General features: G+C 44.2%; 2 long non-coding RNA genes across 2 annotated transcripts; one reads left to right on the top strand and one right to left on the bottom strand.

Annotated features, from left to right (window-relative positions):
* The first annotated feature begins 16,878 nt into the window (after positions 1-16,878).
* Positions 16,879-20,981, top strand: LOC127301606 (uncharacterized). Its single transcript, XR_007852247.2, has 3 exons — positions 16,879-17,432; positions 17,553-19,511; positions 20,468-20,981. It is a non-coding gene; the product is annotated as an uncharacterized lncRNA (long non-coding RNA).
* Positions 20,982-29,824: 8,843 nt separating this feature from the next.
* Positions 29,825-34,931, bottom strand: LOC139831075 (uncharacterized). Its single transcript, XR_011745387.1, has 5 exons — positions 34,155-34,931; positions 33,947-34,031; positions 33,706-33,814; positions 32,435-32,563; positions 29,825-30,151 (listed from the first exon to the last, which is right to left on the bottom strand). It is a non-coding gene; the product is annotated as an uncharacterized lncRNA (long non-coding RNA).
* Between the last annotated feature and the right edge of the window lie 37,158 nt (positions 34,932-72,089).

Here is a 72,089-nt window from a genome sequence, read left to right as displayed (position 1 = left end):
ATGAAGCGGTGCAGCAAAACTCACATAAAAGACATATTGAAAACATTATAAGACTCTACACCGTCTTCCTTGTTGTTCAAAACTCAATACTAGAAATTATCTAGACTTTAGAGAGACCAAATATGCAAACCAAATTTTAGCATGCTCTATGTATTTCTTCATTAATGGGTGCAAAGCATATGATGCAAGAGCTTAAACATGAGCACAACAATTGCCAAGTATCACATTACCCAAGACATTTATAGCAATTACTACATGTATCATTTTACAATTCCAACCATATAACAATTTAACGAAGAAGAAACTTCGCCATGAATACTATGAGTAGAAACTAAGGACATACTTGTCCATATGCAACAGCGGAGCGTGTCTCTCTCCCACACAAGCATTTATTCAAATAAAACAAAAACAAAAACAAACCGACGCTCCAAGTAAAGTACATAAGATGTGACCGAATAAAAATATAGTTTCAGGGGAGGAACCTGATAATGTTGTCGATGAAGAAGGGGATGCCTTGGGCATCCCCAAGCTTAGACGCTTGAGTCTTCTTGATATATGCAGGGGTGAACCACCGGGGCATCCCCAAGCTTAGACTTTTCACTCTTCTTGATCATAGTATATCATCCTCCTCTCTTGACCCTTGAAAACTTCCTCCACACCAAACTTAGAACAACTCATTAGAGGGTTAGTGCACAATCAAAAACTCACATGTTCAGAGGTGACACAATCATTCTTAACACTTCTGGACATTGCTCAAAGCTACTGGAAGTCAATGGAACAAAGAAATCCATCGCACATAGCAAAAGAAGCAATGCGAAATAAAAGGCAGAATCTGTCAAAACAGAACAGTCCGTAAAGACGAATTTTATTGGGGCACCAGACTTGCTCAAATGAAAATGCTCAAATTGAATGAAAGTTGCGCACATATCTGAGGATCACTCACGTAAATTGGCATAATTTTATGAGTTATCTACAGAGAATTTTGCCCAGATTCGTGACAGCAAAGAAATCTGTTTCTGCGCAGTAATCCAAATCTAGTATGAACTTTTCTATCAAAGACTTTACTTGGCACAACAAAACACAAAACTAAGATAAGGAGAGGTTGCTACAGTAGTAACAACTTCCAAGACACAAATATAAAACAAAGTACTGTAGCAAAATAACACATGGGTTATCTCCCAAGAAGTTCTTTCTTTATAGCCATTAAGATGGGCTCAACAGTTTTAATGATGCACTCGCAAGAAATAGTAGTTGAAGCAAAAGAGAGCATCAAGAGGCAAATTCAAAACACATTTAAGTCTAACATGCTTCCTATGCAAAGGAATCTTGTAAATAAACAAATTCAAGAAGCATAATGCAACAAGCATAGAAAAACTAGACAAGCTCAACTTCAAGATTTTAAGCATATAGAGAGGTGTTTTAGTAACATGAAAATTTCTACAGCCATATTTTCCTCTCTCATAATAACTTTCAGTAGCAACATGAGCAAACTCAACAATATAACTATCACATAAAGCATTCTTATCATGAGTCTCATGCATAAAATTATTACTCTCCACATAAGCATAATCAATTTTATTAGTAATAGCGGGAGCAAATTCAACAAAGTAGCTATCATTATTATTCTCATCATCAAATATAGGAGGCATATTGTAATCATAATCAAATTTATCCTCCAAAACAGGTGGTAACAAAAGACTACTATCATTATAATCATCATAAATAGGAGGCAAAGTATCATCAAAGTAAATTTCCTCCTCATTGCCCGGGGGACTAAAAAGATCATGCTCATCAAAACCAGCTTCCCCAAGCTTAGAATTTTCCATAGCATTAGCAACAATAGTGTTCAAAGCATTCATATTAATAACATTCCCATTAGCATGCATATAAAGTTCCATGGGTTTTTTAATTCTCTCTTCAAACACATCATGTCCTAATTCAAGATAAAGTTCATAAAGATCTCTCATATTTTTGTTGTTTTCCATTATGCCTAACTAGTGTAAATAAGAAACAAAAAGATGCAATTGCAGGATCTAAAGGAAATAGCTTCGAGCACAAACACAATGGCGCCAGAAAAGTACTGTTACCTGGAACCGGAGTATGAGTGCCTTTTACCTTTCCTCCCCGGCAACGGCGCCAGAAAATAGCGTGACTGCCTACAACTGGCGCGTGGTTGACGAGGGAGGAAATCCCTGTATTGTAGCTTTTCGTTCCCCGGCAACGGCGCCAGAAAATAGCTTGATGTCTACGCCCCCTCCTTTTCCTGTAGACAGTGTTGGGCCTCCAAGAGCAGAGGTTTGTAGAACAGCAGCAAGTTTTCCCTTAAGTGGATCACCCAAGGTTTATCGAACTCAGGGAAGAAGAGGTCAAAGATATCCCTCTCATGCAACCCTGCAACCACAAAGCAAGAAGTCTCTTGTGTCCCCAACACACCTAATAGGTGCACTAGTTCGGCGAAGAGATAGTGAAATACAGGTGGTATGAATAAGCAGTAGCAACGGCACCAGAAAAGTGCTTTGCCCAGGATAGTAAACAAGCAATAGTAACGCAGAAGTAGTAACGCAGTAAAACAGTAAACAAGCAGCGATAGCAGTATTTAGGAACAAGGCCTAGGGATCAGACTTTCACTAGTGGACACTCTCAACATTGATCACATAACATAATAGATAAATGCATACTCTACACTCTCTTGTTGGATGATGAACACATTGCGTAGGATTACACGAACCCTCAATGTCGGAGTTAACAAGCTCCACAATTTAATGTTCATATTTAAATAACCTTAGAGTGCATGAAAGATCAATACGACTAAACCAAGTACTAACATAGCATGCACACTGTCACCTTCACACTATGTAGGAGGAATAGATCACATCAATACCATCATAGCAATAGTTAACTTCATAATCTACAAGAGATCATAATCATAGCCTATGCCAAGTACTAACATGGATGCACACACTGTCACCATTACACCATGCAGGAGGAGTAAAACTACTTTAATAACATCACTAGAGTAGCACATAGTTGAATTGTGATACAAAACACATTGCAATCATAAAGAGATATAAATAAGCACTTCACTATGCCACTCATAACAGTGAATAAGTATTCTGTGAAATATAGCCTAAGAGACCCACACGGTGCACACACTGTCACCTTTACACACGTGGGACAAGGAGTCTCCGGAGATCACATAAGTAAAACCCACTTGACTAGCATAATGACATCTAGATTACAAGCATCATCATATGAATCTCAATCATGTAAGGCAGCTCATGAGATTATTGTATTGAAGTACATAGGAGAGAGATAAACCACATAGCTACCGGTACAGCCCCGAGCCTCGATGGAGAACTACTCCCTCCTCATGGGAGACAGCAGCGTTGATGGAGATGGCGGTGGTGTCGATGGAGGAGCCTTCCGGGGGCACTTCCCCGTCCCGGCGGCGTGCCGGAACAGAGAGTCCTGTCCCCCAGATCTTGGCTTCGCGATGGCGGCGGCTCTGGAAGGTTTCTCGTACCGTGGCTTTTCCGTCCTGGGGGTTTCGCGACGAAGGCTATTTGTAGGCGGAAGGGCAGGTCAGGGGGCCACACGAGGGGCCCACACTATAGGACGGCGCGGCCAAGGCCTGGGCCGCGCCGCCCTATGGTTTGGCCACCTCGTGGCCCCACTTCGTCTCCTCTTCGGTCTTCTGGAAGCTTCGTGGCAAAATAGGACCCTGGGCGTTGATTTCGTCCAATTCCGAGAATATTTCTTTACTAGGATTTCTGAAACCAAAAACAGCAGAAAACAGCAACTGGCACTTCGGCATCTTGTTAATAGGTTAGTTCCAGAAAATGCACGAATATGACATAAAGTGTGCATAAAACATGTAGATATCATCAATAATGTGGCATGGGACACAAGAAATTATCGATACGTCAGAGACGTATCAGTCATGTACCTTTCAGGAGGCAAGTCAGGGAAACCAATCCATTCCTCCCGAAAAATGTTGCAAGTTTCCGACGATGGTAGGGAGATTTCTTGGTGCATGTAGATGTTCGCGAGGAACCAGTTCCCACCACTATCCACGCCGGCGATCCAGTCGCCGTTCATGCCAACCCAGAATCTATTGTCCATGAACGGCAGGATGGCTGTGCGCCGAGGATGGTCGAGGGGCACAACGTGGTACACCGTGTGGTGCGCACTACTATCATCGTAGTGCCAATGGGCAGAATCGGGCATCAGCAAGCAGGGTCCATCCCAATGGTGTAGATTCATGTTGTCGGCGACATGGCGGCACATCGTTTTGGAGCATGCGGCCAGCCGGACGTCGACTGTAACGTCCAGACTCTGGGCAATGAGATTGAACAACTCGGCGGGGAGCTTCCCCCAGTCGCCATACAGCTGGTCGTCGTTCGATGCCGCCGTGGAGACGAGAAGGATTTAAGAGGGCGGAAGCAAGTATGTGTGATTGGAGTTTTGTAGGAGAGTCGAGCGGGAAGGAGGAGTGCTGCGGTTCTGTGGAGGGGTGAGGAGAGAAAGCTATGCAAATGGGAGATCTAGAGGATGAAAAATTTTGCTAGAAGCGCTTGGCGAGTGGAGAACGATGATGGAAGTGGAGAGCCAAGGATGGAAACGATGGAGGTGAAGAGTAGGAGTGGATATGACTTTTTTTATTCTTCAGCAGCTGCATCGAGGCGCCGAGTAAAACTTCGGCTAGGATAGCACGCCACTACGTCTGGTGCGATTCTTGTCCGTCAAATCAGTTTGACCACATATATGGTTTCTTTATTAGTACAGTATAACTTAATTTTTTCGAACAATATATACTACTCCATTTAATATACTCACTCCGATTCATATTACTTGTCAAATGATATGGATGAATCTTGAACTAAAATGTGTCTAGATATATCCATATTATAGTCAACTAATATGAATCGGAGTTTGTTTGGTTCAAAGGATTTCTAAAGGTATCTTGTACGGAGTAGGATTTTTACACATAGGGATTTTTCCTATAGAGCTTGCTTGATTCAAAGGATTGAGAACACTCCAAAATACCTATGGATTGCTTTCTCTACAATCCAATCTCTTGGTAATATTGCTATGTGTCTATAACAACTATGAAATGAACTCAATCTCAATAGAAATTTCCTTTGTCTTTCCTAATCAAACAACTAGTTATTTTATGTCTTCGTTTACAAATTAAGATAATTTTTAGGTTATAGGTAATCATCGAGCTTATGTGATCATCTTTTATGATCAAACTTACTTGATCAGCCACGGAGGCGCAAAGGAGCAGTGGTGTGCACTAATACGGCCGCATGGGGAAGGCACAGCTAGCGACGATGAGACGTATCGCCAGCATTGGCCTAGGGAACCATCGCCACCATTAATAAAAGCTATCCCTTTGGGCACCATGTCTCCCACTACACGTGTCACGCGCGCATGTGGGTTACGGATGGATGGGCTGGGGAAGCCGGACAGAAAACATGACAACCATGGGGAAAATGAATAAAAATAATACAAAGTCGAAAATATTATTAGATAGAAAGTTTGACTAAGTTTTTACCAAATGCATTAATATGCAAGATACAAAATCAATATTATTAGATAGAAAATAAATTATATTTTCATATGGTGTCTACAAAATATTATATGTGCTGATAGGTTTGGTCGAACTTTACTTGGTTTGACTTTTCAAGAAAAATATACTAAGCTTTAAGCATTGGAACGGAGGTATTTTTCGAAGCACCTACATGTCTTTAGAAGACAAAAGAAAACATGGAGTAAGGTTGTTTTTTGTGCAAAAGTTTACGTCAAAATCTGGTTATTTGTGTAAAAAGAATCTCAAATTGTGTTATGTGCAAAAACTGCACCAACAAGTGGTGGTATGTGCAATTTCCTCCGTCACACAAAAGGCAATCCATTGATTCATACTTAATTGTGAATAATTACAAAAGTAGTAGGCAACTAATAAGCGCACATGATTAAACTGCTATGCGAGATCTTCAGCCACCAGAAGTCGTTCCCGCGCCTCTCTAGCATTGAAAATCATGCGTTCTGCGACTTCCATCAAAGAGACAAGCTGAGCTTTGATCCGTTCTCCCAGATGAATGGCCTCGTCACAACTCCTACGAGCGCAGGCCGTGATCTCATCCACTTCTAGGAAAGACACCGCCGTCGCATCGAAATATCTTGATCCCTAACTCTCTGTTCTCCTCCCGCATGCTGGCAAGATCCAACTTCATCCTCCGACAGGATAAGCAAGGGGAGTGATCCTGCCAAAGGTAACAACAAACATATCGAGCGTTACCGGCAAACGAAATGCACAAATTAGCTGATTAACGAATGTGGTCACTAACATGTAGGACAGACTTAAGTGGTGTCTACATGTCAGTGACTCGAAGTACCAAAAACCAGCAACCCAAAGTAAGCTAATATTAACCTCCGTCTTCAGCTCCTTCATCCTCTTGAACGGCGGGGAAGCTGGCAACTTATCTTCTTCTACGACCTCTCGCTGGAACCTGACGTCGAAGGATGAGAGATCCTGCGAACGGATGTGCTACGCCTGCGCGTGCGATTCCCCAGGGCGCTTCTGGCGTAACTCGGAGTTCTCGGCGCCGAGGTGCGGAAGTTCCGCTCCCGGGGCCTTGTTGACCCTAAGCCGAGATAGCTCATGTGTAAGCCGACGAAAAATGTTCAAAATGTTATAGATCAGGCATATCATTACCAGTGCAAACAAGGTAAGTGAATCTCCGGGATCTCGCCCAACGACCGCGGTTGGTCCAATGCCACCACATCTTCTCCGAGATTGACTAACTCCTTTACATCATCTTCTCCGAGCTTGACCATCTCCTTTACATCATCTTCTGCTCCGAGCTTGACCATCTCCTTTACATCATCTTCTCCTGCGAGCTTGATCATCTGCCTCACATCATCTTCTCCGGCGATATCGACCCTCTCCTGCGGAAGATAACAAATATAAGTCCGAGTATTACCAGCAAAACGAAGGTAATTAAAAGAGGCGTAGTAACCCTTGTGTCCTGGCTCATCAACGGCGGGGACGCTGAGCCCGCATCGTCTCCTCCGAGATCTCCCTTCGCAGGCAGGATTGTTAGAGACAGTGTACTTCTGGTAGTAGTATTTATGCGTGGGGCGCCAGGGGGTCGAGAAGCTAGGACTGCATCTTCTCCTCCGAGCTCTTCCTTGGTAGACATGGCAAATGAAACGAGGTGTGGGGGGCGTAAAGGTATAAAATGGCGGACGGCCGCCCCGCCTCGGCCCTCCAAGGCTTATTTTTTTTTGCCTTACTAAACTAAAAACCATATTTTGCGTCTCACACGTCTGCCCTAAGAGGGCTGCAGGGTCCCATGCATGTAGGTCCCACACTTTAGTGAGCACAAGTCATGTGCGGTAGGTAGGCAAACTTCCAACAATCTTCTTTGTCAAGTGAAGACACGTCGTCAAGACTCTCTCTCTCTATCTCCCCCCTTTTGTCATTGAAAAAAAAGAATATTAGACGGGGGCCTAGCCTGCACTGCAGGGGGGGTGATTTTGACAAAGTAACCCTTTTGGCGAAGAAAAACACAGAATGAGCCACACAAAAAGGTTAGTCCAGTGAAATAGATTGCTCAGAGGGTCAGTCCGTGCTTTTCTTTGCCAAAAGGGTTATTTCTGTCAAAATCGCCGCACTGCAGTTTGCAGACCTTTGAAAAACCTTGCGTGCCAGTCAACATCACTTCCTGGAAAGGTTGAAGCATTTCGAGGCCGTGACTGCTCTCCCTTCCTCTTCTCCTTCCGTGTGATCCCTCTTCCACCTTTTATCCTTTGCAACATATGCAAAAAATTGTCCGTGACTTGTGCTCACTGAAGTGTGGGACCTCACGCATGGGAACCACACGTAAGTGATAGACCTGTTGGTGTAATAATTCGGGTGATCATTATACTGTATTAGAACTCCGTACAAAGTTTCGTATGGATTCAAGGGTAGGAAAGCCAAGTTAGTAACTCACTTTTTCCGCGCGTGAAGGGAGGGGGTGGGCAGTATGCTACCCTGAATTTGTGTGACCCCCAAAACTAGCAAATACGAGAGAGGCATCGAAAGAAACACACTCATCCCCTGCCCCCCTCCCCACTAAATTTGAAATCAAGCCAAACAAAAAAGGCAATCGAAAAGCATGGATTGTTCATCTTTTTCTATATAGTTAGGGTTAGGGTTTAGGGTTTATAGAGATGCACATATTTTCATTTTACATTTGTGATGTAGCATAATACATAGGTAAGATACCAAGCATGACCTTTGTTAGAATAACCATTAACGTGTTCTCTCACCTTTAGATTCAAATGGGCATAAACATTCAGAAAAAATCAAAAACAATGAAAAACCAAAAGCACACATAGTCTTCTTATGTCATATAGTAGGAATTGAAATTAATAAACAAGGTCTAGACATATTCAAACCAGACAAATCATGTATCTACACCTAACCATAAACTTTGTCTTATGAAGTCAAGCATGAAGAGAAATGGTTTTGGGTTTCAAACATGGAAATTTCAAAAACCTCCCAACAAAAGCTTCATTTTTGAGTGACTAAGAAGGATACACGCTTACCTTTTCATTTTCATGTTTTAAACTTGTTTAAATCTAGGTCAAACCTAGGATTTGACCAAGATTCAAATGGGCATAAACATTCAGAAAAACAAAAAATGAAAAACCAATGCACATATAGTCTTCTTATGTCATATAGCTAGTAAGCATTCAAGTTGATAAACAAGCATGTCTAGACAAATTCAAACCCGACAAATCATGTATATACCCCCTAACCCTAAACTATTTCTTATGAAGTCAACCATGAAGAGAAGTGGTTTTGGGTTTCAAACATTATATTGAGATTCAAGAACCCCCCAAAAGCTTCATTTTATAATGACTAAGAAGGATCCAGGCTTACCTTTTCATTATATGTTTTAAACTTGTTTAAATCTTGGTCAAACCAAGGATTTGACCAAGATTCAAATGGGCATAAACATTAATTCAGAAAAAACAAAAAAACAATGAAAAACCAACGCACATATAGTCTTCTTATGTCATATAGTAAGCATTCAAGTTGATAAACAAGCATGTCTAGACATATTCAAACCCGAAAAATCATGTATCGATCTACCCCCTAACCCTAAACTCTGTCTTATGAAGTCAACCATATGAAGAGAAGTGGTTTCGGGTTTCAAACATTGAGATTTCAAGCACCCCCCAAAAGCTTCATTTTTGAATGACTAAGAAGGATCCATGATTACCTTTTCATTTTCATGTTTTAAACTTGTTTAAATCTAGGTCAATCCTAGGATTTGACCAAGATTCAAATGGGCATAAAAAAAATCAAAGCACATAGCCTTTTATGTCATATGATGAGCATTCAAGTTGATAAACATGGTCTAGACATATTAAAACAAGAAAAATCATGTATCTACCCTGGCCCTAACCCTAAACTCGATCTAGCTTATGAAGTCAAACATGAAGAGAAGTGGTTTTGGGTTTCAAACATGGAAATTTCAAAAACCTCCCAAAAACTTCATCTTAGAGTGACTAAGAAGGTTCCATGCTTACCTTTTCATTTTCATGTTTTAAATTAACTTGTTTAAATCTTGGTCAAACATAGGGTTTAAGGTTTAGGGATCATCGATCGAGTGCACACACACATTATTAGAGGCACATGCGCCTTTGCGCATAAAGTGCATGCGTATATATATAAGTGTGTTTCTTGGCCACCAACGATATATAGATCTAGAGAGAGTGATTGAAATATATTTGGGGTTTAGGGTTTAGGGTCTAGGGTTAGGGTTTAGGGTTTAGTGTTTAGGGTTTAGGGCTTAGGGTGTAGTGTTTAGGGTTTAGGGTCTAGGGTTTAGGTTTTAGTGTTTAGGGTGTACGTTTAGGGTATAATTAGGGATTAGGGTTTTAGGGTTTAAGGTTTAGGGATCATCGATCGAGTGCACAGACACATTATTGGAGGCACCCGCGCCTTTGCGCATAAAGTGCATGCGTATATATATAAGTGTGTTTCTTGGGCACCAACGATATATAGATCGAGAGAGAGAGATTGAAATATATATATATATATATCCCCAAGAATATGTTCAAATATATATTGAATATATGCACGAATGATATGCAAGGTATGCCATGCGCGCATAGCATGAAGAGAAGTTGTATTGGTTTCAAACATTGAAATTTCAAGAACCTCCCAAAAGCTTCATTTTAGAGTGACTAAAAAAGATCCAGGCTTGCCTTTTCATTTTCATGTTTTTAAATTGTTTAAATCTTGGTCAAACCTAGCTAGTATTTGACCAAGATTCAAATGGGCATAAAATTAAAAAAACATAAAAATGAAAAACCAAAGCACATATATAGCCTTCTTATGTCATATAAAATAAGCATTCAACAAGTTGATAAACAAGGTGTAGACATATTCAAAATAGAAAAAGCATGTATCTACCACCCCTAATACTTAACTCTGACTTATGAAGTCAAGCATGAAGAGAAGTGGTTTTGGGTTTCAAACATTATATTGAGATTTCAAGAACCCCCAAAAGCTTCATTTTAGAATGACTAAGAAGGATCCAGGCTTGCCTTTTCATATTCATGTGTTTTAAACTTGCTAAAATCTTGGTCAAACCTAGGACTTGACCAAGATTCAAATGGCATTAAACATTCAAAAAAATCAAAAAATGAAAACCAAAGCACATAGCCTTCTTATGTCATATACCAGCACTATTCTGCAACCGGTTGCAGAATAATATTCTGAGCACCGACTTGTACTTTCCTGGACACAAGGTTGCACTTTCCGGATAACAGGGTTCAACTTTCTGTCGAACTTACCCGAACTTCCCGTTTTCTTTAGAGGTACTGATTATACCACGAGTTTTTGAACCATTTATCGGAACTATGCAAATGATATACCGTTGGATAGATAATGAAAAACCGCAACTTTTTCATGTTTACACTTTTCACAGATTTTGCACGGTTTAAATTTAATTTTGAAAATACGAAAGCGCTTCTATATGGCCAGAAAACGAACTTTTAGTTCGATTTTCAAACCGCTTATCGAAACTGTGTAAATGATATACCATTGGAAAGATAATGAAATTGCGCAACCTTTTCATGTTTTACGTTTTTTCAAAATCCTCACAGTTTTTGAACAATTTTGAAAATACCGAAATTCGGACGTACTCAAAAAACAAGCGGACAGTAATTTGGACGATTTGTTTCAACCGTATGTCGGAATGATGCAAATGATATGGCGTTGGAAAGCTACGGACTAGGCGCAACTTTCATCTTCGAATTGTTTTCTCTAATTCCTTATAGTTTAAGAGAATAACTCGAATTACTGTCCGCCCATTTTATGAGACGGGCACCGAATGATTTTCCCCGCGATTTCTATGCGGTATATTTAAGCAATGCAAATCATATACGGTTGGAAAGGTGTAAATAAGGCGCATCTTTTTCATATATATCATTTTTGCCAAATCTAAATGGTTTAAAATTAATTTTAGAAGTTTTGAAATCATGTTTCCGGTATACTTTGCGAGATAACGACTTGAATTTGATGCATTAGATCTCTTTATTTGTTGTGAAATGTTGTAGGTAATGAAATTAGACTCCTAATCTATCAGATAAACCTTTGGGTGGCAATGGTTGAGGTGGTTGGTGATCAAAACAATGAGATTTGAACAATAGATTTTCGCCTCGCAAAAACAGAGCATTGAACTTCTCTCGACATGTGCTTGTACTTCTCGGGCAACGCGGTTCTACTTCTTGGTGCGGTTTCACGAAACCGTTCAGAAAAATTAATAATTTTTTATCTAAACACTTTCTACTTCCCGTAGTTACCGCTTGTACTTCCTGCAATCACCACTCGTACCTCTCGGAATCCCTGATTGTACTTCCCGCGGATGAGGGGATTTTTTTGTTTTTTGTGTATTTGTATTTTGTCGCCTTTTTGTACTTCCTATATTAAGTTTGTGTACTTCTTGTGTCGAATGGTTGTACTTCTCAACTTGAAGTGTTTGAACTTCTTCGCGAATAACGAGATTATTTTGTTTTTTTTGTATATTTGGATTGTTATCGGTTTTCTTGTACTTCCTATAATAAGTGGTTGTACTGCCCATGTCCAATGGTTGTACTTCTCACCGTCAAGTATTTGAACTTCCTCGCGGATGATGAGATTATTTTATTTTCTTGTACATTCTGGTTTTTTCTGTTTTCTTGTACTTCCTACAATAAGTGGTTGTACTTCTCGTGTCGAATGGTTGTACTTCTCATTGTCAAGTATTTGAACTTCCTCGCGTATGACGGGATTGTTTTTCTTTTTTACATTTGAAATTTGTCGGTTTTCTTGTACTTCTTACAATAAGTGGTTGTACTGCTCATGTTGTATGGTTGTACTTCTCATCATCAAATATTTCAACTTCCTCATGAATGACGGGATTATTTTGTTTTTTGTACTTTCTATATTAAGTGGGTGTATTGTGCCGAATGGTTGTACTTCTTACCGTCAAGCATTTGAACTTCTCCTCAAATGACGGGATTATTTTATTTTTTCTACATTTGTTTTTTGTCTGTTTTCTTGTACTTTCTATATTAAGTGGGTTGTACTACTCATGTGGAATGGGTGTACTTCTCCTCGCCATATTTTTGAGGGTGCACATTCACTCCACATTAAAAGAAACATATGAAAAATTAAGGATGAAGTTTGTACGTTGCTATGAAATTGCGCAACCTTTTCATGTTTTATGTTTTTTCAAAATCCTCACAGTTTTTGAACAATTTTGAAAATACCGAAATTCGAACATACTCAAAAAATGAGCGGACAATAATTTGGATGATTTGTTTCAACCGTATATCAGAATAATGCAAATGATATGGCGTTGGAAAGCTATGGACTAGGCGCAACTTTCTTATTCCAATTGTTTACTCTAATTCCTTACAGTTTAATAGAATAACACGAATTACTATCCGCCTGTTTTATGTGACGGGCACCGAATGATTTTCCCCGCGATTTTCATGCGGTATATTTAAACAATGCAAATGATATACGATTGGAAAGGCCTTAAAATGGCGCATCTTTTTTGTATCTACCATTTTTGCCAACTCCAAACGATTTGAAAGTAATTTTAAAAGTTTTGAAATCATGTTTCCGGTATATTTTGTGGGATAACAATTTGAATTTAATAGATTAGATCCATTTATTTGTTGTAAAATGTTGTAGGTAATGAAATTAGACATATACTCTACCATATAAAGCTTTTGGTGACAATGATTGAAGTGGTTGGTGATCCAATCGATGAGATTTGAACAATAGATTTCCGCCCCGTAAAAACAGAGCATTGAACTTCCCTCGACACGAACTTGCACTTCTAGGGAAATGCGGTTGTACTTCTCGTCGTTGTTTTATGACTATAAGTTTCTCATACGGCGTTCGTTTGAGGTCCATGGCCACTCAAAATTCTCAGCACAACCACGTGCATCTAAACTTCCCACGACATGTCCTTGTACTGCTTGGCCTTCGTGGTTGTACTTTCTGAAAATGTTTTGATACTAGTGTGTTTTACAAAAACTAGCATGTGTGCTTCAAAATGATAATGTTAGATTGTCCCTATATTCTATTTTCAGAGATTCTGCACTTCCCGGATCTTAATATTTGAACTTCACAATGTTGCTATGTGAACTTGTGGGGGTATTTTCTTCATGTAATTACCGCTTGTACTTACTGTTGTCTCCGCCTGTACTTCTCAGAATCACTGCTCGTACTTCCTTGCAGATGACGGGATTATTTTGTTTTTTCTACATTTGGACTTTGTGGGGTTTCTTATACGTCCTATATTAAGTGGGTGTATTGCTCGTGTTGAATGGTTGTACTTCTCATTGTCAAGTATATGAACTTCTTTACGGGTGATGGGATTATTATTGTTTTTTCCTATGTGAACTTAGGTGGGAGTATTTTTCTTTGAACAATTTTAATTCATGTAATTATTGCGTGTACTTCCTGTTGTCTCCGCCTGTACTTCTCGGAATCACTGCACGTGCCTCCTCGCAGATGACGGGATTATTTTGTTTTTTCTACATTTGGAATTTGTCGGGTTTTTGTACTTTTCTATATTAAGTGGGTGTACTCCTCGTGCCGAATTGTTGTGCTTCTCATTTTCAAGTATATGAACTTCCTCGCGGGTGACGGGATTATTTTTGTTTTTTGTACATTTGGATTTTGTTGTTTTCTTGTACTTCCTATATTAAGCGGGTTTACTGCTCGCGTTGAATGGTTGCACTTCTTAGCATCAACTATTTGAACTTCCTCACGGATGACGGGATTTTTTTATGTTTTTTCTAGATTTGGATTTTGTTGGTTTTCTTTTGCTTCCTATAATAACTGATTGTACTTCTCGTGTTAAATGGTTGTACTTATCTGTGTCTAGCATTTGAACTTCATCGCGGATGACCGGATTATATTTTTTTGTACATTTGGATTTTCTCGGTTTTCTTGTACTTCATATATTAAGAAGGTGTTGCTCGTGTCGAATACTTGTACTTCTCAGCGCCAAGTAGTGGAACTTCCTCGTGGATAACAAGATTATTTTGTTTTTTTACATTGGTTTTCTAGTACTTTCTATATGAAGTAGGTGCATTGCTCGCGCCAAATAGTTGTACTTCTCAACCACAAGTATTTGACCTTCACTCTGGATGACTAGATTATTTTGTTTTTTTTGGGACGGATAATTGTACTTCTCTAACCCTATTATTGTACTTATCAGAACAATTTTTGTATATTTGTAGGGAAATAAATATTTACAATTTGTTCTTTTACTCGTGGCATGAACTGCGTGACACAAATAATATGTAATGCGCCGTTAAGAGTATACGAACTTCTGCAGTGGACGACAACCGAGCCGTTTCCTCCAGGCTCCAATATGACATCCGGCGCCTCAGCTCTACTCCCAACTCCCAAGGCCGTGCCAGTAAAGTACAAAGGTGGATGCACGGCAGGTTAGAAGGATGTGGGAAATGCAGGTCGCAAATTTTCACTTGTACTTACTGTATAAAAAGCCTGTACTGCTTCTTACACATCATGTGTTCTTCCCTATATCAGAGAAATATACAACAACAATGGTAATATGTGCATGATCATCTTGATTGATTCAATCAGCAATCAAAAGGAAAACGTCAAAAAAATCAAGACCGTGCACGTCCATGGAGGTCAACCCAACCTCACAGCAGAGGACTCCCGTGGCAGCAGAGCTGGGGCGCCAGGGACTTGGTGTGGCTAGGAATCGTCACTGGGGGGCTGGCGGCCATGCGGTGACTTTGAGGGGTAAAGCATCGTCACTCAGAAATACAAATGGGGTTGGGAGGAGCTGGCGGCGTCAGTTGCTGGAGAGGCGACGATGTTGGTTGAACGGGACGGGGCGGCGGTGGTTGAGGGGTCGGGGCGGTTGCCGGTTGCGCGGCGAGTGGACCAGCGTAACGTCAACATTGCTAGCTTGTCGCAACGCGGCAAGAAGCAAGATTAGTAGTAGAAAATACAAAGTACGGAACAAGTATCATCTACTATTCCAAAGAGAAAGGAGTGGCTATCTTTGGCTAGATCAAATCACTGAGGAAAACAAACAAGCTTGCACTTCTGTTGAGTTGCAGCTGCAAAGGTACGTCCAAGATAGAGATGCATTATGATCTGTCAGTACTAAACTGAATAATACGCGCAAGAAAAATTGAATGCATTAGGATCTGTCACTACTGAACTGAATAATACGCACAAGATCCTGCTTTTCCTAAATCAATATTGGTTGCATTTTCTTACACAATTGGTTGCAAGTGCTTAATCATGTGCCCCGAGCTGCGGCCAAACGTCATAGTTCAGAAAAAATAACCATAGGAGCAGCAAGTCGCCATGGGGAGGCGCTGAGTCTGAGTGAGCCGGGCACCGTACCGAGGTGTACTGCTACACCCGCGTCCGCCGAGCGGCGAGGGAGCGCTGCTGCCAGCAGAGGCCGTGGCAGGAGAATGGCGTGATATGCTCTAGTGAACGCACCTCCAAATTTCTTCTTACATGTACTTCTTTTCTCAGTAAACATGTGCTGCAGAACGCAATCGATTTTTGCAGCAAAAGCAAAAGCCCAGCTCGTGGACTCACGGTCGTGGCCGCCCGCGCCCAGGCAAAACCGCAGGGAGGAAAGGGATGCGGGGCATCGCCGTAGGGAGCAACACTGCGAGCCCGCACGGCGTGACGCATGAAGGGCTCGTGGTCAGGAGATCGACCTTGGGATGGAGGAGGCATGGGCGGCCGCGCCGGGTGCTGCCGGACCTTCCGGAGGCGATGCACGGAACTCCCATTGGTGGCGCGCGAAATACTCTGCGGTGGGGTAGGAGGACAGCGGGGAAGCGCGGCGGTCAGATAACCATGGGGCGGCCATGGCGGTAGCAGCTAGGGCGGCGGCGCGAGAACTCTGGGGTGGTAGTTGCAGTAGCACCACGGGCAGCGGTAGCGGGAGAACCGAGGGCTGCGCCGGTGGCGCGGCGCAGCGCGGAAGCTCGGAGGGCCATGGCGGCAGAGGAATTGGGGGAGGTTGGGGAAGAACCAGTCGGGTTGAGTCTGTGGAGAGATAGTGCGGGAGGTGGGGTTTTTTTTCCCCGCTCAGTCGGATCCTTATAGGGTTGGCCGGTTGGGTGGTGCTCAGAATAATATTCTGAGCACCGGTTGCAAAATAGTGCGACCCTATATATATATATATAGAATAAGTTATTCTACTCCCGGATCGGTCGACTGAGCCGAACCACGACCTGTTCCATCGAACCGTGTGACTCGCACCACCGAACGTCATTTTTTTTTTACTTTTTCATTAATTCGGTCGTGGGGTTTGGGAGGTGCCCACTAACCCCGTCACCTCACCTTTTTTCTCCATCGTCCCATACGGCGGCGAGCAGTTGAAATTGCGCGCTGCAGCGGCGAGGGGGCGAGCGGCTGGTGGCGAGCGGGTAAACTGCGAGTGCGCTCTGCGCACTGGTCTCCTCGACGGAATCGGCGGCGCTGTGGTCGGCTGACGGAATCGGCGGCGCCGTGGTCAACCGGCTGAATCGGCGGCAATGGTGGCGTGCTGATCCGCGGGTGGTGGCAAAGGGCTGATTCGGCATCTTGGTCGGACAGCTCGGCGGGTGGTGGTTGAGTGTGCTCTCCGCTCTGGTTTCCTCGACGGAATCGGCGGCGCCGTGGTTAGCCGGCTGAATCGGCGGCGTGCTGATCCGCGGGTGGTGGCAAAGTACTGATTCGGCATCTTCTTCGGAAAGCTCTGCGGGTGGTGGTTGCGGACGGCGCTGCAAGCGGCCTCGGCATCGCGGTGTACGGCCTCAGCCCTGCGTGAGATTGACGATGGCTGGAATACGCTCGTGAGTCTCCAATTAAGGTATGGTGCCCACACTTCTTCGATTGCCTGTGCGCAGCTATTCCGTTCTAGATAGAATTGGGTCTCGCTAGTGAATCTGTTTCCATCTCTCAGTATTCCTGCAATCCTCTCTTTTTCCAGGCAACAGGGGCTATGACCGGTGCTGGCGGCCGTTTGGAGGTGAAGTGTTCAACCGGTTGGATCTGGAGGAGTACGGATTGGAATCAAAAGGGCAAATTTTTCTCATTTCCATTTATTTTCTTCTAGTTAGCATTCTTGCACTTCCTGTGATTTATTCTTTTATGTTGCACTACATGGATTTGTCAATGCGTTCATAACTTCACTAAATTTTGGATGTTAATTACGAGATATGACGACAGGGATCAAAACTAACAAATTATTTTTGGCCCCCCAAAAATTTCCTGCTTAGTGGTTAGCTTCAATCGCCGAAGCTGCAGATTAAGCTGCTTTGTACATTTAAATATGCATCACACTTCCTTACTTTTTTCTTGAAATGAATGCATTATATTATCACCAAAACTGAAATCCAGCTGATAGTAAGGAAATTATCCAGATGATATTCTAGGATTTTGAAGAGATAATGTCTTGACTCCAATCTGAAATATGAAAGAATCCTAAATGGTCGCAGAATACTTTCTTCTTGCACCTGATGCTACATGAGTCGTATATTTCTGCCTTCTTCATTAGCACCTAGTCCAATCCTTCAACCCAAGCTTGGGTTTTGTCATTTCTACTGAACTTGCACTTTGAAATTTCTCTGATGTTGCATTCATCGTGAAATACAGAATTCTCGTTCCTACTATTTTCAACACATCACCCCTTAGTTGCAGCGCTTGGCTTTCATTATTCAGTACGCATGAAAATTACATAAACAAACCATAGCCTATGCCATAATCCTCAAATACACGTATCTGTGAACAGTTTCATTACAATAACAACATGGATACATGGTAAAATTCCCACACTCTACATAACAATAAATGGAAAACCGAGGAGAGATAGCAGTCGTTCTCAGCGGCAAGTGGTTGACGGGTGCAATCGGCAATCAGAAGTGTGCATGATGATCTATTATTTATAATTTCAGCTTCAGATATCTGTTAGTAGTAATGCTTTCGTGCAGCGAGCTTCGCTTATTGCGTCCATAATTTCGAGTTAGTCCCTAAGTGCAAATTGCAAATATGCTCTTAAAAAAACAAATTGCAAATATATTTCAATTTTCAAGCTTTCCATAGAGACTCGTTTGCGCATTTTGGTTTGATGGTTTGTGTTTAGCGGTAAGTTTACTTATAACGGGTTTTCTCTTCCATTGTGCATCCTTTTTTCGCTTCGTAATTGTTCAGTTTGACTTGACGTAATTTTGATGCTGTAAAAAGTGAATTTGAGCTAATTATTTCTGCATAATTTTTATTTATTGGCTCCAGTCTAGTGCTAGTGGGCACGATTAGCTAGGTTCTATGTGAAAGTACCAAATTGAAAGCATTTTTTACTGGTTATTTAATGGCATTATGAAATGCATTGTGGTTACGAATTATGAATTAAACTAAGCTCATACATAGTTTTTTATGCTTGTGTGATGACTTATATCCTTCCCATAAATGTGCTTTGTTTCAGTTTTCTGATACGTTGTTTCACTTGAAGTGTTTATCTTGTTTGGTCTGTATGTTTATAATCAAAACTATATAATATGTCTGAAAAAATATTTTGCAACCCTTGTAAGCTTAATTATCTTTTACTCTTAATCTATACTTGAAAAAAATTATTGTTCATGTACTGCATTGTCACACCATCTTTATTTGAGTTGAGCTAGATTTCGACCAAGCCATCTTAAATGAATATATTTTGCAATTACCTGGCGTTTTCACTCACAAATATACAGAGTTCATTGTATATTTCGTTATTCCACGGCACAAGCACCGCCCTGTATTGTTAGTGATTTAAATCATCTCAACAGTGGCGGGAGGCTGCTTGGAGGGTGCAATCTTTTTCTATCATGTTCTTCTTTACCGATATAATCGGACTGCAACCAGGGTACGGCACTTGCTGCTTCTTTCTTCGCTCCATCTCTACCAATCTGGATGAGTAAGTGACGGTTCTTTCTCCTGTTTTGCATCATATTGCTTCGTAATTCTTAAGTTTTACTCGACGTAATAATTGTTGCTACAAGAGATGAATTCTGAGATAAGTAATTGTGCATCTTTTTAAATTCTTGACTGCAACGGTGTCTCCAATCTAGTGCTAGTGGGCATGCTCAGCTAGGTTCTATGTTAAAGTACCAATATTTGTGTATGCCTAGTAATTACAACACTATGAGACAGAGTCAGATTTTGTGTTTGACACTGAGCAGGATTCATATGCATGATGTGATAAGTATCCATGGGGAAAGGGTTTTCGGGCTGTTCATCCATTGCATCTGTTTTTTCCCATTAGCTGTTTTTCTTATTGTGCGAGATGTAACATTTTGATCCATCGTGCCTTTTTTGAGCTAAGGTTATGTTATTATTTTCATTTGCTAATTTATGTTTAGCTTATCAATTCATTTATTTTGGACTAGAAGCTTATCAATTAACTAAATTCTGAATCTGGATGTCATGTCTTCACGTGCATCAGTTTATAGATTGCTTGGGTAATAAAGTACGGAATCGTATGACAGTTTCTGTACAACTCAATCTATTTATCTGTATTGGAAGATTATATTCTGAATTTTGTAGTTCAGCAGTAGCTAGGTCCCATGTACCGGTGTATTTAAATATTTTGGCAACACTAGCATATTTTACACCTTTTGAGGTGTGCTGGTTTAAACTAATGTAGATGTTTAAACTCTGCGTCTTTTAATTGGAGTTATGTATTGTTAATTGCCTTGTCTTGGTGTATGAAAGCAACCTCTGTTAATAAAAATATATAGCAATTATTTGTATCATTGTAAGTTTTGACCTTTTATGTAATGAACAAGGTGCATGTGGTGCAGCAAAATTTTACTGAAATTTCTCTTATAAAATACCTTAGGTACGTTATGTGTTTTTCGTTTCCTTGTGCAGCTACTCATTGGCATGTTTTGGGAAAGCATGTTACTGATCTGGATGACCCCACCTCGGGTATCTTTGAGCGTTGTTGGGCATGGAAGAAACAGGGTATATTTACAATTGGATTTGACCCACCTACTGCTGCATATGTCCCCCTCCATTGAGTGTCAAATGAATTTCCATTTTGTGCATCTGCTGATGTGAAGGAAGACGGTGGTACGCAAAGTGATATGAAGCTGCAGTTTCTTTTGTCAGGGTTTAACATGACTTATGCGTGAGCTATAGTTATCTCTGACTTGAATTGCATATACACTAAGTAGCTTCACATGTAATTACTGGGTATACACCCATATCCTGTGTATTCTTTTCGTAGTAGATCTCTCTAGCCATAAGTGCCACTTCTGTATATAGCTGAATATTCATGTGTCCCCGCCCCTGCAATGTACACTTGGTCATGATCTGATCGTTGTATTTGCGTCGTCCGTCAAAACGTATCCTAAATTGTTGTACTGCCTTTATTTTGTCCAACTGTCTACCATGTTTGATGTGGCTGGACGTTTGCGTGACATCATAATATCTTTGGAAGAGGGAACCGATGTACAAGTTTTGGTTCTCAGAATTCTTATGTTGGCCAATTTTAGAAGACCTCTATCTTGCTAGCAGATCAAAAGTTTTTTTTTTTGTAGAGCTACTAAAGGTTGCTTGGAAAAAAGCTGTAGATTATTTCCACAAATAAACATAGGGCAATTGCTAAAGTTAAATTCTCTTACGTTCACGGAATTACAATTTTCTAATGTCGATTTGCACAGATTGACAGTATTTTAATATGGTTGATGGCTCATGGAGCTGGCCTTAATTATCGCATTAAGTTGGACCTACTTTCTTTTACCTGATGTGCACATTACGAAGGGTAGCGTTACACCTTTTGGCACGAAGACGTAATTTTCTTACGACGCATGCTGTTTTCTCACGCCACAGGGATTTACGCGCTGGTCGTGGCCGCGTGGGGCAGTTCCGCCGCTCAGGCTTTGAACGTAATTTTCTTAGGGCGATGCAGTTTTCTTACAACACGCGGGATCAGGTGCGGGACGCGGATGCCTTGGCTGGTGACTGGAGCATTGTTCGACCCGGGTGCAGAATAATATTCTGCTCCCTGGGAGTTAAATAGCGCGTCTATATATATATATATAGAGGTAGGGTCACACTATTCTGAAACCGGTGCTCAAAATAATATTCTGAGCATCACCGGACTTGATGCGACCTAAGGCCACGTGGGTTGCCCGATCTCACGAATTGACCGAGGGAAAGGCAGGGGAGAGGAAGAACACGAAGAACACGGCAATGAACACGATGAACACACGCAAACACACACCAACCCGATACAATTCCGGTTTACTCCCGATAGCCCGAACCACTATCCCGATAGAATCTCTCAAGGGAGAGACACGCGGTAGAATCCCCGAGAGGAAGATCGGTATACGATCGGTGGAATCACACGAGTGAGAGACCGGTGGTAGAATCACAAGTGTGAGAGACTAATCATATAAGGAGTGCCTTGATACAATAGATATGATAATCTAAGGAGGGGGTTTCCCTAATCCCAAAGGGATGGTGGAGGCATGAGCCAAATTCTAGTTCATCTACCCTAACCTCATGAAGGGGGAGGTGGGAGCCTATATATAGGGAGCCACTAAGGAGGGGTAGTTTAGGCATAGAAGGGGGTACATGGGCCTTGGCCCTAATTGACTTGTGGCTAGCGCTTCACATAGTCTGGAGACTCTCGTGTATGTAGGCCGGAGACTCCGGTCTTGATCTTCATGGGCCGGAGACTCCGTTGTGAGTTGGCGAGGCCGGCGACTCCGGTGTAGCTGCGCCTGGAGCTTCTTCCATGCTTCCACGACCTCGGCCTTGAGTCCTCGAGCATCCATGGCATCCTCCACTTCCTTCGTACTTGGCGATGTATTCCTGTCATGGTCATATGATGGAGGATGAAGTAGCATACCATTCCACATAGGTAATTGTACGCACGCATAAAGGAGAAGATTCACCTTTGTGTGACATGTCGGCGTCGATGCATATGATGTGGCGAAAACCGAAGGTCGGGCTACATCATCTCCCCCCACTTGAAAAAGAGTCGCCCTCGACGATAACTCATCATGAACGGGTAGAGGTGGGAGATGACAACAACTCTTGAATGTGGCATCACTTATCATGAACCCTATCAATAGCACAAGACAAGCAATGCAACACTGAAAGAGTAGCCGAAGTTCCATGGGTATAGCAAGAAAGCGCAAGTTGAAGGAGGTCACCTTATCGAAGTGTCGTTGTGCTCTCATTGAGAGATCTTGTGTAGTCGAAGTGTGTGGGCGAAACCACTCATTGGAGCTCACTTGTATCATGCTCTCAAGAGCTCTTTTTGTCAACTCGTGCTCAATCGAGGTTGACATTAGATTTTGGCTACCTACACACACCATAGGAAAAACAAAGAACGTGTGTGCATGGTATATGAACACATCATCCATCATGATGTTCCATTTCTTTTGCACATCACCATTGGCGTTAAGCCAAGCATCATAATAGATATGGTGAATATGCGGAGTAAACATGAGAACATGATCAACATGGATATATGCAAAGTCTCCAAAATTTGAGAGAGCTATGGGGGCAATCTCATTTACAAGCATATTAACACTATTGCAAGCCAAGCATTGGAAAGAGAAATTGTTCATCATTTTGGTTGCATTAATGGGAGAATATTGCAAGCATGTAGCACAAAACATGTTCAACATTTGATCATTGTTGTCGACAAACATAGGGAAAGAGCAATTGTTCGGCAAGGTTGTCACAACACAAGCATCATTAGCAACATTGCAAGCAATACATGGGAAAGAGAAATTGTTCGACATATTGCAAGCAATAGGATAGAAATCGAAACACTCATAGCATGGCATGGTCATGTTATGACAAGCAATCAAGTCCACATGATCAACAATGTTGGTATCAAGCAAAGCATCACATGGAAAAATGAAAGAAGCATATGACATAGCATTTGTATCATCAAGATCATGCATGCACTCATCAATCTTCATGTCCACTAGTGGGATCATGGCATCATCAACACCCATATAGGTACCTTTGTATTCCCGCTCATATGAGATAGGTGTTGTGGAAGAGGTAGGCTCGATGTGGCCTCCATGTTCATCTTCAAGCAACAAGCATGGTGTGATATCATCATCTTCATGCACCATGTACATCTTTTCCATGATCGGCGTCTCGTCATCCATGGTACCTAATGAGACACAAGAGAACACACTAGAGGTAGAGGGTAAGTTGTTAGAACTTGAAATGGCCTCACATGACTTATCAACTACCACTCTCATCTCACTTGGTGTATCGCTCATGTTCTCGAAGTGGAGGCACTCAAGCTCACATATGGTGGAATCGCTCATCTCACATATAGTGGAGTCGCTCATCTCACATATAGTGGAGTCCCTCATCTCCATGGCAATGGCGTCGTCGATGTCCGAGCAACCTAACAAAGAGGAAGACAACACAAGAGGAGTAGAGGTTAAGTTGTTAGAAATCAAAGTGTCCTCACTCAACTCATGGGGTGTGTCACTCTTGCTCTCAAGGTGTTTGAAGTATGCGTTGCACTCGGCTTTATCTTTGGGTGTCATTTGGGCTTCTCGAACATCTAGCTCGGCAAAGTATGCTCTCATCTCGGCTTGCTCTTGTGGGGTCATCATGTATATCTCACTAGGATAGGTGTATATGTATGGTGGAAGGAAAACTACACAAGTATCCCACCTTTCAAGAAAGTATCGGAAAAATGGTTCAAGTCAAGAGCAAAGTCGAAATTGTACCGGGGTTACTCACACACACACTCAAAGCACACGCAAAAGGCTAAGAAACACTATATGTGGTGGGTAAGGGGTGGATAGCAAACGAAAAAGATCAACGGAAAAGTCTATTGTCAAATGTGGGTAAGATCCAAAGTCAAATGTCAAAAGTGGTGATCTATGTCAAGGAAACACGGAAACACACAGAAGAAGATCAATGGGGTTAGCGCGACCAAGGAAGTGAGCAAGTAACAAGATGGTCCTAGCGAAGACTATTAGCTCGGTGTCACGCCAACACAAGAGAGAGGTAGCTTGGTTGCATATGAGAGAAGCAACTAGATTTGCACAAATGCTACTCTTCTCTTTTCTCTCTTAGTGCGCACAAGCTTTGCACTTCTCGGTATCGGTGGACACACACTCTTTTTCTCTTTTTTTTTTCTTTTTTTTCTATGCTTAGAAGCTTTATTTTTCTCGATGTATATGTAACACTTTTTCTTCTTTTGTGTATCTTTCTCACCGAGCTTGCTTCAGAGCTTCGCTCAACACAACACACACACACCCTCTCACGGTCGTGACACTTGTGCAATGCTTCGCAACGCTCGGAAAGCCACTCTCACTGGGATAGGTACACAAAGAAAGAAACGGGGCTACAAGGGGTAAGGGGCAAGTTATACCTAGTGAAAAGGTTAGGCGGTGTCAAGCACACGAACTTGCGATGGTGTCGACGATGGCGGTGTCGAAGTTGCGCCGGAATCCGGGGTGCCGAAGGTGTCGCCGTGGTGTTGATGTAGATGCGGACGCTTGGTAGACAATCCTTGCACTCCAAAACGGAAACCGAGCAAATTAAGTCAATGCCCGAAAAGTTAGGTCGAAACGAGCGGTCGAAAGTTGGGCTCCAAAAATCGTCAAAAATTAGAGGTAGGCTATGTGGGGTATTTGGAGAATGATGTTAAAATTTAGAGTCAAACGGACGCCGGAAAGTTGTCAAAATTTGGGGCAAAAAATTAAGTCAAAATTGGACAGAATTGTGCTGGGCGGTAGTAGCGCGGGAGGTACCGGCCGGGGTACCGGTTAAACGTCAAAAGTATACTGTAAGCAAAGTGTCTGGAGCGGTAGTTAGAGCGGTAGCGCGGGCGGAGGCTCCGGTTAGGAAAAAAAAAATTGCAAGGAAACTGAGCGGAAGCTTGCTGTAGGAGTGCTTGGTGCTTTGGGCGATTGGAGCAAATGGCAGGCGCGCGGTGAGGATGGCTTGGCCAGCTGCGGCGCCGTGGTGCTGCGAGCGGCGTGGCGGTTTGGCCGTCGAGCTGCGGCCGAGACAGGCGGCGGCGTGGACCTGCAGGAGTTAAGCGCGCGGGAGCAGTTTGCTGCGGCTGGAGCGAGCTGCGCTCATTGGTCGGCGGGAGGAGTAAGCGGGTGGTGGCCGGTGGTGGTTCTGCAGCTGGATGGTGCTCGCGCGCGAGCTAGGAGGGTGGAGCAGCGGCTTGAGGGGTTGTTGGCGGCTCGGTGGCTGGTTGCTTGTGTGCGTAGGGAACTGGGCAGCAAGGGGTGGGCGGGCCGGTGTTTGGTGGCTGCGGGCGTGCGATGTTGGGCGAGCGGCGGCGGTCGCTGTGGTTCTGTTTGGCGGCCGCACGCGAGGATGCAGGTGGAGCTGGGCTTGCTTGGCCTGGAGGCGCGTGAGGAGCAGAGGCAGGGGCGGGCCGTGCTTGGGGCGAGCGGGCGCGTTGACTCGCGGCGGTTGCTGCGCGCGGAGCTGAGCGCAGGTGCGGGCGGCGCTTGGGCGCGTGGTCGGTGGCCGCGGGAGCAGCTTAGCTAGGCGCCGACGTGCGTGGTTGGAGCGGGGATGTGCGGCTCGTGGGCTGGGGCGAGCGGGCGTGGCCCTGGTGGCTGTCGAGCGTGGCGGAGGTGGTTGCTGGGCCAGGCGCAGGGTGATGGCGAGGAGCGGGCGAGGCTGGGAGCGGCGCTGCTTGGGGCGAGCGACGCGGAGGAGCGGCTGGTGGCGGCGGCGGGCGGGCGAGGGGCCAAGGCGCGGGCGTTGACCCAAATCGAGCACGAGCACGAAGAACAGCCTGAAGAACAGACGCAAAATAGAGCCAAAAATGCTCAGATTCGGGCCAAATTTGATGGAATCGAAGGGGAAAAGATGGGGGATTGATAGATCAGCACTAGTAACACCAGATCTGTGGACCAAAACCACAAAAAACGTAACAAATTCGGAGATCAATTTTCGAGCTATTTTTTGGGGCAAAATTTTGGGAAATTTTTTGGGCGAAAATTAGAGAGATTCGAGGGTCAAATTCGTGGCAACTTTTGCTCTGATACCATATGATGCGACCTAAGGCCACGTGGGTTGCCCGATCTCACGAATTGACCGAGGAAAAGGCAGGGGAGAGGAAGAACACGAAGAACACGGCGATGAACACGATGAACACACGCAAACACACACCAACCCGATACAATACCGGTTTACTCCCGATAGCCCGAACCACTATCCCGATAGAATCTCTCAAGGGAGAGACACGCGGTAGAATCCCCGAGAGGAAGATCGATATACGATCGGTGGAATCACACGAGTGAGAGACCGGTGGTAGAATCACAAGTGTGAGAGACTAATCATATAAGGAGTGCCTTGATACAATAGATATGATAATCTAAGGAGGGGGTTTCCCTAATCCCAAAGGGATGGTGGAGGCATGAGCCAAATTCTAGTTTATCTACCCTAACCTCATGAAGGGGGAGGTGGGAGCCTATATATAGGGAGCCACTAAGGAGGGGTAGTTTAGGCATAGAAGGGGGTACATGGGCCTTGGCCCTAATTGACTTGTGGCTAGCGCTTCACATAGTCCTGAGACTCGTGTATGTAGGCCGGAGACTCCGGTCTTGATCTTCATGGGCCGGAGACTCCGTTGTGAGTTGGCGAGGCCGGCGACTCCGGTGTAGCTGCGCCTGGAGCTTCTTCCATGCTTCCACGACCTCGGCCTTGAGTCCTCGAGCATCCATGGCATCCTCCACTTCCTTCGTACTTGGCGATGTATTCCTGTCATGGTCATATGATGGAGGATGAAGTAGCATACCATTCCACATAGGTAATTGTACGCACGCATAAAGGAGAAGATTCACCTTTGCGTGACATGTCGGCGTCGATGCATATGATGTGGCGAAAACCGAAGGTCGGGCTACATCAGGACTAGTATAAGTACCGATCCGGTCAAACAGCCCAAAGACAACTCGTTAAAAAAATACCCCCCATAAAAAAAACTAGTTATCCCCTACCTCCTCCCGCACCACCCACCACTCGTGCCCACCCAACCGCACGCCGCCCCTTCCCCCGCGCGGCCGCGCGCCACCGGATCCTTCCCCGCGCGCCGCTCTGCCAGATGACGCCGGCGGGATCCACTGGCGCCCTCCATCGTTGGGTTCTCGCGCGCCGCCGCACCTCTGCCCGCGCGCCGCCGCCCCTGACCCGCGCGCCAGCCACCCCACCGCCGGCGAGGAGGCCCTCCGCGCCGTCGACTGAAGGCCCACCGCCCCGCCACTTGGAGAGCTCACGTGCCACCGCGTCGGGGGCCTCCGTGACGCCGCCTTGAGGCCCGCCGCGCCGCAGATTTGAGGGCCCGGCGCCACCACTGCGAGGTCTCGCGCGTCACCGCCTCCAGGGCCTCGCCTCTACTGCTTCGGCTGCATGGCTCCGCCGCCGGTCGGTCCCCCGCATCTACGGGTTGCCCTCGCGACACCGTCCGCAGTCGCGTCCATTGCATATCCGGCCTCCCAGCGCACCACTGGAGGTCGCCCCTCAACGTCCTTTCCGCAGACCTCCTCCACGTTGGTGGTCGTGTTCCCCTCACCTCCTCGAAGCCGGCGATCCTCCCTATGCTTCGCCCCAATCCTCAGCTCGGGCGCCCCAAATCCTGCAGGGAAAACAACGCCTAGTCCTACTCTCTTTGTGCTGAAATGCAGGCTCTTTGTGTTGGACTGGCACAGATTGAGGAATTTCTTCCCTGTGTTTTTTTTCTGAATTTATTTGTGGTGTTCCAGAATTCTAGATGATTAAGAAATCATTTGGTAATTAAATTGCTGTTAAAAAAACGAATTCTTCGCCAGCAATTACAAAAAACTAGGAAGCAGAGGCGCGGCGGCACGCCGCGCTCGTCATACTATGTTTTCCTCATGTGCGGTTAGAGGTATTATTTTTGAAGTGTGGTAGAGTAGATTTGTTTTCCTGTGGAGGCTGCAATCGATTCGTCGAACGATTGGTACAGATTGATTGATGCAGACAATCTAAGTGATGATTAAAAGAAAGATGCAGTGGTAGCATACGTACTGACATTGCATCACATATAGTATGGGCCAACCGGCGCCGGTCCTGTTGCATTACACAGACAACGCCGATTGATCTATGTGCCGGTAGAGCCAGACGGCGCCTTTAAGCGGAGTATAACGGTGGTAGATAAGTTCACCGGGAAAACTTTAATAAAAGAAAAACTACAATAGTGAAGAAAAGAATAGCCAAGAAGAAATATTAGCAAAATTTAGAGTTCGCAAAATGTTAACCGGAACGAAGAAAAGGAGCTATGCTCTGTTTGCGCGAGCACCGCATCAGAGTTCTGTCGTTGGTCGAGATGCAGCACATCGTGGACACCATGATCGTCGTCTGGGTGGCGGTGGGGCGGCTCGCTTTTGAACGGGCGGCCGAACGGCTGCTAGTCGAGCGCCTGCAGGACGGACCAGCCGACAGGGTTAGGGAGGCAGAAGATGAGAAAAAGGATCGAGGAAAGGTGGGTGTGATTAGTTACTGTCTCACTGGCCTTTTGTATGTCTTATCAGGTTTAGCTAGACAATTCTGAATTCCTTTTTATCAATGAAAGAAGATCAATTTGAGTTTCATGTTTAGTTCCTCAGATATACTGAGATCTGAATTCTTTGTATGGTAATATACTTGGTTCTACAAACAAACTGAAGCTTCATTCTGCCGCACAGGTGCTGAATCGACTGGTCGGTTGCAAGTGGCGTCAGTATGTCATGGGAGGTGAATTGAGCCAACACGCTATCAGCTGGTATGTTCTTCTTTCTTGAACTGCTAAAAGTGAACTTCACTTACATAAATCAGCCATTTGTGTCTATCAAGTCTGAACATTTTTACTGAGCTAAGGGAAATAAATATGATGGTCTTAATTTTACTTTCCTGCTTGGTATACTTAGGCTTACTCTCTGCTCTCTCAAAAAAGAATTTACTCTCTTTGTACGAATAAGCTAAAATTGAAAATGCAAAAGTAGAGACTAAACACATAGAAAATATGATGTTAGAGTACGTCATGGGCCTGGGCCCGTTAGTCTTATGGTTTGCTTAGGGGTCAAGTAAGCCTTGCTTGGGAGTCAAGTAAACCTCTCTCTATATATGGAGAGGAGATGTATCAATCTAATCAAGCAAGAATTAAGAAGGAAATCCCTTCCCTCTTGCCCGACTGTGGGCAAAAGGCCCCCGGCCGGCCTTCTCGCGCCCTTGCAGCCCTCTCTCTCCCTCCCAAACCCTAGCAGTAACATATGACCTTTTACTAAATGGTTTGGTTATAACGGTCAACAGTGACGCAAAGACTGGTTGAACTACAGAATAGCTTCCAGCACACTCATTACATCTACACAAAAAAGTACACAAATCATACAATCGTCCATGGCACGATGTAGAAGAAGGCAGGAATAGTGAACATACACATTGTAGCAGCAAGGATCTATACTACTTAAACTGCGGATGGTAGCTCAAGCATGGGACACTTGCTGCTGGCATCCGTAGACACCTAGAGTTTTGCTTCCTGACTACTTTCATCCGCAGACATCTGAAATTAGCTCCCTGACTATAGTCATGTTCCTGCAATGAACTTCAGATAATCAGCCCTTATTTTTTTTTTTTTTGACCTGGACTACGGCGGGCTTACGCCGGCCTGAACACTTTATAACCAATAAGGCAAACAACCGGGTTCATTACAAGGAGAGTTTTGAGGCACCTAGTCGACTAGGCGGGGAGAGCAAAAGGAAAAAAGAGAAAAAAAGGGGGGGGGGGGAGGTTTTTTTCAAGGGGGATCATACCCATTACACCAAGAATTTAGAAAGGAGGTTGAGGAGGGGGTGTTACATCTGAAAGCCCAGAGCCGGATATCCTGTATGCATCTGCGGGTGACAAAAGAGAGATCTTCGTTTATGTTATTGAAGGTCAGAGCATTCCTACGCTTCCAGATGCTCCAAGCGATGGCCGTGTTGATAGTGGCTTCTTCATAATCGCCGTGTTGGAGGCGTAAGCCTGAGAAGCCGGGCGTAGGCGCCGGGTCGAACCCTGTGGAAAGACTCCCAAACTTCGGTAGCTCGGGGACGTAAGAGCAACAGGTGGTCGCATCTTCAACGGTGTTACAGAGAGGCAAGCGGCGGAGGTGGTGAGGTGGTGCCGAACCGCCGTTCGTTGGTGGGAGCCGTTTTCTCCTGGCAAGCCAGCAGAAAATCTTGCACTTGAGGGGGGCCGCACTCCTCCAAACCACAGTCGCCACATCGTCAATCTGCAAATGCCTGAAGGAATGGACATAGAAACACTTGTTTGAAAGTTTTTTGTTAGAGAGGCGGGCGTCCCGTAAATCCGAAACGTCAAGACGGAGGTCTACCAAGCTCAGCTCGTGAGACAAGACTCGAAGGTCGTCTGCCGCGGCAGCGTTAAGGCGCGGTCCAAGGTAGGTGCGGAGACCCAAGGAAAGAGTAGCGGCGACACTGATGTTGGGTCGAGTGGAGTGAGAGAAGAGGTTGGGGAACCGCTCCTAAAGGGTTTGATCGCCAAGCCCGAGGTCCATCCGTATAAGTCGCGGAAGCCCCATTTCCCAAGGTGACCTTGGAGATGGAGCGAAAAGCGGGAAGCCCGGTAACAATATCCTTCCAGATGGGAGTGTCCAGGTGATGGCGGTCTCCCAAGTCTCGGGAACCATTCCATCCGTACATCCGGCGGAACCAGGATGCCCAAGGGGCAGAGGAGTCAGAGTGGATTTTTGTTAGAAATTTTGCAAGGAGAGCCGAGTTTTGAGAAGGCAGGGAGATAACCCCCAGCCCCCCAAGTTTTTTTGGAACGCAGATAAATTTCGCTGTGCCACTTTACATTGCCCCCCATTGCAGGATTCATCCCCGGTCCAGAGGAAAGCGCGGCGCCTCTTGTCAATGGCTTCGATGACTCCCACGGGGAGGAGACCCGCACTCATCGCGTGAGAGAGCATAGAGGTGAGGACCGAGTTGACAAGAATAAGGCGCCCGCCAATAGGAAGACACCGTCCTCGCCAACCAGAGAGACGCATGTCACTTTTGGACATGATGGGGGCAAAGTCTCGGAAGCGCAGCTTGTAGGGGGATAGGGGGAGACCAAGGTAGGTCTGGGGGAAAGTGGAAACCTCGCAGCCAAAGGCAGAGGCCATCGAGGTCACAATGGAAGGGGCAGTTTTTATGGGAACAAAGGTACTCTTATGGAAGTTAATAGTAAGGCCCGTGGCAGCAGAGAAGTCATCTAGGACCTTCTTAAGATTGCTAACATGCTCCGGGACCGCTCGGATAATGATAAGGGTATCATCAGCGTACTGGAGGACGGGACAAGTGAGGTCATCCACAAGAGGGTGGAGGAGGAGGCCATCTCGGGAGGCCTGAAGAAGCATCTGTTGAAGCACGTCTGCCACAATGTCGAACAGGAAGGGGGAAAGGGGGTCTCCTTGGCGAAGGCCGCGGCGGCACTGGATCCATCTACCAGGAATGCCATTGAGGAGAACCGCAGTTTGGCTAGAGTGGTTTAGCAACCGAATCCAGGAACACCAAAGTTCCGGGAGCCCTTTTGCCCTCATGATGCGGTCAAGTGCATCCCAACTGATGGAGTCAAAGGCCTTGCGGAAGTCAAGTTTGAAAACAGCCGCGGGCACGGACCGTTTATGACAAGCTTGGACAATATCGGCGGCATAGACAAAATTTTCCGCAATGGAGCGCCCAGAGATGAAGCCCGTTTGGTCAGGATGGACAAGGGAGGTTATGAGCCCCCGGAGGCGCAAGGTGAGGCATTTAGAGTGCACCTTGAGGCAGCAGTTTTGAAGGGAGATGGGGCACACTAATGGGTAATTTATAAGACTCTCCGCAGAAGCACCTAGGTAGAAACACAGCATCTGGGATTGCATCAGCATGTTCATACAGTTCATACCCAGAATCGACAACGGTACAACTGAACTATTTCTTAGTCCCATAAAGTACATAGAAGAACTTCACACCATCTAACCTGAGAAATGCGTAAAAACATATGAGCCAAATGTCAAAGTCATACTATAAACAGAAAAAAATTCTAACAAAGGAAGTGGCCTATCAGGAATACTAAAAGGAACAGAATGGGAGTGTGTGATACCAAAAACCTACATACAGATATGTATGGCAACATAAGTCACTATCTTCATAAAAGGATAAGACTAATACCATCCTATGTTACACCCGGAGGAATTATGGCCAGAAAATATGAGTCTATGCAGCCGAAAGAGAACCAATATTGCAGCATGCTCAAAGGGAAAAGGGAACTCAGAAGAGGAGGTGAACTAATATGCAGTATGCTCAACAGGAAAAAGGCAGTCACCAGGATATCAGTCAGCAATTCAAGAGTGACTCCACTCTTAAATGAACAAACCCAATTTGTAGTAATGCGGAAAAAGTATCCCACCAGAACTTTTGCCGCTGAGCATACTTAGGATCGTATTAAAAGAAACTGTAGAGATAGAGAGTAACTCGTCAGCAAAGCACACATTGACATAGGCATGGTAAGCTGCTGCAAGAGCATCAAGTGACAGTAGAGAACAACACTAATATACATGTGACTCTGTGCTACTTTTCCTAGGAAATAGCATGCATATTACAGGTGACACTTCATCAGAAATATCAATCCTAATAACAAATTAATAGGAAAAAAATGAATTGTAATCAAGTAAGTAATGGGATCTCCCAGTTGTCAAAAAGGTCGTTCCTTCTTTTTGAAGACCAATCATTTATTTTGTTTGAAGATTCGGAGGAAATTGCGAGCTATTTAAGAACCTATTTAAGAAATGTGAATTCTCACTGCTTCGATGATTCTCAATGGAGATCAGGGTGGTTTTGACCAATTCTTCTACAAATAAAAAATCTGTTCAATGAGCATTATTTTACTAATATAATATGATAACATAGCAACTACATATCAAGAGCTTATCATCATACATGCATGTATAGAAGATAAGTAAATGACAACGATAGAATTAGAAACTCCCCTGTAAGGAAAGACATGGAGGCAAACATCATGAATCTTGGCTGATGATATGGAAGCAAAAAAATCATGTATCCTAGTTAAAAGCCAGATGATTCTTGACCTGGATTAATTAATCAGAAGCTGCAACAGTTTACCTAGGGCCTAGGACGACGCCCTCTGTGGAGAGAGTAACCCTGGTTGGCAGCAAGGACTCACCCTGCTGCATCTTCTCACGTTCCCTGTATCCCGCACCGGTACCGCTACCTAGACACAACACCACATCATAGAAAAGATTGATATGATGTATATGCTCATTGATGCTGAACTTCAGAGTAATCTGTACTTGAAAAAAGTTCAAGAGTATTGACCAAACCTTATAAGATAAAAAAAACTTACGCTGAGAAACATAAACATGGTAGCTTGAGTTCTTTGCACAATGCCCGTTTAGATGGTAGACAGCTTCCGGTCCAAGCAACAAAACCTGGAAAATATGAGAATAAATTTATGATGTCACATATAGGTTTGCACAAATAGTGCCAGTATGATCATGATCACAACAGCTGCAGGTTAGTGAAATCAAATTTGTAGTTTGCTGTTATCACACCTTGCTGGAATTAATCCATCGTAGATAGAATCCAGTTTGTTCCAAGATTCAGGTGCATGATAGTCCAATGAGTAGGGAACTCAAAATACATGGCCAATGGAAGGAGCTTCCCTGGAAGGCTGATGGTACACTCTTTTGTGGCCCTATGAGCGAGGCAATGACTGCATGGAGGAAAACCACGGTATACTGAGCCTCTGGTAGCAGCGCTTCAGCAGTGTCGCCATCGGCAACGACACCACCACGCTTGCAGGAAGCCGGCGGCAAAGAAGCGCCAATGGCAATATGCAGCGCCGGACCATGGTAGGGGGGCAGGGGCAGAGTACAATCCCGGCCTTGGTCGTCCTTGCTGTCAAGGAAACAGCAGGCGGCCAGGACCACCTACATCCCGGCACTCCTTCCTATCCGGCATCAGCCCCACTCCTCCCACCGGGATCTAAAGGAAGGGAGCACCCACGGCGACCTTCCCATGGGGAGGGAGGCGGTGCCCCGGGTCCAGCGGTGCGCCCGCTACAGCATCCACCGGGACGGCCTCCCCATTGCCGCTGAGCACGTCTTGGTCGCGCTGCCATCCCTCTCGACCTCGTCGCCCCCTGACCACCTCTATATCCTTCCCCCTTCTCCTCCTCCTCAATCCCCATCTCCGGCCCGAGGTCCTCCTCCTATGGGGAGCCACCAACGGGAGGAGGTCCATGGCGGACGCTCGGGGCAACGATCTGACTGGTACGGCTGGGCACCGTGTTGTGCTATGGTAGGAGACCAGATTGAGAGGACAGAGGATGGCGTGGTACCGAGGGAGGGGAGGGAAAAAAAAGAAAGAGGCCCGCCCAACGAGCAGGTAACAATCGAGGAATGTCTAGAAACTGCGTGTAGATAGGTAGGGCATCTAAAATCATGGCACGCAGGCCTCACAAAGGAGTTACGTGGCCTACTACTATCAATCAGAAATTCAGAACTTCACCGCTAGACGCAATTACCGTGAGCAATCCAAACAGAAGGAAGGTGATCAAGAACCGGTAAGGGCATCTCCAACCGAGCGATCCAAACGGACGTCCGTTTTCGGTCGTTTGGGTCGCCGCACGGACATGCGGATGTCGCGCGGACGCACACAGACATCCGTGCTCGTTTTTACTCCCCAACGCACAGCCACGACCCAAATCCGACGAGGCAAGAGGAGACGCGCAGCGGCGTGGTGAGGCGCGGCCGGCGTCGTGGCGGCGTCGCGACAGGCCTCGGAGACGAAGCCGGCGGGCCGGGACCGAGCGCGCGGCGAACGCCGTCTGTGCTGCCGGACACCCACAGCTGCTCGTCCACCGCGCCACCTTGACCAGCTCCTTCATGGCCGCCAGCTCGAGCCCAAAGACATGCCACCGGCTTCGCGCCGCCGCTCTCGCGAGCGCCTCGCCGGCCTCGAGCCATCCGACGTCGCCTCGCCGGATCGCTGCGGCGGCGCGCAACGCGGGCCCGTTCGCCGCCGCGGGCGCAACCCCATCGCTGCCTCCTTGTGTCCCGTCCCGGCCCTCCAACGGGCGTCGCAGAAGCCGGCGGAGCGGCGCCCGGCCATGGCGCGGGCGGCCTCGGCTGGGCGCGAGCCGGGCGGAGCGGCGCCCGGCCATGGCGCGGCGGCCTCGGGCCGGGCGCGAGCCGGGCGGAGCGACGCCCGGCCATGGCGCGGGCGGCTCGGGCAGAGCGGTGCGCGGCCGTCTTGGGCTCGGCCTCGGGCCGGGCGCGAGCCGGGCGAGCGGCGCTCGGCCGCGCGCCGCCACGACGCGAGCATGCGCCGCGACGCGCCCGGCGTGGCTTGGGGCGGCGGCGCGGGGTGCGGCCGTGGAAGGCGAGGGCGGCGCGGAGCGGCCGTGGCGTGCGAGGGCGGCGCGGGGCACGGTCTGGCGGGCGGCGCGGGGCGCGGCCGTGGCGTGCAAGGGCAGGCGGCGCGCGTCGAGGCAAGGCCAGCGACGGGCGGCGTCGAGGCGCGGCACGGGCGGCGTCGTGGCGGCGCGCGGCCAACAGCGGCCCGTGGTGCTGCAGCCAGCCACGGCGAGCTCCGCCCCGTCTTCGTCTTGCTCGGCGGCGTCGAGGCCGGCGGCGCTCGTTTCAACTCCGGCGACTTTCAATAGGGCTGAAAAAAAAGGAGGCAGCGGCGGCGGGGGCCTTCAGGCGAGGGTGGAGGCGGAGCATGGTTAGGCGAGCTCGATTCCGGCGAGGAGCAAGGAAGGTTTCCATGGGGAAAAGCCGAACGGAGGAGAGAGAAGGGTGGGGGTCTTGTGTTGTATTTTGTGTCACTGTCAGATGGGCCAGGAAGCGGACACAGGCGGATACAGTGGACGTCCGCGTGCGTCCGGCTCGCCCCAAAAATCTCCCAAACTTGCGTCAGTTTTGGGTCAGGCCGGACGTTGCACCTGTCCGTTTTTAAGTTGGGTTGCCCGTTGGGAGCAGGTTTTACCCAAACGGACACATCCGACGTCCGTTTTTGGGTTTGGGTGCCCCCGTTGGAGATGCCCTAACCGGTAACCTCCAATCCATGAAAAAGGAAAATCTCAACATACCCGATTGACTCAACCATTGAAGTGGAACAAAAAGAAACACGCGTCACCCAGCAATTGGAGAAAGGATGAGATAATTTGCTCAACAATAGTACTCAAATCGTGGAGAGAGCCGTAACTTGTTTACCTTTTATATAGGGTATAATTTGGTATCGAGAAGTACAAGAAACTGCTACCAGAAAGTACACCTTCTGCTAAAAAAAAGTTCAAAAAGAAGAAAATCTTCTAATTCTGTATGCCCATGAGAGATGAAAAGCCAACACCGGAAGCTCGTATACTCTTAAACATTCATGTACATATTATTTGTGTCAACAGTTCACATCACGAGTATACAAGCAAAATTGTAAAAATCTTAATGTCAAATTATTTGTGTCCAACTGTTATCACGTGTGCACCACATATTTGATGTTATGGCTACAAGAATATTGTTTTCTATCTTAATTTGGTTCGAGAAAAACATATTTTCTAGGAACAAGGCAGTACCCATCTTTGTAAGGATGAATTACAACTTTCCTACCATCAGCTAGAGAATTAGGCATATGACGCAGAAAAATAAAAATAAAAAATGTTATGGCATATGCTTCGAAGAAAATTAGGCACATAAGTACGAGCATATGGCGCCGGTAAGTACAAGTTCATAACGTCCGAAAGTCCAAGCAGAAAAAGGTTAAAATTTATACGGAAAATACACATGGGTAGTATCTGCCAATACAAACGAGTTGCAGTGGGCAGTACGATTAATAACTTTTTTACAAGTATTCGACACGAGCAGTACACCTGCTTAATATATGAAGTACAAGAAAACCGTGAAAATCCAAATGTACAAAAAAATATAATCCGGTCATCCGCGAGGAAGTTCAAATGCTAGACACAGATAAGTACAACCATTTAACACGAGCAGTACAAGCAGTTATTATAGGAAGTAAAAGAAAACCATAAAAATCCAAATCTATAAAAAACATAAAAAATTATTGTCATCCGTGAGGAAGTTCAAATAGTTGATGCGGAGAAGTGCAACCATTCAACTCGAGCAGTACACCCTCTTAATATAGGAAGTACAAGAAAACCAACAAAATCCAAATGTACAAAAAACAAAAATAATCTCGTCACCCGCGAGGAAGTTCATATACTTGTAAACGAGAAGCACAACCATTCGGCACGAGCAGTACACCCACTTAATATATAAAAGTACAAGAAACCCGACAAAGTCGAAATGTAGGAAAAACAAAATAATCCCGTCATTTGCGAGGAAGTACGTGCAGTGATTCTGAGAAGTACAGGCGAAGACAACAGGAAGTACAAGCAGTAATTACATGAATTAAAAGTGTTCAAAGAAAAATACTCTCACCTAAGTTCACACAGGAAAAAACAATAATAATCCCATCACCCATAAAGAAGTTCATATACTTGTCAATGAAAAGTACAACCATTCAACACGATCAATACACCCACTTAATATAGGAAGTATAAGAAACCCGACAAATCCAAATGTAGAAAAAACAAAATAATCCCGTCATCTACAAGGAAGTATGAGAAGTGATTCTGAGAAGTACAGGCGGAGACAACAGGAAGTACAAGCGGTAATTACATGAAGAAAATACCCCCACATAAGTTCACATAGCAACATTGTGAAGTTCAAATATTAAGATCCGGGAAGTGCAAAATCTCTTAAAATAGAATATAGGGACAATCTAGCATTGTATTTTTGAAGCACACATGCTAGTTTTTTTGTAAAACACACTAGTATCAAAACATTTCCAGGAAGTACAACCACGAAGGCCAAGCAGTACAAGGACATGTCGCGGGAAGTTCAGATGTGTGTGGTTGTGCTGAGCATTTTGTGTGGTCGCGGACCTCAAACGGACACCGTATGAGAAACTTATAGTAATTTACTGAACACTTACGTGAAACAGCGCCGAGAAGTACAACCGCATTCCCCTAGAAGTGCAAGTTCGTGTCGAGGGAAGTTCAATGCTCTGTTTTTACAGGGCGGAAATATATTGTGCAAATCTCATCGATTTGATCACCAAACACTTTAATCATTGTCACCAAAAGCTTTATATGGTAGAGTATATGTCTATTTTCTTTACCTACAATATTTTTGAAAGTATAGAGATGGTAAACCTAGAGGGGGGGGTGAATAGGTTTCTACAAATTTTAATTCTTTCTTTGCAATATTAGGCTTTGCGGAATATAAAGATGAGCCTAATGCAAACTAGGTGAAGCAACCTATATGAGGATACAACTAACTCGAGCACGAAGGCTCTCACAGTGATTAAATCACAAGTAAGGAGTTCGGTTAGAGATAACCGATAGCACGCGGAGACGAGGATGTATTCCCGTGTTCCCTTGCTTTGCAACAAGGTACGTCACGTTTGGAGGAGTGGAGGTCCCACGAAGGATTCCCCGCGCCACGAAGGCTCACCCTATTCTCCGGAGCCTATCCCACGAAGGAATAGCTCACTCACTTGTGGTAGACTTTGAGGTAGCCTCCAAACCTTCACAATCTTGCCCGGAGCAAATCCACAGCCCGGATGCTTCCGGACTCCTCTTGCCTACCTAGGGTTTCCAAGGAACCCTAGGAAGCAAGCTTCTCAATGAATACAAGGGGGAATGAGATTTGGCTTGGTAGAACGGTAGATCGGATCCTCCTCTAATGATTCCCCGGAGGGATTTGAGTTTGAGTGGAGGAGGAGGGAGATCTGAGGCTTTTGGTGTTTCTAGCAATGGAGTAGGAGAGAGAGAGCTCAAGAACAGCTTGTAGTGTAGTGCCTAACTGTCTAGAGGTAGGAGAAGGGCTATTTATAGTGTTCTTCGAAATATGGCCGTTTGCCACTTGCCACCTCAGCTTTTCCTCGACAAACCCGGTCGACCATCACAGACCGGACAGCCCGGCCGAGAGGCCGGTCTCGACCGGGCCGTTGACCTGGACGCCTTTTGCTGGTCCTGGAGCACTTCCGGTTGGCGGCCGGTTGGCGCCGGTTGCCGCCCGGTGGACCGGACGGAGCACCGGACACGCCGGTCGAGAGCCCGGTTGACCGGGCGCAAACCGGATCTGCGGCTCCTCCTTTGGAGCCCGGTTGCCGCCGGCTGACCGGCCACCACGCCGGACTGGCCGGTTGCTGGCCCGGTTGGACCGGGCAGGTGACCGGATTTCTCCTGTAACCCCTTTTTGATTGTTGTTGAAATGGGGGGTCACCTTTAGCCTTCTTGTTCCTTTGATACACCATTTACGCCTCATTGCCTAATACCTGAGATTGTACTTATAAACATATTAGGCCAAATACTTTAGCACGGTGTCATCGTTACCAAAATAATGGATAAGGGTGAAATACCCTTACAATCTCCCCCTTTTTGGTATACGATGACAAACCGAGCTAGAGTCACAAATAGATATTATGATAAGCTCTAAACCTTGATTCCATATAAGATATTACGAAAGCTCCCCCATAATGTGTGCACTTGGAGAATTTGCGTTTGAATGCAAAGTGCACCATTTGAGAAACATGAGAAGCTCCCCCAATATCTTTAGGAAACAAGCATGGTATGGAGATGTGCATATCAAGATATATAAGCATAGCATAATCATCCTAACATGGAGTAGCACACATAATAGTCATCCATACATATCCATACACGAATAGCAAATGGTTCTTGGAAAACTCAAAGTAATCTAGCACAAGCCATATAAAATCCAAATAAAGCAACTCCCATGGCTTGTGGCGATCAAAGAACCCCGTGGTCTAGACTCTACTCTCTTCTCCCCCTTTGGCATCGGAACACCAAAAAGGCGAAGAAAAGAGGAGAGATGCTATCGCACCCATCAGTAGTGACCAAACCCAAGCGAGGAGGAGCTCTCGCGTGCATCATCATCACCGGCATCATCATCACCGGCACCATCATCACCCTCATCATCATCAGCATAGTCAGCAGGAGGAGCACGAGCAGGCCTAGGGAGAGCACCATGAGCGTACACAGAGAAGTCGAAGTTCTGGAGCATCTCATCGGTAAGAGGAGGCATCTCCCACTGAGGTGCTATCACAGGCTCCATCTCAGGGCCAGGAGGAGGAACAGAGTGGTTCCTTGAGGCCATGAATTCATTCTGGCGCCTCCGTGTCTCTTGGACCATAGTAAGGGTCTGATGGGCAACATCATGGCTTCTCTTGCACATTTGGAACAGGCATGTGAAGAAACGAGCGGCCCCATGCTGGGAGCGCCGAGAGTGACTGGAGCTAGCATCATGATCATGGTGTGCCTTGGAGCGGCGCTCAGTGGTGGGCATCATGGAGGGAACGTCTGAACGAGTGGCCTCCTGAATGGGGAACCTGAATGGATCCATGATGACTTTCTCACCAATAACGTTCCGAGGAGCAGGAACAATGTAGTTGATGAGCCGCTGAACATATTGGGCGTAGTTGGGAGTCATGCGGTCCATAATTGCCCTCTTCAGTTCACAGTAGATAAGATCACAGCCATCAATCTTCCTCACCCTGTCAGGATGACAATAGTACATCAAGTTGAGGTGATAGTTCCGGACTTCACTGTGGTCTCCAGACTTGCTGATGAGGTTCTCCCGGAACAGCTTGGCAAGTACCAAATAGTAGTAGTACATCCCAGAGATGGTGGGAGGTCCAGGCGTAGGGTTTGGAGGATAGCAGAAAGAGATGTCACCCCTAGTGAGCCTGGACCGTGAATGAATCTTGTACCCTGGATCACTGTCATCACCACAACCCATGGCTGCACGGAACTGAGAGTAGGAGCATGAGTACTTTGTCTTGCCGGTCATCCAAGTGAGGGTGCGGTCTTCATCATCATGGAAGAAGACAGTGCAGTGAAACTGACGGACAAGGAGGGGACAAAAGGTAGGATCATCTTGAGTATCATCAGGCTTGAGGCACACAAGGTCATACAATCCCAGACTCCTCAAGGTTTGAACCACAAACCGATACTTGGTGGCTTCATGCAAGGCCAGTTCTTCAGGATTGATAGCCTTGGGTGATACAATATTACCATGCTTCATAAACTCATGAGAATCATAGAAACCCTCCCAGAGGGCTGCCTGTGTGTTGGTCCAGAATGCCTTGTCCGAACGAGTGTAAGTTGGCTTCTCAAAGCGATACGGATTCAGAGTCCTCCATTCCTGCCACTCAAGACGGTTTGCAGCCCCAACATTGATGGTTGGTACTACCTCATCATCCTCTTGGACAACATTCTTATCCTTGTGCTTGGTAGCAACAGACTTGGTTCTGCCCCGAGCTGAGCTGCCAGTGTCAGTACCTTGCTGAGCTTGGGGGGGTGCACGGCTACTAGAACGGCGGGGAGGATCAGCCATCCTACCTCGCTTGGCAACATTGCCACGTGGTGGCTCACCACTCCAACTTCCTGTGAATGAGAAAAATATAGCAAGGATAGCAGTGGGGTAAGTGTACATGTCATCAATAAGAGAGAATCCAAAAAGCATAGCATATATTCAAGTGTAGTGATGAGTTTGTGCGAAAACTGGGCAACCCGGCGCACAGGCCGGTCAAACCGGGCAGCAGACCGGACGATCCGGTTTGCGACCGGTTGACCGGGCCACACACCGGGCCGGCCGGTTGAATGGCCGGTCGACCGGGCTAGAAACCGGGTCTGTCGATTTGTGATGTTGTGCCCAGATTTCTACCACAAATTCATGCAAAAACTCGAAAAACTTGAGTACATGCTATAGCAATAGAGTGGAGAATGTGCTTTGTGTTGAGAGACACTCTAAAGGCATGAGGACTTGCAAACCCTAAACCTAACCCTAAGATTTCCTCAAATTTTGGCAAGAACTTGCAATGTGTGAGGAGGACTAGAACTTAGGGAGGAAAGGAGAGTACATTACCCGAAGACATTGTCCTCCTTGATCAAGGGAACAAGAAGAACACAAGGTAGGGCTTGAAAACCAAGAACTCCAAAAATTCCCAAGCTAGTTGGAGAGGGACCAAATCCTTCGGTGGAGATGTTCCAATGGACCCGATCTATGGTGTGGTGAAGTTTGGGGAAGTTCTTGTGGTGGGAAGTGCCTAGATCTTGGTGGAGGTGTTGAGGGCGCCGGCCATGGAGGTTGGGGATTGGGGAACAATGGGGAAGATGACCCCAAAGGGGTATCTCTTCCCAATATATAGTGGGCCGCGCGACCGGTCAGATATCCGGTCGGACCGGGCTGGTGACCGGCTGACCCGGCCCAGACCCCGGTTGCCGCCCGGTCCACCGGACCTTCCGGTCAGGGACCCGGTCCGACCGGGCCAGCGACCGGCCAGCCCAGAATTGTCTAATTTTGCCTCGTTTTTGCCCCTATGCTGTGTGTAAGTGTGTGTAAGTGCTCAAATGATGACATGTACATATAGATAGATAGATGATGATGAGATGAGCATAGACATGGGGTTGGAAAACACAAAGTTCTCTAGGCATACCCATTGGAGTGAAAATGCCAACAAGATACAAATAGCTACAATGGGCATGATTCGGAGTATATCAAGAATCATAAGAGCATTTTGGAATAGTTTTTGCAACAAGATCATTTGGCCTTATATAGTCAAATCAAGTTGTAATGAAGGCACAATGAGGGGCGGGGGATTACTCCCCCTATGTGAAAGCACAAATGTCATGTGACCGCGAAGAGACATGCTTGGGTCCATATAATGACATTGGGTCTATTTATGTTGCACACATAGGTATGCATCATACCAAGACATGGTAAGATGACTATCCCCATATGTGCTATGCCTCTAAGCTAGATAGCAAGATAAATGCAAGAATATAGTGCAAGAAGGTAATCAATCCAAGTTTTTAGGATCAAGAATACCAAGTTCTCCTCTCAAGTTAACAAAGCGGGCTTCATCCAAAGGCTTAGTGAAAATATCCGCCAATTGGTAGGTTGTTCCCACATGAGTGAGATCAATATCCTTATTGGCAACATGATCACGTAGGAAGTGATGGCGAATGTCAATATGTTTGGTGCGACAATGTTGAACCGGGTTGTTGGCGATCTTTATTGCACTTTCATTGTCACAAAGAAGAGGCACCGTACCAAGAGACACACCATAGTCTTTCAAGGTTTGCTTCATCCATAACAATTGAGTGCAACAAGATGCCGCGGATATGTATTCGGCTTCGGCGGTGGATAGGGCGGTGGAGTTTTGTTTCTTGGATGACCAACTCACCAATGACCGGCCAATAAATTGGCAAGCCCCGGAGGTAGACTTCCGATCAACCTTATCACCGGCCCAATCGGAATCCGAATAGCCAATGAGTTCAAAGGTTGACCCCTTTGGATACCATAGCCCGAGAGTAGGAGTGAGAACAAGGTATCTTAGTATCCGTTTGACCGCCACTAAATGGCTCTCCTTGGGAGCGGATTGAAAACGAGCACACATCCCTACACTTAGCATGATATCCGGCCTAGAGGCACAAAGGTAGAGCAAGGATCCTATCATGGAGCGGTATACCTTTATGTCCACATCCTTCTCACCGTCACATGAACCAAGTTGCCCCTTTACGGGCATGGGTGTCTTCATTGGACTTGCATTGGTCATGTTGAATTTCTTGAGCATGTCCTTCACATACTTTTCTTGAGAGATGAAGGTGCCTTTTGCAAGTTGCCTCACTTGGAAGCCTAGAAAGAACTTCAACTCTCCCATCATGGACATCTCAAATTTCCTAGTCATCAATAGCTCAAAAGCTTTGTTATGATTGGGGTTAGTTCCACCAAAAATAATATCATCAACATATATTTGACATATAAAGAGGCCACCCCCTTTAACCCGCTTGGTGAAAAGGGTGGAATCGACCGTACCCATGCAAAACCCATCATGTAGTAAGAAATCCCTAAGGAACTCATACCAAGCACGTGGAGCTTGCTTGAGACCGTAGAGTGCCTTATGGAGTAAATACACGTGGTTGGGTCGGCATGGGTCTTCGAAACCCGGGGTTGAGCCACATATGCGGTTTCTTTTAGGGGACCATTCAAAAATGCACTTTTCACATCCATTTGATATAATTTGAAATTGTGGAAAGATGCAAATGCAAGCAAAAGACGAATAGCTTCAAGACGGGCTACCAGCGCAAAGGTATCCTCAAAATCCATACCTTCTATTTGGGCAAACCCTTGCGCCACTAACCTTGCTTTGTTTCGTATAACAATGCCATTCTCATCTTGCTTGTTCTTGAATACCCATTTGGTCCCAATGACATTGATGCGATGATCCTTGGGTCTCTCAACTAGAGACCATACTTCATTCCGAGTGAAACACTCCAATTCTTCTTGCATGGCAATTACCCAATCCGGATCAACCAAGGCTTCATGTACCTTAAGTGGTTCAAAACTAGACACAAAAGCATGATGTTGACAATAAGTGATAAGTAATGCATGGTGTCTACGAGTTACCACTCCTTCTTGAGATGCTACCAAGGACTTGATCCACTTTCATGTCACTTGCCCTTGTAGCGGCCTTGATCTTCCGAATGGTTCCTTCATGATCAATGAATTCATCTCTTGCTAGTACTTGATCATGAGGGACCACTTGAGCTTGATCATGAGTTGAGGATGTTTCTTGATCGTCATCATGATCTTGCTCCATGGAATGAGGATCTTCTTCTTGTTCTTCTGATTGAGACTCATCTTGAGTGGAGGGTGGTTCTTGAGTTGCACTTGATGGTTCGGCTTGAGTTGAGCTAGGCTCTACTTGTGGCGTGCTTGAGACATCTACTCCATCATCTTGATCATCATTATGAACCTCCATGGGCCGGATGTGTCCAATGCCCATATGCTTGATGGCACTAGATGGATCAACATCATTACCTGCAACACATGGAACAACTTGCTCCACTTGGGAGCCATTATCCTCCAAGAACACCACGTCACAAGATACTTCAATAGTCCCGGAGGACCGGTTGTAGTATCTATAGGCGTGAGAGTTCTCCGCATATCCAACAAATATACCCTCTATGGTTCTAGTTTCAAATTTACCGAGCTTTCCTTTGTTGTTCTTAACAAGGCATTTGCATCCAAAGACACGAATATACATGACATTAGGCTTGTTACCGGTAAGTAGCTCGTATGGGGTTTTGTTGTGGAGGGGACGGAGGAAGAGCCGGTTGGAGTAGTGGACGGCCGTAGAGATGGCTTCTCCCCAAAAGTTGTGGGGTGAGTTGAATTCACTCAACATGGTTCTTGCCATCTCAATGATAGTCCGGTTCTTCCTTTCAACAACACCGTTTTGTTGAGGGGTGTATGGCGCCGAAAACTCATGCTTGATGCCCTCATCATCCACAAACTCTTGCATAGTGTAGTTCTTGAACTCGGTGCCATTGTCGGTCCTAATTGCCTTGATCTCGGATTCATACATACGTTGAGCTTTCTTGGTGAAGGTGATGAACTCTCTATGGGTCTCGTCCTTAGACTTAAGGAGAAAGACCCAAGAGTATCTTGAGTAATCATCAACAATGACAAGTCCATACTTGCTTCCACCAAGAGTATCATAGTGTGATGGCCAAAAGAGGTCCAAATGAAGGAGCTCCAAAGGCCTAGATGTGGTAACAATACTCTTGATGGGATGCTTCTTCTTGAGTTGCTTTCCGGCTACACATGCACTACAAACACGATCTTTCTCAAAAGAAACACCGGTTAGTCCCACAATATGCTCACCCTTTAGGAGTTGTTTAAGATTCCTCATGTTAACATGACCAAGGCGGCGATGCCACAACCATCCTTCGTCATGCTTGGCCGCCATTAGACATGTGGAGAAGGAGGGGCTCTCTTACGAGAGGTCAACCACATAAAGGTTGTTCTCCACAAATCCAACAAGGACCAATTTGAGATTGTCACTCCTAAAGACTTGCACATAATATTTAGTGAAATATGAATTGTACCCGGCATCGGCAAGATGATATATAGAAAGTAAGTTATAGCCAAGGTGTTCAACAAGCATAACCGTCTCAAGGCACAAGTCCTTAGAGATTGCTACCTTGCCATACCCAAGTACCTTTCCCTTTGAGTTGTCACCAAAGGTAATGCTTGACTTCTTGTGGATATCTTCAATGAATTGATCAAGCACACCTTTTCCTCCGGTCATATGATTGGTGCATCCACTATCAAACACCCATTTTGGACCACCGGAGGAATACCCCTACAAAATCAAGTAGAGGATTTAGGAACCCATCGATTAATGGGTTCCTTTGCAATGGCAACAATATCTTTTGGTACCCAAATTGAGTACTCTCTATAAGCATAGCCATTAGGAGGGCCAACATAGTTAGCATAGACATCACCATAATAATCAACAAATAATGCATAGTGATCGTTTGGCCCCGTGCGGCACCACTAGTGGCTTTGCCCTTTGAGGCTTTGCCATTGTTAGTGACCTTCTTGTTCTTATCTTGAGCGGGTTTCTCCTTCTTGTAGTTGTTCTTCTTGTGGGACTTGGGAGTATATCCAAGTCCATACTTTTGATTGTTTGACCTTTGCTTACTCAAGAGGTCATCCAATCCCATCTTGTTCTTGGCGGTGGTGAACTTTGCAAGTTCCTTTGTTAGCCTAACATTTTCCTCAAGAATAGATGCTTGCTCACAAGAAGATTCATTAGGATGATAGTCAAGACCATATTTGGTCACCAAGGACTCAAGATATGCATTGGTCTCAACATGCAAAGAAAGTTCCTCTTGTAAACGAACATGTTCCTCAACAAGTTTAGCATGCTCACTAGTAAAGGAAATGGAGGAACAAGCAAGCTTTTCAACATCAATGGGATCCTTCATTGATCCAAGAGCCTTTTGTAGGATTCTTGAAGTAGATCATGATTCTCTCCAAGTTTCTTGAGCTCATCCTTGACAAGCTTGTTAGCTCTTTCAAGGTGGTCAAGATCCCTAGTGAGAGAAGCATGAGCAACTTCAAGTTCCTTCTTTGAAGCATTGAGCTCTTGGGTCAATAATTGAGCCCTATCAATAGTTTCTAGGTCCTTAACTTTATCAAGTTCATAAGTTTCAATTTGTTGCTTAAGGCCTTGAGATATGCACCTTTCGGTTTTTAGCTCTTGTCTTAGGAGATTGAATCTCCGTTCCTTCTCATTCAATTGATATTCTAATTCCTCAATGGACTCATCCTTTTCTTTGAGTGAGTCCATCAAGAAATCAAACTTGACAAGAGCTTCACCACGAAGGGTGCATCTAACATCATATAGTTCCTTAAGCATAGTTAATTCTTCTTGATCTTCGTTTTCATCATCAAGAACACTAGATAGGGAAGGTGGAGGTTCCATTACCTTGGTTTCCCTTGCCATAAGACAAGAGCCAATGATTGGAGAGGAGGGAGAGTCATCGGAGTCATCATCTTGAGTTGTTCTTGCCATGAAAGAAGAGCCAACATCATTCTCCGTGGAGTAATCTTTGGAGTAGTCATATGTGAAGAGTGACCCGGGCTTAGAGTATGCTAAACCGGCCACTCCGGCCTCCTTCTCCTCATCTTCCTCTTCTTCATCGGACAAGTACTCGGCCCCAACAAAAGCTCTTCCCTTGTTCTTCTTGTACCGATCGTTGATTGGGTTCGGCTTCAATCTTGGCTTGACCCCTTTGATGAACTTTGGCTTGTCTACCCTTTTCTCATAAGGGCACTCATTTGCAAAGTGGTTATCTTCATCACAATTGTAGCAAGTTCTCTTCTTCTTCTTGTCATTGAGGAGCATTGGGAACTTTGCCTTGTACTTCTTGGCAAAGAAAGCAAAGTCGGTAGCAATGTCACTAGTTGAAGTCATCTCTTCATCTTCTTCAATCTCATAGTCTTCTTTGCTTTCATGGTCGGCTCTAGCTTTGAGAGCAAGGTTGTGTGACGCTTCATGGTTGTGTGAGGCTTCATCAACACGGTTCATTGCCTTGAGCCTCTTTCCGGCTTTGGCCATGCTTTCATTGGCGGCCACATAGGAGACTAGATCATCGGAGTTGAGATCGGCACTCTTGGTCATGATTTGCAAGTTGAGTCCAAGGTTGGTGTCTTCTTGTTTGACGGCAATCATAGCAATGACCTTGGATTTTATGAAGGCTTCGTTCATCTCAAATCCGTCATTGTACTTCTCAACACCAAGTCCCTTGACCCTTACTTTCAGAGCACCAAGCCTAGCATAGGCATCAAATATGGATTCTCCATCTCGAATCATGAATTGGTAGGCCTCTTGCTTTGCGGTCTCATAGAGAGCTGATTGGATCAAATCGGTTCCCTCTTGTAGTACTACGATCCGATCCCACAACTCTTTAGCGGAGACAATGTCATCGACTTGATCAAGAAGCTTGCGGTTGATGCCACTTCTAATCTTGTCACGTGCGGATGCATTGAGTTGACGGTTGTAGAACTCGGTGGAGGTCAACCGAGTGGGATCTTGTGGCTCCCGATGTCCATGAACAATGAGCTCCCATAGCTCCACACCGCACTGCGAATATGAGATTCCATAGCAGATTTCCAATGTGGAAAGTGAGTTCCATCGTAATGGGGAACGGTCCCACTATGGTTTATATGAGGCATGGGTGAAGTGTTTCTAGGATAGTTATAGTTAACATCATGGTAGGACTCCTTAGAGACCGAAGCCCCACTAGAAGTTCCACCCATAGCTAGGTTCTTAAGCATGGCAGTCATTTCTGCCATTTGGTTTTGTAGCTCATCCTCCTTTTTCTTCTTCTCGGCCTCATATGCCAAGAATCTAGATTTCATCTCTTTAACCGAAAGGTTAGAGTCTTCATCTAGACCCTCGAAGAGTTTATCCATCTCACTCTTAAGGCGGTGAAGCCCTTAACAAGAGTCCAGGCTCTGATACCAATTGAAAGTATAGAGATGGTAAACCTAGAGGGGGGGTGAATAGGTTTCTACAAATTTTAATTCTTTCTTTGCAATATTAGGCTTTGCGGAATATAAAGATGAGCCTAATGCAAACTAGGTGAAGCAACCTATATGAGGATACAACTAACTCGAGCACGAAGGCTCTCACAGCGATTAAATCACAAGTAAGGAGTTCGGTTAGAGATAACCGATAGCACGCGGAGACGAGGATGTATTCCCGTGTTCCCTTGCTTTGCAACAAGGTACGTCACGTTTGGAGGAGTGGAGGTCCCACGAAGGATTCCCCGCGCCACGAAGGCTCACCCTATTCTCCGGAGCCTATCCCACGAAGGAATAGCTCACTCACTTGTGGTAGACTTTGAGGTAGCCTCCAAACCTTCACAATCTTGCCCGGAGCAAATCCACAGCCCGGATGCTTCCGGACTCCTCTTGCCTACCTAGGGTTTCCAAGGAACCCTAGGAAGCAAGCTTCTCAATGAATACAAGGGGGAATGAGATTTGGCTTGGTAGAACGGTAGATCGGGTCCTCCTCTAATGATTCCCCGGAGGGATTTGAGTTTGAGTGGAGGAGGAGGGAGATCTGAGGCTTTTGGTGTTTCTAGCAATGGAGTATGAGAGAGAGAGCTCAAGAACAGCTTGTAGTGTAGTGCCTAACTGTCTAGAGGTAGGAGAAGGGCTATTTATAGTGTTCTTCGAAATATGGCCGTTTGCCACTTGCCACCTCAGCTTTTCCTCGACAAACCCGGTCGACCGGGCCACAGACCGGACAGCCCGGCTGAGAGGCCGGTCTGACCGGGCCAGTGACCGGACGCCTTTTGCTGGTCCTGGAGCACTTCCGGTTGGCGGCCGGTTGGCGCCCGGTTGCCGCCCGGTGGACCGGACGGAGCACCGGACACGCCGGTCGAGAGCCCGGTTGACCGGGCGCAAACCGGATCTGCTGGCTCCTCCTTTGGAGCCCGGTTGCCGCCCGGTTGACCGGCCACCACGCCGGACTGGCCGGTTGCTGGCCCGGTTGGACCGGGCAGGTGACCGGATTTCTCCTGTAACCCCTTTTTGATTGTTGTTGAAATGGGGGGTCACCTTTAGCCTTCTTGTTCCTTTGATACACCATTTACGCCTCATTGCCTAATACCTGAGATTGTACTTATAAACATATTAGGCCAAATACTTTAGCACGGTGTCATCGTTACCAAAATAATGGATAAGGGTGAAATACCCTTACAATTTTACAACAAATAAATAGATCTTATCCATCAAATACAAATCGTTATCCCACAAAATATACCGGAAACAAGATTTCAAAACATATAAAATTAGTTTTAAACCCTTCGGATTTGGCAAAAATGGTAGATATGTAAAACATGCGCCATTTTGACACCTTTCCAACAGTATATCATTTGCATTGTTTAAATATATCATATGGAAATCGCGGGGAGAATCATTCGGTGCCCGTCACATAAAACGGGCGGACAGTAAATCAAGTTATTCTCTTAAACTGTAAGTAATTAGAGAAAACAATTGGAATAAGAAAGTTGCGCCTAGTCCATAGCTTTCCAACGCCATATCATTTGCATCATTCCGACATACGGTTGAAACAAATCATCCAAATTATTGTCCGCCCGTTTTTTGAGTACGTCCGAATTTCGGTATTTTCAAAATTGTTCAAAAACTGTGAGGATTCTAAAAAAACTTAAAACATGAAAAAGTTGCGAAATTTCATTATCTATCCAACGGTATATCATTTGGACATTTTAGATAAGCGGTTTGAAAATCAAACAAAAAGTTTGTTTTCTGGCCATATAGAGGCGTTTTCGTATTTTCCAAATTAAATTTAAACTGTGCAAAATCTGTGAAAAGTGTGAACATGAAAAAGTTGCGGTTTTTCATTATATATCCAACGGTATATCATTTGCATAGTTCCGACAAATGGTTGAGAAACTTGAGGTATAATCAGTACCTCTGAAGAAAACGGGAAGTTCAGGTAAGTTTGACAGTAAGTTGAACCCTGTTATCAGAGAAGTACAACCTTGTGTCCAGAGAAGTACGAGTCGGTGCTCAAAATATTATTCTGCAACTGGTTGCAGAATAGTGCTGGTATATATATATATATATATATATATATATATATATATATATATATATAGGACATATTCATACTACACCCGGGTGTAGTTACTCCCACGTGTGTTTCACACAATCTAGGTAGTATCTATCATACCGAAGAGTATATACATGTAGTATGAAGTATATAAAAATATTTTGGTAGTATATATACTATTTTGTAGGTAGTATGTACATTTTTTTACGTACACTATTTATTTACGTATAAATATGCATGTATTTTGTATATATAGTGCAAACTATGGGTGTATTTAATTTTTTTTCACCAAAGTTGGTATGGAGTATCTTAGATATAGTATACCAACATACTCAAACCAATAAAGTATGTTATATACTTCCGTATGGTAGTATATGAGACGTGGGTGTAGTTACACCCAGGAGTAGGAAGTATTTATCCTATATATATATATTAAGCATTCAAGTTGATCGATATGAACAAGGTCTAGACATATTCAAAACAGAAAAAGCATGTATCTACCCCCTAGCCCTTAACTATGTCTTATGAAGTCAAGCATGAAGAGAAGTGGTTTTGGGTTTCAAACATGGAAATTTCAAAAACTTCCCAAAAGCTTAATTTTAGAGTGAATAAGAAGGATCCAAGCTTACCTTTTCATTTTCAGGATTTATGCTTGTTTAAATCTTGGTCAAACATAGGATTTGACCAACACACATATAGTCTTATTATGTCATACAGTAAGCATTCAAGTTGATAAACAAGCATATGCATGTCTAGACATATTCAAATTAACCCGACAAATCATGTATGTACCCCTAACCCTAAACTCTGTCTTATGAAGTTAACCATGAAGAGAAGTGGTTTGGGTTTCAAACATTGAGTTTTCTAAGAATCTCCCAAAAGCTTCATTTTAGAATGACTAATAAGGATCCAGACTTACCTTTTCATTTTATGTTTTAAACTTGTTTAAATCACTGTCAAACCTAGGATTTGACCAAGATTCAAATGGGCATAAAAAATCAAAAAAATCAAAAAAAAAAAACAAAGCACATAGCCTTTTTATGTTATATAATGAGCATTCAAGTTGATAAACATGGTCTAGACATATTAAAACAAGAAAAATCATGTATCTACCCTGGCCCTAACCCTAAACTCGATCTGTCTTATGAAGTCAAACATGAAGAGAAGTGGTTTTGGATTTCAAACATGGAAATTTCAAAAACCTCCCAAAAACTTCATCTTAGAGTGACTAAGAAGGTTCCATGCTTACCTTTTCATTTTCATGTTTTAAATTAACTTGTTTAAATCTTGGTCAAACATAGGATTTGACCAATAAGATTCAAATGGGCATAAACATTCAGAAAAAAATTAAAAATAAGAAACCAACGCACATATATTCTTCTTATGTCATATAGTAAGCATTCAAGTTGATAAACAAGCATGTCTAGACATACTCAAACCTGACAAATCATGTATCGATCTACCCCCTAACCCTAAACTCTGTCTTATGAAGTCAACCATATGAAGAGAAGTGGTTTTGGGTTTCAAACATTGAGATTTCAAGAACCCCCCAAAAGCTTCATTTTTGAATGACTAAGAAGGATCCATGCTTACCTTTTCATTTTCATGTTTTAAACTTGTTTAAATCTTGGTTAAACCTAGGATTTGACCAAGATTCAAATGGGCATAAAAAATCAAAAAAATAAAAAAAAACAAAAAAACAAAGCACATAGCCTTTTTATGTCATATAATGAGCATTCAAGTTGATAAACATGGTCTAGACATATTAAAACAAGAAAAATCATGTATCTACCCTGGCCCTAACCCTAAACTCGATCTGTCTTATGAAGTCAAACATGAAGAGAAGTGGTTTTAGGTTTCAAACATGGAAATTTCAAAAACCTCCCAAAAACTTCATCTTAGAGTGACTAAGAAGGTTCCATGCTTACCTTTTCATTTTCATGTTTTAAATTAACTTGTTTAAATCTTGGTCAAACATAGGATTTGACCAAGATTCAAATGGGCATAAACATTCAGAAAAAAATTAAAAATAAGAAACCAACGCACATATGGTCTTCTTATGTCATATAGTAAGCATTCAAGTTGATAAACAAGCATGTCTAGACATATTCAAACCCGACAAATCATGTATCTACCCCCTAACCCTAAACTAGATTGGTCATCTTAGAGTGACTAAAAAGGATCCAAGCTTACCTTTTCATTTTCATGTTTATGCTTGTTTAAATCTTGGTCAAACATAGGATTTGACCAAGATTCAAATGGGCATAAACATTCAGAAAAAATTTAAAAACCAACGCACATTAGTAGCCCAAAATCGAACCATTCAAGTGGATATTTTTGAACTTGATCTGTAGTAGTGGGCAAAACCCTAGATTAACCTATATTTAATCATAGATTCGTAGGTCGATTTTTCTACTTTTTTATTATTACTATGCAGCACATGTGTGTTTGTCCGTCGCGTGAAACTCGGAGGAAGAGGGATCACTCGGAAGGAGAGAAGAAGGGAGTGCATTATGGTGTCTCCCCTTTTTCGGGTGATGATGTTGACTGTTGTGCAGGTTTTGTCAGTGAGCAGGAGGTGCGAGCGAGTCGAAGCGAGGCCGAGAATGAGAGAGATTTTTTTGTGAGAGGGACAACCGAAGGATCCTGAAGGACCCACAGACTTCCAATACGCATCCTGATGCGTCTTCTCTTGACAAAGAAGATGGCTGGGAGTTTGCGTACCTACTGCACGTGACTTGTGCTCACTGAAGTGTGGGACCTCACGCATGGGCACCACACGTAAGTGACATACCTGTTGGTGTAAAAACTCAGTTGATTATTATAGTGCATTAGAACAAAGTTTCCTATGGATTCAAGGGTAGGAAATCCAAGTTAAAACTCATTTACATGACATTAATTTTTCCATGAAGCAAAGTTAACACATCTATCAATTGGTACATTTTGGAGTGACTAAGAAGGATCCATGCTTAATTATTTGTTTTCACGTGTTAAACTTGTTTAAATCTTGCTCAAACCTAGGATTTCACCAAGATTCAAATGGGCATGAAAATGAAAAAATGAAATACCAATGCACATAATCTTCTTATGTCATACAGTAAGCATTCAAGATGATAAAAAAGATCTAGACATATTCAAACCAGGCAAATCATGTATGTACTCCCTAACGACCCTAAACGCTGTCTTATGAAGTAAGGCATGAAGAGAAGTGGTTTTGGGTTTCAAACATGGAAATTTCAAAAACCTCCCAAAAGCTTCATTTTAGATCTTGGTCAAACCTAGCTAGTATTTGACCAAGATTCAAATGGGCATAAAATTCAAAAAAATTAGAAAATGAAAAACCAAAGCACATAGCCTTCTTATGTCATAAAGTAAGAATTCAAGTTGATAAACAAGGTCTAGACATATCCAAACCCGACAAATCATGTATCTACCCCTAACCCTAAACTCTGTCTTATGAAGTCAACCATGAAGAGAAGTGGTTTTGGGTTTCAAACATGGAAATTTCAAAACCCCCCCAAAAGATTCATTTTAGAGTGACTAAGAAGGATCCGTGGTTACCTTTTCATTTTTATATTTTAAACTTGTTTAAATCTTTGTCGAACCCAGGATTTAACCAAGATTCAAATGGGCATAAAAATTCAGGAAAAAACCAAAAGAATGATAAACCAAAGCACATTGCATTCTTATGTCATATAGTAAGCATTAAAGTTGATAAACAAGGTCTAGACATATTCAAACCAGATAATCATGTATATATCTGCCCCTAACCTTAAACTCTGTCTTAATTATGAAGTCAATCATGAAGAGAAGTGGTTTTGGGTTTCAAACATGAAAATTTCAAAAACTTCCCAAAAAATGGTACATATTAGGGTGACTAAGAAGGATCCAGGCTTACCTGTCGTTTTCATATTTTATACTTGTTTAAATCCTGGTCAAACCTAGGATTTGACCAAGATTCAAATGGGCATAAAATTCAAAAAAATAGAAGAATGAAAAACAAAAGCACATAGTCTTCTTATGTCATATAGAAAGCATTCAAGTTGGTAAACAAGGTTTAGACATGTGTTCAAACCAGACAAATCATGTATCTACCCCCTAACCATAAACTCGGTCGATCTTATGAAGTCTAGCATGAAGAGAAGTCGTATTGGTTTCAAACATTGAAATTTCAAGAACCTCCCAAAAGCTTCATTTTAGAATGACTAAAAAAGATCCAGGCTTGCCTTTTCCTTTTCATGTTTTAAAATTGTTTAAATATTGGTCAAACCTAGCTAGCTAGTATTTGACCAAGATTCAAATGGGCATAAAATTAAAAAAAAAACCAAAAAAAAAATGAAAAACCAAAGCACATAGCCTTCTTATATAGTAAGTAATATGAATCTAAAAATGATTTTGGGGGATTTCTATGACCAAGTTATAACACACCTACATTTCAAATTTGAATTACTTCCAATAAATCAGCATATAGTCATTTAAATGTGTGAAACTGGCTAAAAACACTAAAAATCGTAAAGAGTTGGGAATTGGCACTAAAATATGTCATAGTTTATCTTAAAAATGTAGAGGCGCCATTTTGACCCGTATCTTATGTACCCCATTCTTTAAATGATAAACTATCACGAATTACCTTTTATTTTAGGCATTACTTTTCACGGTAAAATGATAAACTATATCACGAAGTTCCATTTCCGTCAAAATAGTCCGCGTTACTTTTTTGTTGAGATATAAACCCCCACAACGGCCATCTCCTCCTTAATTTATTGTGTAAAACCCCCACAACGGTCACCTCCTCCTTAATTTATTGTGTTAACCCCTACAGCGGTCATCTCTTCCTTATAAACAGCCACAACGGCCATCCCTTGTGTCAATAGGTTCTGCCTCTCTCTTCTTCGTTCACATACACTTGATCCCATTGCCATGGCTTCCACGTCCCGGACGCCGACCAGAAGGGGAAGGGGTGGCCGGGGTGATGGATCATCATCATTGCCACCACCACCGTCAACACTGCCTTTGATCATAGAGGAGTTCTTCATCGTCGTCTATGAAGACCCTTTGGTCAAGAAGGTACGTACGCGTTCCCACATATATGATGCATGTGATTGATTATGGGCATGTTCTAAAAAACCTTTAATTTCAAACGATCGGCGCTCGATCTCTTTGCAGGCTCTCCCAAAAAAGTTTGCGGACTATCTTGACGGCCAGGAGCCAGCTAAGGTGTATCTGCGAGCAGCTGACTGCGGTCCTCGTCTCTGGACCGTGGAGGTCCTATTTGACGGACAAGGCCGGATGTACCTCGACAAGGGCTGGGAGAATTTCGCCATCGCGCACGGTGTGGATTTCGGCTGCTTTGTACACTTCAAATATGAAGGCGATGATGTGCTCACAGTGAAGGTGTTCGACGGAACAATGTGCAGGAAGTACTACTACTCGGACGACGAAGATAATGACGATGAAAGCGACGACGACGTGAAGCCATGCATCCATCATCTTTAGATAAGGGGATTATGACCAAGAATATATATGTAGCCGCTACATATGCATCGATTTTGGAGGTGGATAACTGGAGAGAGAGAGAGAGAGAGAGTCTTGATGCGTCTTCTCTTGACAAAGAAGATGGGAGTTTGCCTACCTACCGCACATGACTTGTGCTCACTGAAGTGTGGGACCTCACGCATGGGAACCACACGTAAGTGACAGACATGTTGGTGTGATACGCGTACAACACGCGTCCGTTGGGAACCCCAAGAGGAAGGTGTGATGCATACAGCGGCAAGTTTTCCCTCAGTATGAAACCAAGGTTTATCGAACCAGTAGGAGCCAAGAAGCACGTTGAAGGTTGATGGCGGCGGGATGTAGTGCGGCGCAACACCAGAGATTCCGGCGCCAACGTGGAACCTGCACAACACAACCAAAGTACTTTGCCCCAACGAAACAGTGAGGTTGTCAATCTCACCGGCTTGCTGTAACAAAGGATTAGATGTATAGTGTGGATGATGATTGTTTGCAGAAAACAGTAGAACAAAGATTGGCAAGAGATTGTATTTCAGTAAAGAGAATTGGACCGGGGTCCACAGTTCACTAGAGGTGTCTCTCCCATAAGATAAACAGCATGTTGGGTGAACAAATTACAGTTGGGCAATTGACAAATAGAGAGGGCATGACCATGCACATACATATTATGATGAGTATTGTGAGATTTAATTGGGCATTACGACAAAGTACATAGACCGCTATCCAGCATGCATCTATGCCTAAAAAGTCCACCTTCAGGTTATCATCCGAACCCCCTCCAGTATTAAGTTGCTAACAACAGACAATTGCATTAAGTATTGCGCGTAATGTAATCAGTGACTACATCCTTGAACATAGCACCAATGTTTTATCCCTAGTGGCAACACATCCGTAACCTTAGTGGTTCTTGTCACTCCTCCAGATTCACGGAGACATGAACCCACTATCGAGCATAAATACTCCCTCTTGGAGTTACTAGCATCAACTTGGCCAGAGCATCTACTAATAACGGAGAGCATGCAAGATCATAAACAACACATAGACATAACTTTGATAATCAACATAACAAGTATTCTCTATTCATCGGATCCCAACAAACGCAACATATAGAATTACAGATAGATGATCTTGATCATGTTAGGCAGCTCACAAGATCCGACAATGAAGCACAATGGGGAGAAGACAACCATCTAGCTACTGCTATGGATCCATGGTCCAGGGGTAGACTACTCACACATCACTCCGGAGGCGACCATGGCGGCGTAGAGTCCTCCGGGAGATGAATCCCCTCTCCGGCAGGGTGCCGGAGGCGATCTCCTGAATCCCCGAGATGGGATTGGCGGCGGCGGCGTCTCGCAAGGTTTTCCGTATCGTGGCTCTCGATGCATCGGGGTGTCGCGACGGAGGCTTTAAGTAGGCAGAAGGGCAGGTCAGGAAGCGGCACGAGGGGCCCACACCACAGGGCCGCGCGGCCAAGGGGGGGCCGCGCCGCCCTAGGGTGTGGCCACCTCGTGGCCCCACTTCGTCTCCTCTTCGGTCTTCTGGAAGCTTCGTGGCGAAATAGGACCCTGGGCGTTGATTTCGTCCAATTCCGAGAATATTTCGTTACTAGGATTTCTGAAACCAAAAACAGCAGAAACAAAGAATCGGCACTTCGGCATCTTGTTAATAGGTTAGTTCCGGAAAATGCACGAATATGACATAAAGTGTGCATAAAACATGTAGATAACATCAATAATGTGGCATGGAACATAAGAAATTATCGATACGTTGGAGACGTATCAGCATCCCCAAGCTTAGTTCTGCTCGTCCCGAGCAGGTAAAACGATAACAAAGATAATTTCTGGAGTGACATGCCATCATAACCTTGATCATACTATTTGTAAAGCATATGTAGTGAATGCAGCGATCAAAACAATGTATATGACATGAGTAAACAAGTGAATCATATAGCAAAGACTTTTCATGAATAGTACTTCAAGACAAGCATCAATAAGTCTTGCATAAGAGTTAACTCATAAAGCAATAATTCAAAGTAAAGGCATTGAAGCAACACAAAGGAAGATTAAGTTTCAGCGGTTGCTTTCAACTTGTAACATGTATATCTCATGGATATTGTCAACATAGAGTAATATAATAAGTGCAATATGCAAATATGTAGGAATCAATGCACAGTTCACACAAGTGTTTGCTTCTTGAGGTGGAGAGAAATAGGTGAACTGACTCAACAATGAAAGTAAAAGAATGGTCCTCCATAGAGGAAAACATCGATTGCTATATTTGTGCTAGAGCTTTTATTTTGAAAACATGAAACAATTTTGTCAACGGTAGTAATAAAGCATATGAGTTATGTAAATTATATCTTACAAGTTGCAAGCCTCATGCATAGTATACTAATAGTGCCCGCACCTTGTCCTAATTAGCTTGGACTACCGGATCATCGCAATACACATGTTTTAACCAAGTGTCACAATGGGGTACCTCCATGCCGCCTGTACAAAGGTCTAAGGAGAAAGCTCGCATTTTGGATTTCTCGCTTTTGATTATTCTCAACTTAGACATCCATATCGGGACAACATGGACAACAGATAATGGACTCCTCTTTAATGCATAAGCATGTGGCAACAATTATTATTCTCATATGAGATTGAGGATATATGTCCAAAACTGAAACTTCCACCATGAATCATGGCTTTAGTTAGCGGCCCAATGTTCTTCTCTAACAATATGTATGCTCCAACCATTAAGGTGGTAGATCTCTCTTACTTCAGACAAGACGGACATGCATAGCAACTCACATGATATTCAACAAAGAATAGTTGATGGCGTCCCCAGAAACATGGTTATCGCACAACAAGCAACTTAATAAGAGATAAAGTGCATAAGTACATATTCAATACCGCAATAGTTTTTAAGCTATTTGTCCCATGAGCTATATATTGCAAAGGTGAATGATGGAATTTTAAAGATAGCACTCAAGCAATTTACTTTGGAATGGCGGAGAAATACCATGTAGTAGGTAGGTATGGTGGACACAAATGGCATAGTGGTTGGCTCAAGGATTTTGGATGCATGAGAAGTATTCCCTCTCGATACAAGGTTTAGGCTAGCAAGGTTATTTGAAACAAACACAAGGATGAACCGGTGCAGCAAAACTCACATAAAAGACATATTGAAAACATTATAAGACTCTACACCGTCTTCCTTGTTGTTCAAAACTCAATACTAGATATTATCTAGACTTTAGAGAGACCAAATATGCAAACCAAATTTTAGCATGCTCTATGTATTTCTTCATTAATAGGTGCAAAGTATATGATGCAAGAGCTTAAACATGAGCACAACAATTGCCAAGTATCACATTACCCAAGACATTTATAGCAATTACTACATGTATCATTTTCCAATTCCAACCATATAACAATTTAACGAAGAAGAAACTTCGCCATGAATACTATGAGTAGAAACTAAGGACATACTTGTCCATATGCTACAGAGGAGCGTGTATCTCTCCCACAAAGTGAATGCTAGGATCCATTTTATTCAAACAAAACAAAAACAAAAACAAACCGACGCTCCAAGCAAAGCACATAAGATGTGATGGAATAAAAATATAGTTTCAGGGGAGGAACCTGATAATGTTGTCGATGAAGAAGGGGATGCCTTGGGCATCCCCAAGCTTAGACGCTTGAGTCTTCTTAGAATATGCAGGGGTGAACCACCGGGGCATCCCCAAGCTTAGAGCTTTCACTCTCCTTGATCATGTTGCATCATACTCCTCTCTTGATCCTTGAAAACTTCCTCCACACCAAACTCGAAACAACTCATTAGAGGGTTAGTGCACAACAAAAATTAACATGTTCAGAGGTGACACAATCATTCTTAACACTTCTGGACATTGCATAAAGCTACTGGACATTAATGGATCAAAGAAATTCATCCAACATAGCAAAAGAGGCAATGCGAAATAAAAGGCAGAATCTGTCAAAACAGAACAGTTCGTATTAACGAATTTTATCGAGGCACCAGACTTGCTCAAATGAAAATGCCCAAATTGAATGAAAGTTGCGTACATATCTGAGGATCACTCACGTAAATTGGCATAATTTTCTGAGTTACCTACAGAGAATTTAGCCCAGATTCGTGACAGCAAAGAAATCTGAAACTGTGCAGTAATCCAAATCTAGTATGAACTTTACTATCAACGACTTTACTTGGCACAACAAAACACTAAACTAAGATAAGGAGAGGTTGCTACAGTAGTAAACAACTTCCAATACACAAAATAAAAACAAAGTACTGTAGTAAAAACCATGGGTTGTCTCCCATAAGCGCTTTTCTTTAACGCCTTTCAGCTAGGCGCAGAAAGTGTGAATCAAGTATTATCAAGAGACGAAGCATCAACATCATAATTTGTTCTAATAATAGAATCATAAGATAACTTTATTCTATTTCTAGGGAAGTGTTCCATACCTTTCTTGAGAGGAAATTGATATTTAATATTACCTTCCTTCATATCAATAGTAGCACCAACAGTTCGAAGAAAAGGTCTTCCCAATATGATGGGACAAGATGCATTGCATTCAATATCCAAGACAACAAAATGAACGGGGACAAGGTTATTGTTAACGGTAATGCGAACATTATCAACTTTCCCCAAAGGTTTCTTTGTAGAATGATCAGCAAGATTAACATCCAAATAACAATTTTTCAGCGGTGGCAAGTGAAGCATATTATAAATTTTCTTAGGCATAACGGAAATACTTGCACCAAGATCACATGAGGCATTACAATCAAAATCTTTAACCTTCATCTTAATGATGGGCTCCCAACCATCTTCTAGTTTTCTAGAAATAGAGGCTTCGCGCTCTAGTTTCTCTTCTCTAGCTTTTATGAGAGCATTTGTAATATGTTGCGTGAAAGCCAAATTTATAGCACTAGCATTAGGACTTTTAGCAAGTTTTTGCAAGAACTTTATAACTTCAGAGATGTGGCAATCATCAAAATTCAAACCATTATAATCTAAGTCAATGGGATCATCATCCCCAATGTTGGAAAAAATTTCAGCAGCTTTATCACAGGCAGTTTCAGCAGTTTTAGCAGTTTCAGGCAGTTTCTCGCGCTTTGAATGAGAAGTGGAAACATTGCTAACACCAATTCTTTTATTATTAATAGTAGGAGGAGCAGCAACATGTGTAGCATTAGCATTACTAGTGGTGGTAATAGTCCAAACTTTAGCTACATTCTTCTCTTTGGCTAGTTTTTCATTTTCTTCTCTATCCCACCTAGCACGCAGTTCAGCCATTAATCTTATATTCTCATTAATTCTAACTTGGATGGCATTTGCTGTAGTAACAATTTTATTATGATGATTATCATTAGGCATAACTTTCGATTTCAAAAGATCAACATCAGCAGCAAGACTATCGACTTTAGAAGCAAGTATATCAATTTTCCCAAGCTTTTCTTCAACAGATTTGTTAAAGGCAGTTTGTGTACTAATAAATTCTTTAAGCATGGATTCAAGTCCAGGGGGTGTGTTCCTATTATTATTGTAAAAATTCCCATAAGAATTACCATAGCCGTTGCCATTATTATAAGGATATGTCCTAGAATTTTGAGCAACCAATGAAGCTAACGGAACATTATTAGGATCAACATTAGTCCTACCATTCACAAGCATAGACATAATAGCATCAATCTTATTACTCAAGGAAGAGGTTTCTTCGACAGAATTTACCTTCTTACCTTGTGGAGCTCTTTCCGTGTGCCATTCAGAGTAGTTGATCATCATATTATCAAGAAGCTTTGTTGCTTCACCAAGAGTGATGGACAGAAAGGTACCTCCAGCAGCTGAATCCAATAAATTCCGCGAAGAAAAATTTAGTCCTGCATAGAAGGTTTGGATGATCATCCAAGTAGTCAGTCCATGTGTTGGGCAATTTTTAACCAGAGATTTCATTCTTTCCCAAGCTTGAGCAACATGTTCATTATCTAATTGTTTAAAATTCATTATGCTAATCCGCAAAGATATAATTTTAGCAGGGGGATAATATCTACCAATAAAAGCATCCTTGCATTTAGTCCATGAATCAATACTATTCTTAGGCAGAGATAGCAACCAATCTTTAGCTCTTCCTCTTAATGAGAAAGGGAACAATTTTAATTTTATAATGTCACCATCTACATCCTTATACTTTTGCATTTCACATAGTTCAACAAAATTATTGAGATGGGCAGCAGCATCATCAGAACTAACACCAGAAAATTGCTCTCGCATAACAAGATTCAGTAAAGCAGGTTTAATTTCAAAGAATTCTGCTGTAGTAGCAGGTGGAGCAATAGGTGTGCATAAGAAATCATTATTATTTGTGGTTGTGAAGTCACACAACTTAGTATTTTCAGCGGTAGCCATTTTAGCAACAGTAAATAAAGCAAACTAGATAAAGTAAATGCAAGTAACTAATTTTTTTTGTGTTTTTGATATAGCAAACAAGATAGCAAATAAAGTAAAACTAGCAACTAATTTTTTTGTATTTTGATTTAGTGCAGCAAACAAAGTAGTAAATAAAACTAAGCAAGACAAAAACAAAGTAAAGAGATTGGGAAGTGGAGACTCCCCTTGCAGCGTGTCTTGATCTCCCCGGCAACGGCGCCAGAAAAAGAGCTGTTGACGTGGGAGTTGAAAATCTTTGTGGTGTAACTTTTCTTCGTTCCCCGGCAACGGCGCCAGAAAAAGAGCTTGATACGCGTACAACACGCGTCCGTTGGGAACCCCAAGAGGAAGGTGTGATGCGTACAGCGGCAAGTTTTCCCTCAGTATGAAAGCAAGGTTTATCGAACCAAGAGGGAGCCAAGAAGCACGTTGAAGGTTGATGGCGGCGGGATGTAGTGCGGCGCAACACCAGAGATTCCGGCGCCAACGTGGAACCTGCACAACACAACCAAAGTACTTTGCCCCAACGAAACAGTGAGGTTGTCAATCTCACCGGCTTGCTGTAACAAAGGATTAGATGTATAGTGTGGATGATGATTGTTTGCAGAAAACAAGAGAACAAAGATTGCAGTAGATTGTATTTCAGTAAAGAGAATTGGACCGGGGTCCACAGTTCACTAGAGGTGTCTCTCCCATAAGATAAACAACATGTTGGGTGAACAAATTACAGTTGGGCAATTGACAAATAGAGAGGGCATGACCATGCACATACATATTATGATGAGTATTGTGAGATTTAGTTGGGCATTACGACAAAGTACATAGACCGCTATCCAGCATGCATCTATGCCTAAAAAGTCCACCTTCAGGTTATCATCCGAACCCCCTCCAGTATTAAGTTGCTAACAACAGACAATTGCATTAAGTATTGCGCGTAATGTAATCAGTGACTACATCCTTGAACATAGCACCAATGTTTTATCCCTAGTGGCAACAGCACATCCGTAACCTTAGTGGTTCTTGTCACTCCTCCAGATTCACGGAGACATGAACCCACTATCGAGCATAAATACTCCCTCTTGGAGTTACTAGCATCAACTTGGCCAGAGCATCTACTAATAACGGAGAGCATGCAAGATCATAAACAACACATAGACATAACTTTGATAATCAACATAACAAGTATTCTCTATTCATCGGATCCCAACAAACGCAACATATAGAATTACAGATAGATGATCTTGATCATGTTAGGCAGCTCACAAGATCTGACAATGAAGCACAATGGGGAGAAGACAACCATCTAGCTACTGCTATGGACCCATGGTCCAGGGGTAGACTACTCACACATCACTCCGGAGGCGACCATGGCGGCGTAGAGTCCTCCGGGAGATGAATCCCCTCTCCGGCAGGGTGCCGGAGGCGATCTCCTGAATCCCCCGAGATGGGATTGGCGGCGGCGGCGTCTCAGTAAGGTTTTCTGTATCGTGGCTCTCGGTACTGGGGGTTTCGCGATGGAGGCTTTAAGTAGGCGGAAGGGCAGGTCAGGAAGCGGCATGAGGGGCCCACACCACAGGGCCACGCGGCCAAGGGGGGCCGCGCCGCCCTAGGGTGTGGCCACCTCGTGGCCCCACTTCGTCTCCTCTTCGGTCTTCTGGAAGCTTCGTGGCGAAATAGGACCCTGTGCGTTGATTTCGTCCAATTCCGAGAATATTTCGTTACTAGGATTTCTGAAACCAAAAACTGTAGAAAACAGCAACTGGCACTTCGGCATCTTGTTAATAGGTTAGTTCCAGAAAATGCACGAATATGACATAAAGTGTGCATAAAACATGTAGATAACATCAATAATGTGGCATGGAACATAAGAAATTATCGATACGTTGGAGACGTATCATGGTGTAATAACTCAGGTGATCATTATACTGTATTAGTACAAAGTTTCCTATGGATTCAAGGGTAGGAAAGCCAAGTTAACTCATTTACATGACATTATTTTTTCCATGAAGCCAAGTTAACTCATCTATCAATTGGTACATTCTGGTTATATTCGAAATTTTACTTGAAACTTGTTGGTCATGCCATTTTACTACTCGCCTAACACTTTTTCCGCGCGTGAAGGGAGGGGGTGGGCAGTATGCTACCCTGAATTTGTGTGACCCCCAAAAACTAGCAAATACGAGAGAGGCATCGAAAGAAACACACTCGTCCCCTACCTCCCCTCCCCACTAAATTTGAAATCAAGCCAAACAAAAAAGGCAATCGAAAAGCATGGATTGTTCATCTTTTTCTATATAGTTAGGGTTAGGGTTTAGGGTTTATAGAGATGTACATACTTTTATTTTACATTTGTGATGTACCATAATACATAGGTAAGATACCAAGCATGACCTTTGTTAGAATAACCATTAACGTGTTCTCTCACCTTTAGATTCAAATGGGCATAAACATTCAGAAAAAATCAAAAAACAATGAAAAACCAAAAGCCCACATAGTCTTCTTATGTCATATAGTAGGAATTGAAGTTAATAAACAAGGTCTAGACATATTCAAACCAAACAAATCATGTATCTACACCTAACCCTAAACTTTGTCTTATGAAGTCTGTAACACCCCAACTTTTGCAATCTATTTTTAAGTGTCCAAAGTGCAAAAATCAGGGGGAACAAAAACTTTTTAAGTTTTGCTTGTGCTAGCTGTCATGTGTTTGGTTGAAATATGTCTGACTTTGTTTGATGAGTGATGTTTGTTGAATAATGTTAAGTGAAGTACCTCAACCCACATCTTCTTATCTCGAGAAACACTCATGCTATGGCCTCTCTTGTATTACTTTAACCTACTCTCTTCAAAAGTATTTGAACTTTTAAACACAACACCCAAACCTGTTTTGTTTTGTCTTTGGACCCAAAGTCTTAATTCAAAACGTCTTGAAAATTTTCTTTTCTTTAAATTGGCTATGGTCACTTAGATCGTAGTATCAATAGGAGTTTCAAAAATTGTTGTTGCCACAAGGTATTTGCCAAATGGCATACCCCTACTTTGTGTGAATTTAAAATTTTATAAGAGCTTTTGTACGCATTTTTGATTTCCAAAAGTAAAATGGAGTGATCCATATTTTATTCTAATTTTACTTTGGGTCACACTACCCTTGTGAAAACCCTCTCTCAACTCAAAGTTTTTAATTAATCTTTTTATCTATTTTAAATCAAATAAGAGCCATAGACACCAAAAATAATTAGAGGACTATTTGATTTGTGATCAAATATCCTTGGCATTCTCTTGCCACTAATGTGTCTCATTGATCTATCATTTAAGATCCCCACTTCCTCTAGTCATGATCTTGTTAGAAGATCATTTGCCCATCAAATGATTAATATCCAATTGTATCTCAACCCCTCCCGGATCCTCCAACTCTATGTTAGAAAACATTCTTGATCCGACCATCTGATGTCCTAATCACCTTCTCTATATCATCTTGTCTTGATCCCACTCTTAGAACCTTATCCTCAAAGGAAACCTAATGTCCTATGGCCACAACCAAGCTTTTCAAAAAAATGGATTTTCCCTCCCAATTTCCCCCAACATCCTATAAACCCCCTTCTTTTTTTTTCTTACCACAAAACCAATTCTAGTTTTATAAAATATTTCCAAAATATTTTCCCCATTAAAACTAGGAAGTGGGACTGATATGTTATCACCTCATTTCTTATTTTCAAAATAATTACTAGAAAATTATTCTCTTTATTTCTTTTTGTTTTAATAAAAAAAATCATGTTTATGGTGCTTATGTCAGTTCCTTCTTTTCTTTGCTTATTTTAAAATTCAGAAAAACCTACTATGCAAGGTTATGCAAGTAGAGCATATTTTAACTCTAATATTATCTTGTCCCCTTTAAAAATTTCAAAGGCTATTTTGAATAAATTTCACTCAAGTTTTGGACCAATTCACATATGGGGGAAAACCAATGCCTTTAAATTCAAAATTTACACAAGATCATCTACACAACAATCACATCTTGAGGATCTATTTTTTTATCACCACCTTAGCCAAGTTATTGGATGAATTATATCATCATAACCATCCTTGTCATTATTTTGGCAACTCCATTAATTCCTTTCATGCATGGACCGTGCCTCTCTTTTCCCTCTCCTTCTCTCATTCTTTACTCACACTCCTTGGCAACTCTCACCACGAATAGGCATATATTTTCTTTGTACAGCCATTATGGCTTGTGCTGGCTCGATGGAGAGAAGAGAGGAGATGGCCGGAACATGCATGTATGTGCCCTAGTGGCATCTCTCCCTCTCTCTCATGCCTTGGCCAACTAGTGAGATGTCACGAGCCTGCAACTCCCCTGCAACGCCCCTGCCCATCGTGACCTCTCCACCACCCTCCCTCCTTCCCGGACGACCTACAGCTACTGCTGCAACACTCTCTCTTTGGCTGGTTCCGGCTGGAGTGAAGAGAAAAAGAAGAGGCCGGTTGAGCCATACATGCAAATGGTGCCCTTGCCGAGTCCCTTCCAGCACCCCAAGCCAAAATCGTGGCAACACTGCACATCCATTTTCGCACGCCTCCCTGAAAAATCTTTGTTCTAAGCTGAGACGTCAGCTCGCCAGCACGCGCCCGCGCACCCCCAGCACGTGGTGACCACGTCACCCAGAGCACGACGCCGCTCCACACCCCACGCCACTACGGGAAAATCAGGCACTGCCGTGCAGCCAAACTTTGCCGTGAGCTGCTGCACGGCAAAGATTTCTTTGCCGTGCGTAGCAGGAAGAGCGCACGGCAACGAAAAAATGCACGGCAAAGTATTAGCGCAGCGCACGGCAAAGAAACATATCACGGCAAAGAAAGATATGGCGCACGGCAAAGAAGTGTCTCACGGCAAAGAATTGGAGAAGCGCACGGCAAAGATTTTGGGACGGCAAAGTCCCTGCAAGCCGCACGGCAAAGAAACAGCGCACGGCAAAGGCCTGGGCACTGCCGTGCGGCCAAACTTTGCCGTGCAGACAGACAAGTTGCACGGCAAAGGGTCCTTTGCCGTGCGCTTCTCCCTTTGCCGTGCGCCATTATACTTTTTGTTTTGTTTTTCTAACTATTTTATTTCATCTACTACTTATATTTATTTTGTTAATTAGTTTTTCTTTTTGATGACTATTTATTACACTATGTGAAATACAAAATTAGTCTCCATGCTCATCCCCCACATATATCAGGGTTCCGGTGCTCCGGCGGCCGTCCCCCTCCTTCCCCCCCCAAACAGCGGGACGGCGGGTCTACCCCCCTAGATTTCTCCGCGCGACGTTCCACCAATATACCTTTTCATAGGTTTAGGTTTGTTTAGTCCATGGACATATGGAAAACCATGTGTGGTACCCTTTGGCACAGTCTAGCCCCCGATATACCCGCAAGCGGGACACTTCACCGTACACGTCCGTGAATCATTAAGTGTTATCGCCCGAAGGTGAGGAATGTCAGACCGGGGATCCATGCCATGCACCATTTGGTGAATTACACCTAGCACCACACTTTGAAACATAGAATAGGTCCACATGCAAGGTTTGGTGGGGTTCCGGTGCTCCGGCGGTCGTTCTCCCCCTCCTCCCCCCAAAACAGCGGAACGTGTGCCCCGGCGGGTCTACCCCCCTAGATTTCTCCGCGCGAGGGTGCACCAATGTAACTTTTCATTCTTTTAGGTTTGTTTAGTACATATACACATGGAGAACCAAAGATTGGGACCCTTTGGCACATATACCAGCAGCTAGAGCCATTATCACACGATCGACGGTGTGCCTGATCTACTGGTTAGGGTTAGGTGTAGGGTTAGGGCTAGGGTTTAGGGGCTAGGGCTAGGGTTTAGGTTAAAGGGTAAGTATTTATGGTTAGGTATAGGTTTAGGGTTTAGGGTTAGGGTTAGGGTTTATGATGCATGGTTCTGCAGCTCCGGCGTCGTGGTTTAGGGTTTTAGAGGGTTTAGTGCTCAAGCCTCCCGCCTTAGGGTCTAGGGTTTAGGGGAGCTACTTTTGCACCATTACACCTTGCACCACACTTTGACACATAGCATAGGCCAACATGCAAGATTTGGTGGGGTTCCGGTGCTCCGGTGGTCGTTCTCCCCCTCCTCCCCCCAAAACAGCGGAACGTGTACCCCGGCGAGTCTACCCCCCTAGATTTCTCCGCGCGAGGGTGCACCAATGTACTTTTTCATTCTTTTAGGTTTGTTTAGGACATATACACATGGAGAACCAAGATTGGGACCCTTTGGCACATACACACGCAGCTCGAGCCATTATCACACGATCGACGGTGAGCCGGATCTACTGGTTAGGGTTAGGTGTAGGGTTAGGGCTAGGGTTTAGGGGGTAGGGCTAGGTTTAAAGGTAATTATTTCTGGTTAGGTATAGGTTTAGGGTTTAGGGTTAGGGTTAGGGTTATGATGCATGGTTCTGCAGCTCCGGCGTCGTGGTTTAGGGTTTTAGAGGGGTTTAGTGCTCGAAGCCTCCCCAGTTTAGGGTCTAGGGTTTAGGGGAGCTACTTTTGCACCATTACACCTTGCACCACACTTTGACACATAGCATAGGCCCACATGCAAGATTTGGTGGGGTTCCGGTGCTCCGGCGGTCGTTCTCCCCTCCTCCCCCCAAAACAGCGAAACGGGTGCCCCGGCGGGTCTACCCCCCTAGATTTCTCCGCGCGAGGGTGCACCAATGTAACGTTTCATTCCTTTAGGTTTGTTTAGTACATATACACATGGAGAACCAAGATTGGGACCCTTTGGCACATACACCCGCAGCTCGAGCCATTATCACACGATCGACGGTGAGCCGGATCTACTGGTTAGGGTTAGGTGTAGGGTTAGGGCTAGGGTTTAGGGGCTAGGGCTAGGGTTTAGGTTAAAGGGTAAGTATTTATGGTTAGGTATAGGTTTAGGGTTTAGGGTTAGGGTTAGGGTTTATGATGCATGGTTCTGCAGCTCCGGCGTCGTGGTTTAGGGATTTAGAGGGGTTTAGGGCTCGAAGCCTCCCCAGTTTAGGGTTTAGGGTTTAGGGGAGCTACTTTTGCACCATTACACCTTGCACCACACTTTGACACATAGAATAGGTCCACATGCAAGGTTTGGTGGGGTTTCGGTGCTCCGGCGGTCGTTATCCCCCTCCTCCCCCCAAAACAATGAACGTGTGCCCGGCGGGTCTACCCCCCTAGATTTCTCCGCGCGAGGGTGCACCAATGTAACTTTTCATTCTTTTAGGTTTGTTTAGTACATATACACATGGAGAACCAAAGATTGGGACCCTTTGGCACATATACCAGCAGCTAGAGCCATTATCACACGATCGACGGTGTGCCTGATCTACTGGTTAGGGTTAGGTGTAGGGTTAGGGCTAGGGTTTAGGGGCTAGGGCTAGGGTTTAGGTTAAAGGGTAAGTATTTATGGTTAGGTATAGGTTTAGGGTTTAGGGTTAGGGTTAGGGTTTATGATGCATGGTTCTGCAGCTCGGCGTCGTGGTTTAGGGTTTTAGAGGGGTTTAGTGCTCAAGCCTCCCAGTTTAGGGTCTAGGGTTTAGGGAGCTACTTTTGCACCATTACACCTTGCACCACACTTTGACACATAGCATAGGCCAACATGCAAGATTTGGTGGGGTTCCGGTGCTCCGGTGGTCGTTCTCCCCTCCTCCCCCAAAACAATGAACGTGTACTCCCGGCGAGTCTACCCCCCTAGATTTCTCCGCGCGAGGGTGCACCAATGTACTTTTTCATTCTTTTAGGTTTGTTTAGGACATATACACATGGAGAACCAAGATTGGGACCCTTTGGCACATACACACGCAGCTCGAGCCATTATCACACGATCGACGGTGAGCCGGATCTACTGGTTAGGGTTAGGTGTAGGGTTAGGGCTAGGGTTTAGGGGCTAGGGCTAGGTTTAAGGGTAATTATTTCTGGTTAGGTATAGGTTTAGGGTTTAGGGTTAGGGTTAGGGTTATGATGCATGGTTCTGCAGCTCCGTCGTGGTTTAGGGTTTTAGAGGGGTTTAGTGCTCAAGCCTCCCAGTTTAGGGTCTAGGGTTTAGGGAGCTACTTTTGCACCATTACACCTTGCACCACACTTTGACACATAGCATAGGCCCACATGCAAGATTTGGTGGGGTTCCGGTGCTCCGGCGGTCGTTCTCCCCCTCCTCCCCCCCAAAACCGCGAACCGGGTGCCCCGGCGGGGGTACCCCCCTAGATTTCTCCGCGCGAGGGTGCACCAATGTAACGTTTCATTCCTTTAGGTTTGTTTAGTACATATACACATGGAGAACCAAGATTGGGACCCTTTGGCACATACACCCGCAGCTCGAGCCATTATCACACGATCGACGGTGAGCCGGATCTACTGGTTAGGGTTAGGTGTAGGGTTAGGGCTAGGGTTTAGGGGCTAGGGCTAGGGTTTAGGTTAAAGGGTAAGTATTTATGGTTAGGTATAGGTTTAGGGTTTAGGGTTAGGGTTAGGGTTTATG

Source organism: Lolium perenne, chromosome 5, assembly GCF_019359855.2.
Source record: "Lolium perenne isolate Kyuss_39 chromosome 5, Kyuss_2.0, whole genome shotgun sequence".
NCBI lineage: Eukaryota > Viridiplantae > Streptophyta > Magnoliopsida > Poales > Poaceae > Lolium > Lolium perenne.
This window is presented reverse-complemented; position numbering and strand designations above follow the sequence as displayed.